Raw genomic sequence first — 72,089 nt, 5'->3', positions numbered from 1 at the left:
CAAGGGGCCAAAGGGGCGGGGCCCAATAGGGGAAATAGAGGTCATTCCTTTAAATTGCTACTAGTAATAAAGTGATGAATGCATGTTCTAAAAACAATTCTTGAGGACTTTCAGACCTTAGATAGTCTGGACTTCATTAATCTTTAAAGCAGTTCGGATTCCCACACTATAACCATATATAGCATTGTTTGAGATTTACAAATAAAACAAATTGAATATGAACATTATTTTGACATTTGGTCTAATTCAACCAGGTGAGCGATACAGGCCCCATAGGCCTCTTGTTTGTCTTTCATGTTGATTTGTAACAGTTTCCCTTTAACATACTGTGTGTTTAGGAACTGGTATTGTTGTATATATGTGACAAATCCAGTTTCATAAACTAAAAGCTGATTGTTTTGTTCCAACATTTGAAATAGGCAAATCTTTAATGAACAAGATTCTTTGGAAATAAAATGTTTACTGGCCAGGGACTAAATACCTGTATTCTCTATTCATAAGAAAACAATAACACAAAGTATTAAAATACATTGTATACCTCAATGTGTTGGGAATATAAATTGGTTTTGTGGGTTTCTAATGCTTTACATCAAATGTTGTTATAAAAGTATTAACTCCATTAGATTAAGCAAAATATACCACTATTAGAACTTGTATTTATCATGAAATGAATGCTGTATGTAAAATCATTTTACTTCAAAAATGTACACATCTTGGTATTACTGAAATTATATGTCAACTACAGTTAGAGAAATTGACTGTTAAAGTGAGTGTGCATGATGACGCAATAAATGACTAATAATTATTGGTCGATGTGAATGATTAAAAGAATTGCTTTGAAACTTTTAATCTACAGGAGAAAATATTGATTTTTTTCTCCACTTATTTTATGGGTGAAAATATGTTGCGTAATAGATTTCAAACTATTTTTCTGAAAAAAGGTAGCATGCATTACTGCAATTCGAAAAAAAAAATGAACTGATTAAGTGTGGTATATGAAAGAATACTTGCTTTGTGTAAAGAAACAATAAATGCTTTAACATTTTTTAGTAACAAATGTTTTTAAAAATGAAAGCAAAAATAAAAATTGTTACAAAATAGAAACTTATGAGTGTTAGTGAAGAGTCAGAATAGACAAAGGATTTCTTTGTAGAACAAAGTTCTCAAAAGACTCCGTGTGTTATGTGGTCTCCAATTGTAAATAACCTCCCACATGGAAGAAAGGAATTGTTATGAGAAAAATGTAATTAATTTAAAAAAATGGTGAAGTGTGCTCTGTGTACAGACTGTATATTACCATTGGAGGTCTCTGAGAGATCAATTTTGTGAGAGTGGGATGTAAATGGTAAGTGCTAGCTAGGCTCCTCACAAGGTGATGGTTAAAATAACCAGTATACATTGTGTATTATCATAGGTGGGGGATATACTGCTGTTTTTAAATTATATCGGTTAAAAAATGGAAATGAATTGAAGAAATTGCAAAATATCCAAACTTTAGGTAACAGGACAGCCAAAATCTAATGTATTTATTTATTTCAAAATCTTTGACATTAACCACAACATTAAAGATGTTAGAAGATTTCCCAATTAAACTTTGTTTCTGAATCATGGTGAAATGACTGTGGGGTTAAGAAAACCATTATGGTGAAATGACTCCCCCCCCCCCCCCCCCCCCCCCCCTTATTAAAGTACATGTAATTTTTTTATTTTATATATTATTTAGCATATTTTTTAGTAAATCAATGTTGTATCAATATAAAAGACCCCACCACCTTTACAATACTTTGATATCTTTTTCACCATAATTTTAGAACATAAAGTATTTGCAATATTGGTTTAGGGTAGATAATTTCAAGTTGGGCATCAGGTGGTGGTCATTTATCATGGCCATGGTAAAGAAGTGCCCCCCACCCCCCCTCCTTACATGACTCACATTAAAATCACTTATCCCAGAAACAGTTTTGTTGCCCCCCACCCCCCCTCCTTACATGACTCACATTAAAATCACTTATCCCAGAAACAGTTTTGTTGTTAAAATGTATAGAATGATGAAATATACTGATAAACTGATTAAGGTAAAGTGAAAAAAGTCAATTACCAAAAAAATAGTCAAAAGGGTTGACCTCTCCACTGACTCCCATCCTCAACCATTCACCTATATTTCACTCTATACTCAACGTCCTATCCATCCACATTTCCACTGTTTATATTGATACAACATCGTTTTAATCAAAATGAGTTAAATTATATGAAAAACATGACCTTAATGGGGAAGGGGGGGATCACTTTACCATGTAGGGGGTCATTTTACTATAATGGTATTTTGACCCTGGGGTCAATGACATGCTGCACCAGGTTGAAGGTAATTTTTATGCCCTTCTTTGAAAAAGATGTATTTTGGTTTAAACTAGTATTTCTTCAGCTATATGTCTCTGGAAAGTGGTGTGTTGAAAATTGAAACAGGTCTTTTGACCCTTTCAATAAATAATATTATAGGCCATTGTTTATTTTTTATACAATATCTTTGGAGCATGAATTCCTTTCTATTACACTATATCTATGTACACCAATATTTGTACATATATAAATGTATATGAATTTATGTATTTCAAGAATCGAGTGTCACTTACTGAAGTTTGGTTTTATGTCTAAAGATACAAAGAGTTGGATCCTTATGTTTGGGGCATACTTTTAGCTCACCTTCTATTTCAGCAGAAACTAAAAATTCACTCAAAACTTACATAGTTTCGCATGTGATTAATTTTTAGCTCACCTGCCCGTCCGGCGTCAACTTTTCCATTCAAGCAACTTCTTCTCAATAACCAAAAGGCCCAGAGACCTAATATTGGGCCTGTAGCATGCTGGGGTGAAGGGCTACCAAGTTTGTTCAAATGAATAAAGTTGACCTTCATTCAAGGTCACAGGGGTCAAAAAGGCTAAAATCTTTAAACAACTTCTTCTCAATAACCAAGAGTCCCAGGGAGTTGATACTGGGACTGGGTCTGTGGCATGCTGGGATGAAGGGCTACCAAGCTTGTTCAAATGAATGACCTTGACTTTCATTCAAGGTCACAGGGGTCAAATATGCTTAAAAAAAATTAAACGACTTCTTCTAAATAGCCAAAACACCCAGGGACTTCATATTAGGTCTGTAGGATGCCGGGGTGAAGTGCTACCAACTTTGTTTAAATGAATGACCTTGATCTTTATTCAAGGTCAAAGGGGTCAAAAAGGCTGAAATATTTAAACGACTTCTTCTCAATAACCAACAGTCCCATGGAGTTGATATTGGGTCTTTAGCATGCTGGGGTGAAGGGCTACCAAGTTTGTTCAAATGAATGACCCTGACTCACATTCAAAGTCACGTCGATCAAGTACGCTTAAATCTTTAAATGACTTTTAGTGAATAGCTTAAGTGCCAAGAGACATTATATTGGTCTTGTAGCATGCTTTCAAATAACTGCAGGATCCATATATGAAAAGATCACTGCATTGCAGGTGAGCGATTCGGGCCCATTGGGCCCTTGTTGTGTATTTCACAGCCGATTAAAATTTGCCAAAATTAACCACTGAGAAACAGTTTCAATTACAGGTACGATATGCCTATTATGACTGTGAATCGCGAAAAGGTTGTTAGGTATGAAAAACGTGAAATTACTTGTCGCCAAATTAGCTGGTTTACAGTATCTAATGACTAATGAATGTAACTTCCTTTGGGTAGGCTTTGGTTCCTTTTTAAAGCTGATTTGTACTTTCTTATTCTAATATTTTGCTGTAGTTTGTGGAGTACCAGAATGGTTCTATATGACACAAGCTGATCTACATTTAATGACACATATTGCTCCACCCCTGCAATACTTTTTATTTCATTTTGATTTCAAGTGTGCATGTGTTATGTATTTTTAAAAATACAACAAATCAAAATCAGTGAAAAGTAAACACAGTGTTTATTGATTTACAGAAAGGAAGAGATAATTGCAGATTTTCCAACATATTAACAACCCGATTTCGAAAGGAAAATCATACCGGCTTCATTGACCTTGTCCATAATTTGTTTATAGAGATTCTTTTCAGCTGGTCTATAAGTTTTTTTTTACTTTCACATCGGTGATTGTTTTGAAGAGAATCTGATTGCTTATAAATACTGCAGAAATATGTAAGGAATTTTACACGAGAATGTGTGCATGTCATATGTGGAAGCGTTAATGAGCGTGTGTGTCCTTTATAAATAAGTGATTAAATGGTGCTTGAAGGAAATTCTCAAATGAAGTTTGTGTTTGTTAATACTGACCTGGTCAGATGCAAAACCCATCAATGTTATATTCTTAACGGCCCATCAACACTTAACCATTAGGTCCAAGGTAACTGGACTATATACATATTTACGTATTGGGTAAACTCCAAATAATAACGAAGTCTAGAACAACAAACCACTATCTAACACCCAATGTGTTGCAGTAAATTTAGTTATCTCATAGTGCAATGACTGGTGTTATTGAAGTCAAAGTGCTGGTTTATTGTGTTTTTCCTTGTATACCAGTAATTTGAACCTCTTGGGCCTACTTATGATTAGGGTATCAAGGAAAAGAATTGGTCAAGTTAGCGCTTCTTATAGACAATTTGAAGTTATCCGAGACAAAGTCTTAAGTTATATGTACCTATTCTAATCGCCTTTTGTCCATCGTCACCTGTCGTCTGCTCTAAGCGATTTACATTTTCGATTTCCTCTCAATAACCAAGAGGCCCAGAGACCTGATATTAGATCTATAGCATGCTGGGGTGAAGGGCTATCAAGATTGTTCAAATGAATGACCTTGACCTTCCTTCAATGGGGCAAATATGCTTTAAATGACTTCTTTTCACTAGGCAAGTGGCCCGGGGACCTGGTATTGGGTGCTTAGCATGTTGAGGTGAAGGGTTTTCAAGATTGTTCAAATGAATGACCTTGACATTCAAGGTCACAGGGGTCAAATTTGTTAAAAGATTTAAACAACTTCTCATTAACCAAGAGGGCCAGATACCTGATATTGGGCCTATAGCACGCGAAGTAAAGGACTATAAAGATTGTTTAGATGAATGACTTTGACCTTCATTCAAGGTTACAGGGGTCAAATATGCTAAAATCTTTAAAGGTTTTCTCCTCAATAACCAAGGGGCCTATAGACCCGATATAGTACAGTTAGCATGCTTTGGTGAAAGGTTTTCAAGATTATTCAAATAAATGAACTAGACCTTCATTCAAGGTCACAGGGGTCAAATATGCTAAAGTCTTCAAATGACTTCTTTTCACTAAGCAAGAGGCACTTAGTATGCTGGGTCAAACGACGTTGACCTCAAATCAAAGGTTAAGAGAATCAAATCTGACAAAATATATCAAAACTCAGGTTATTGTTAAGGCCAATTGGACTCTTGTACAAGGTTTGGAGAAATAAGGTCGTATGCTTCACCTGAATTTTGTAAGATGAATAAAAATTGCCGGTCTCTCAGACTGACTGAAATATTGGTGTTTTATGGACAAAAATGTGACTTCAGAATAGTGAAGTGTCGTTATTTGCACTCTTTGCTTGACAGAGGAGACGCACGTTTTGGATAGTTCACAAATACTGTTTTCATTCACTGTATACAAATTAAATGATATAAAGCTCACAGAAAAAACCATGAGTAGCTGTACTTGTTGATTTGTCCAGTTGTTAGAGTGTGACCTGGGATAGTTTGTATACCACCCTGGAGGGTCTTCATGAAAGCTGGGTCCTCGTCCCTAGACTGGGTACACTGGTGCTCTGTCCACACCGATTGTTTCAGGAGGTATGATTGGTGTGCGCTGGGTATTAGTGTAGCAGAAGGCTTTCACAGCAGCTCCAATTTGAGTCAACCTGTTTGCCGTGGGTTGCATCTCGTAACGAATCATAATACTACTTAACATGTCTAAAATACACCAAAAAACCCAAAACGAAAATAATATCAATAAAAAAAACTTGACAGAATCAAATAGAAGTTCCGACACGGCCCCCCAATATCCAGAAGACTATCAAATGATGTATGGGTACGGCTAAATCTGTCAAGCCCCTGAGATCGGGAGAGCTCCTCGTTGATGCAGTCGGATAATCTCCTGAAATTGTCTGAATTCTCTGGGATCAGTGTCTATGTCAGGGCCCATCAGTCCCTTAACTTCAGCAAGGGGGTAATCAGATGCCCTGCCTTGCAGAACGACACTGGCTCAGAGAAATCCCGATCTCAGAGGTGAGGCGGATCAAAATAAAACGCAAAACGGTACAAACAAATACGTTCGTCCTCACGTTCGCAGTGCTAAACCTTCCTCTATCGGTAATGGTAGGTTACTGTATACATATATAACGTCTCGCCCTTCATTCTGAATCCTCTACGATGCTGTAAATGCCAGAGATACGGCCATCATGAAGACAGATGCAGGCGGAGGGAAGTTTGTGAACACTGCGGGCGAGAGGGCCATAACGATGCTGATAGCTGTGATATCACCGGCAAACGATGTGTTAATTGCAAGGTCAACCATGCGGCGTCCTCTCGAGATTGTCTTTCCTGGAAGAAGGACAGTGAAGTTCTGCGGGTAAAGTATACCAGTAACATTTCCTTTCTTGACGCCAGGTCGGAAAGATCGTAAAGAGGAAATTGTCCTCTCTCGGCTTCTTACCGGTCACACATATCCTACGCATTCATAAATTAATAGTACTTTGTTTTGACCTAAATTACCATAGCTGTCGATGGGCCGTTAAATCTAAACAAACAAACTACCCTGGAGTGGGGATAGAGACGGGGTTCTGTTTTCATCTGTACACACGTGTCAGAGCTAGACACTATGGTCAGTTATATCTGAATTTAATAAATGAAGCTATCCCTAATCACTTATATTGGATCTAACCAAGAAAAGTTGTCACGGTATACATGTCTGGGTAGAAATGTTTTATTTTCTTCATCAACTGGCTGTCTTTTAAAAGTTATGCTTATTGTCTAGATGGACTTTCAACAATGGAGCAGTTTATATACATTTGTACCTGTTGGGAGTCCAGAGTCACTCATTGGGGATTATATATCATTTTTAACTGATATGTCTATTCGGAGGTATTGAGAGCTGTTTTTATACACGACCGAGTCACATTACATTGACAAATTGTAAGTACATATATGCATCACTAACATTCAAAAACTTGTTCACAATAATGTATTCTCAAAATCTTAACACATCGATGGTGTCATGAAAAAGGAGAAATCTGTAGTTAAAAGAGTCTGGCTATCTATATCGGATGAATTGTGTAAACAGAAAGTATTTCGATATGAATAGATCCACCCGATTGGATTGTACTTGATAAGGGTACGAAACAGCATTAAGTACATGGTTGTAAAATGAAAATTAATTTCAAATGATTCTTATTACGTACAATAAATATAAAGTGTAAAAGACATTAAATGCATGTAGCAATCTTAAGGAACAACCGGTCAATTAAACAGTTTATTACATTAAATAATTAAATGGTTTTATAGATGTTTTCATATGGCACTACCACAAATATAAAAATCTTAAGCTAAATACACGTATACCATAATTATCCAAAGTAATGTTAATCTTTGAAGTAACATTTGTTATCAGAATTCAGAAGTGAATGCGATAAATAAACATTCTACGAAAAGTGTAATTTGCTGTCACTTCACCTAAACTGTTAGAGTGGATTGGTTTATTGTTGTATATACCATACCCTCAATTCAAGTCAAAATTGCAATTAAAATTTACATATGGGGTATAAAAACTATGATGCAATAAATATTAAAATATTCTTGATTAACTAAATGATAAAGTATTGAACACCCCGCTTGCCCATGGATTAGTACTATTATTTGAATACTAATACAAATTATATGTACAGTGTACTTTAATATATTATAACCTATTGGGCATTTCATCACATGAAACAATGTATAATCGTAACCGTTTGGTGAATATTGTTGTGATTATTTTATCTAATTATTATAACAATACGTCAGCTAAAGCTTTCAAACTAAATTATGATTGGACAGTTACAGGAAATATGAAATAGACCAAAACTCTTTTATTATGTCCCTAAAATTACCACAAAATATGAAATACCAAAACTCTTTTATTATGTCCCTAAAATTACCAAATAGACCAAAACTCTTTTATTATGTCCCTAAAATTACCACAAAATATGAAATACCAAAACTCTTTTATTATGTCCCTAAAATTACCACAAAATATGAAATACCAAAACTCTTTTATTATGTCCCTAAAATTACCACAAAATATGAAATAGACCAAAACTCTTTTATTATGTCCCTAAAATTACCAAAATAGACCAAAACTCTTTTATTAAATTATCACTAAATATGAAGTCCTTTAATCAGTTTTTATGTACCTAAAATTGCCAAAACAAAGGTACATGTATGTCCATTACAATGCCGTGTTACACTACTATGACCAACTAGTACATAATAATGAAGTTTTATGATAGCCTTACACAAACTATGCCGGGAGAGGACGGGTTGTCGTATTGTCTTTCTATAACATGTTGTGTTATGGTTGTGATTTTCTTCCATTTTCGGCATAAGACTTTCAAGCCCGCTGTATGATGTATATATATATGTATATCGATCTCGACGTGTCACGTCAGCTCGTCACCACCCCTCAAAATATTGACTGGGGCTGAAGTTGCATCTGCACTGCTGGGTACATTTTTGTTGAGAATTGGCAGATATCGACTATTTAATCATGGTTAGCTTCATTTTCCTTCATAACGCCAATACTTATATTTACATGCGTTCAAAATAAAGAAGAACGCGTAATTCATGTAACTTCTAAACAGCTTAAGAACTGTTTTGTTATTTGATTTCAAACAAAAGGAATATTTATAAGGTTATTTTAATACACGGCCTGACAGTGCATTCATTCATGGTTTTTGATATATTAATCGAAATTTGCCCATTTGATTTCCTAAATAAATGGGTGTATTATGAAATCTGGTAGTCAAGCTCAGCTGTGAACGGGGTAAAATATGGTATGTACTTCCCCCAAGTTTTAGCCACGAGTCAAACATGATCTTTTTATCCGTTTCGCTGGGAATCACGTAGAAAATGCAGCCTTGTTTGCATTCTGGAGAGGAGTAAGTTGTAAAAATTGCTACCATTGACATTTGGCACATATGTTGGTCTTTGTTTGTGACTGTCATATGCTGGTCTTTGTTTGTGACTGTCATATGCTGGTCGTTGTTTGTGACTGTCATATGCTGGTCTTTGTTTGTGACTGTCATATGCTGGTCTTTGTTTGTTACTGTCATATGCTGGTCGTTGTTTGTGACTGTCATATGCTGGTCTTTGTGTGTTTGTTTGTGACTGTCATATGCTGGTCTTTGTGTGTTTGTTTGTGACTGCCATATGCTGGTCGTTTTTTGTGACTGCCATATGTTGGTCTTTGTTTGTGACTGTCATATGCTGGTCGTTGTTTGTGACTGCCATATGCTGGTCTTTGTGTTTGTTTGTGACTGTCATATGCTGGTCTTTGTGTGTTTGTTTGTGACTGTCATATGCTGGTCTTTGTGTGTTTGTTTGTGACTGCCATATGCTGGTCGTTGTTTGTGACTGCCATATGCTGGTCTTTGTGTTTGTTTGTGACTGTCATATGCTGGTCTTTGTGTGTTTGTTTGTGACTGTCATATGCTGGTCTTTGTGTGTTTGTTTGTGACTGCCATATGCTGGTCGTTGTTTGTGACTGCCATAAGCTGGTCGTTGTTTGTGACTGCCATATGCTGGTCGTTGTGTTTGTTTGTGACTGTCATATGCTGGTCTTTGTGTTTGTTTGTGACTGCCATATGCTGGTCTTTGTGTTTGTTTGTGACTGCCATATGCTGGTCTTTGTGTTTGTTTGTGACTGTCATATGCTGGTCTTTGTGTTTGTTTGTGACTGTCATATGCTGGTCTTTGTGTTTGTTTGTGACTGTCATATGCTGGTCTTTGTGTTTGTTTGTTACTGCCATATGCTGGTCTTTGTTTGTGACTGCCATATGCTGGTCGTTGTTTGTGACTGCCATATGCTGGTCTTTGTGTTTGTTTGTGACTGCCATATGCTGGTCTTTGTGTTTGTTTGTGACTGTCATATGCTGGTCTTTGTGTTTGTTTGTGACTGCCATATGCTGGTCTTTGTGTTTGTTTGTGACTGTCATATGCTGGTCTTTGTGTTTGTTTGTGACTGCCATATGCTGGTCTTTGTGTTTGTTTGTGACTGCCATATGCTGGTCGTTGTTTTTGACTGCCATATGCTGGTCTTTGTGTTTGTTTGTGACTGCCATATGCTGGTCTTTGTGTTTGTTTGTGACTGCCATATGCTGGTCTTTGTGTTTGTTTGTGACTGCCATATGCTGGTCTTTGTGTTTGTTTGTGACTGTCATATGCTGGTCTTTGTGTTTGTTTGTGACTGTCATATGCTGGTCTTTGTGTTTGTTTGTGACTGTCATATACTGTGTTTGATTTTTTGTGGTTTTTTTCCCGTCAAAGATAAAAAATATATAATACATTTGTAATATAGTGGGTTATTTTTTCGTTAATGTGTTAATCCGATATGATTGTATCAACATGGTCAGCAGACAGATGAGAATGGACTGTACCATAAACAAGAAAGACATGTAACAAATATGAAACGATATCAATTAGTTTTAATTTAAAGCTGACACAGAACAGTTACAACACTTAAATACTGCCATAACCTTGTACGTCATTTTGGCAGTTAATACAGGAAGACACAAATAAATTATACCTTACTACTTTCCATTCCTCAAATATTCGTGGTGTGGAGATAATGTTCACTTTCCACTCCTGGAATATTCGTGGTGTGGAGATAGTGTTCACTTTCCACACCTGGAATATTCGTGGTGTGGAGATAGTGTCCACTTTCCACTCCTAAAAATATTCGTGGTGTGGAGATAGTGTTCACTTTCCACACCTGGAATATTCGTGGTGTGGAGATAGTGTCCACTTTCCACTCCTCAAATATTCGTGGTGTGGAGATAGTGTTCACTTTCCATTCCTGGAATATTCGTGGTGTGGAGATAGTGTTCACTTTCCACTCCTCAAATATTCGTGGTGTGGAGATAGTGTTCACTTTCCACTCCTCAAATATTCGTGGTGTGGAGATACAAAATGTAGTGTTCACTTTCCACTCCTCAAATATTCGTGGTGTGGAGATAGTGTTCACTTTCCACTCCTCAAATATTCGTGGTGTGGAGATAGTGTTCACTTTCCACACCTGGAATATTCGTGGTGTGGAGATAGTGTTCACTTTCCATTCCTGGAATATTCGTGGTGTGGAGATAGTGTTCACTTTCCACTCCTCAAATATTCGTGGTGTTGAGATAGTGTTCACTTTCCACTCCTCAAATATTCGTGGTGTGGAGATAGTGTTCACTTTCCACTCCTCAAATATTCGTGGTGTGGAGATAGTGTTCACTTTCCACTCCTCAAATATTCGTGGTGTGGAGATAGTGTTCACTTTCCACACCTGGAATATTCGTGGTGTGGAGATAGTGTCCACTTTCCACTCCTCAAATATTCGTGGTGTGGAGATAGTGTTCACTTTCCACTCCTCAAATATTCGTGGTGTGGAGATAGTGTTCACTTTCCACTCCTCAAATATTCGTGGTGTGGAGATAGTGTTCACTTTCCATTCCTGGAATATTCGTGGTGTGGAGATAGTGTTCTCTTTCCACTCCTCAAATATTCGTGGTGTGGAGATAGTGTTCACTTTCCATTCCTTAAATATTCGTGGTGTGGAGATAGTGTTCACTTTCCACTCCTCAAATATTCGTGGTGTGGAGATAGTGTTCACTTTTCACTCCTGGAATATTCGTGGTGTGGAGATAGTGTCCACTTTCCATTCCTCAAATATTCGTGGTGTGGAGATAGTGTTCACTTTCCACTCCTGGAATATTCGTGGTGTGGAGATAGTGTTCACTTTCCACTCCTGGAATATTTGTGGTGTGGAGATAGTGCTCACTTTCCATTCCTCAAATATTCGTGGTGTGGAGATAGTGGTCACTTTCCACTCCTGGAATATTCGTGGTGTGGAGATAGTGTTCACTTTCCACTCCTGGAATATTCGTGGTGTGGAGATAGTGTTCACTTTCCACTCCTCAAATATTCGTGGTGTGGAGATAGTGTTCACTTTCCATTCCTGGAATATTCGTGGTGTGGAGATAGTGTTCTCTTTCCACTCCTCAAATATTCGTGGTGTGGAGATAGTGTTCACTTTCCATTCCTGGAATATTCGTGGTGTGGAGATAGTGTTCACTTTCCACTCCTCAAATATTCGTGGTGTGGAGATAGTGTTCACTTTCCATTCCTGGAATATTCGTGGTGTGGAGATAGTGTTCACTTTCCACACCTGGAATATTCGTGGTGTGGAGATAGTGTTCACTTTCCATTCCTCAAATATTCGTGGTGTGGAGATAGTGTTCACTTTCCATTCCTGGAATATTCGTGGTGTGGAGATAGTGTTCACTTTCCATTCCTGGAATATTCGTGGTGTGGAGATAGTGTTCACTTTCCACTCCTCAAATATTCGTGGTGTGGAGATAGTGTTCACTTTCCATTCCTGGAATATTCGTGGTGTGGAGATAGTGTTCACTTTCCACACCTGGAATATTCGTGGTGTGGAGATAGTGTTCACTTTCCATTCCTGGAATATTCGTGGTGTGGAGATAGTGTTCACTTTCCATTCCTGGAATATTCGTGGTGTGGAGATAGTGTTCACTTTCCATTCCTCAAATATTCGTGGTGTGGAGATAATGTTGACTTTCCACTCCTCAAATATTCGTGGTGTGGAGATAGTGTTCACTTTCCATTCCTGGAATATTCGTGGTGTGGAGATAGTGTCCACTTTCCACTCCTCAAATATTCGTGGTGTGGAGATAGTGTTCACTTTCCACTCCTCAAATATTCGTGGTGTGGAGATAGTGTTCACTTTCCACTCCTCAAATATTCGTGGTGTGGAGATAGTGTTCACTTTCCATTCCTGGAATATTCGTGGTGTGGAGATAGTGTTCACTTTCCACTCCTCAAATATTCGTGGTGTGGAGATAGTGTTCACTTTCCATTCCTCAAATATTCGTGGTGTGGAGATAGTGTTCACTTTCCACTCCTCAAATATTCGTGGTGTGGAGATAGTGTTCACTTTCCACTCCTCAAATATTCGTGGTGTGGAGATAGTGTTCACTTTCCACCCCTCAAATATTCGTGGTGTGGAGATAGTGTTCACTTTCCATTCCTCAAATATTCGTGGTGTGGAGATAGTGTTCACTTTCCATTCCTGGAATATTCGTGGTGTGGAGATAGTGTCCACTTTCCACTCCTCAAATATTCGTGGTGTGGAGATAGTGTTCACTTTCCACTCCTCAAATATTCGTGGTGTGGAGATAGTGTTCACTTTCCACTCCTCAAATATTCGTGGTGTGGAGATAGTGTTCACTTTCCATTCCTGGAATATTCGTGGTGTGGAGATAGTGTTTACTTTCCACTCCTCAAATATTCGTGGTGTGGAGATAGTGTTCACTTTTCATTCCTCAAATATTCGTGGTGTGGAGATAGTGTTCACTTTCCACTCCTCAAATGTTCGTGGTGTGGAGATAGTGTCCACTTTCCACTCCTCGAATATTCGTGGTGTGGAGATAGTGTTCACTTTCCACTCCTCAAATATTCGTGGTGTGGAGATAGTGTTCACTTTCCATTCCTGGAATATTCGTGGTGTGGAGATAGTGTTCACTTTCCATTCCTGGAATATTCGTGGTGTGGAGATAGTGTTCACTTTCCATTCCTGGAATATTCGTGGTGTGGAGATAGTGTCCACTTTCCACTCCTGGAATATTCGTGGTGTGGAGATAGTGTTCACTTTCCACTCCTCAAATATTCGTGGTGTGGAGATAGTGTTCACTTTCCACTCCTCAAATATTCGTGGTGTGGAGATAGTGTTCACTTTCCACTCCTCAAATATTCGTGGTGTGGAGATAGTGTTCACTTTCCACTCCTCAAATATTCGTGGTGTGGAGATAGTGTTCACTTTCCACTCCTCAAATATTCGTGGTGTGGAGATAGTGTTCACTTTCCACTCCTCAAATATTCGTGGTGTGGAGATAGTGTTCACTTTCCATTCCTGGAATATTCGTGGTGTGGAGATAATGTTGACTTTCCACTCCTCAAATATTCGTGGTGTGGAGATAGTGTTCACTTTCCATTCCTGGAATATTCGTGGTGTGGAGATAGTGTTCACTTTCCACTCCTCAAATATTCGTGGTGTGGAGATAGTGTTCACTTTCCACTCCTCAAATATTCGTGGTGTGGAGATAGTGTTCACTTTCCACTCCTCAAATATTCGTGGTGTGGAGATAGTGTTCACTTTCCATTCCAGGAATATTCGTGGTGTGGAGATAGTGTTCACTTTCCACTCCTCAAATATTCGTGGTGTGGAGATAGTGTTCACTTTCCATTCCTCAAATATTCGTGGTGTGGAGATAGTGTTCACTTTCCACTCCTCAAATATTCGTGGTGTGGAGATAGTGTTCACTTTCCACTCCTCAAATATTCGTGGTGTGGAGATAGTGTTCACTTTCCACCCCTCAAATATTCGTGGTGTGGAGATAGTGTTCACTTTCCATTCCTCAAATATTCGTGGTGTGGAGATAGTGTTCACTTTCCATTCCTGGAATATTCGTGGTGTGGAGATAGTGTTCACTTTCCATTCCTGGAATATTCGTGGTGTGGAGATAGTGTTCACTTTCCATTCCTGGAATATTCGTGGTGTGGAGATAGTGTCCACTTTCCACTCCTGGAATATTCGTGGTGTGGAGATAGTGTTCACTTTCCACTCCTCAAATATTCGTGGTGTGGAGATAGTGTTCACTTTCCATTCCTCAAATATTCGTGGTGTGGAGATAGTGTTCACTTTCCACTCCTCAAATATTCGTGGTGTGGAGATAGTGTCCACTTTCCACTCCTCAAATATTCGTGGTGTGGAGATAGTGTTCACTTTCCACTCCTCAAATATTCGTGGTGTGGAGATAGTGTTCACTTTCCACTCCTCAAATATTCGTGGTGTGGAGATAGTGTTCACTTTCCATTCCAGGAATATTCGTGGTGTGGAGATAGTGTTCACTTTCCATTCCTGGAATATTCGTGGTGTGGAGATAGTGTCCACTTTCCACTCCTGGAATATTCGTGGTGTGGAGATAGTGTTCACTTTCCACTCCTCAAATATTCGTGGTGTGGAGATAGTGTTCACTTTCCATTCCTCAAATATTCGTGGTGTGGAGATAGTGTTCACTTTCCACTCCTCAAATATTCGTGGTGTGGAGATAGTGTTCACTTTCCACTCCTCAAATATTCGTGGTGTGGAGATAGTGTTCACTTTCCATTCCTGGAATATTCGTGGTGTGGAGATAATGTTGACTTTCCACTCCTCAAATATTCGTGGTGTGGAGATAGTGTTCACTTTCCATTCCTGGAATATTCGTGGTGTGGAGATAGTGTCCACTTTCCACTCCTCAAATATTCGTGGTGTGGAGATAGTGTTCACTTTCCACTCCTCAAATATTCGTGGTGTGGAGATAGTGTTCACTTTCCACTCCTCAAATATTCGTGGTGTGGAGATAGTGTTCACTTTCCATTCCAGGAATATTCGTGGTGTGGAGATAGTGTTCACTTTCCACTCCTCAAATATTCGTGGTGTGGAGATAGTGTTCACTTTCCATTCCTCAAATATTCGTGGTGTGGAGATAGTGTTCACTTTCCACTCCTCAAATATTCGTGGTGTGGAGATAGTGTTCACTTTCCACTCCTCAAATATTCGTGGTGTGGAGATAGTGTTCACTTTCCACCCCTCAAATATTCGTGGTGTGGAGATAGTGTTCACTTTCCATTCCTCAAATATTCGTGGTGTGGAGATAGTGTTCACTTTCCATTCCTCAAATATTCGTGGTGTGGAGATAGTGTCCACTTTCCACTCCTCAAATATTCGTGGTGTGGAGATAGTGTTCACTTTCCACTCCTCAAATATTCGTGGTGTGGAGATAGTGTTCACTTTCCACTCCTCAAATATTCGTGGTGTGGAGATAGTGTTCACTTTCCACTCCTCAAATATTCGTGGTGTGGAGATAGTGTTCACTTTCCACTCCTCAAATATTCGTGGTGTGGAGATAGTGTTCACTTTCCATTCCTCAAATATTCGTGGTGTGGAGATAGTGTTCACTTTCCATTCCTGGAATATTCGTGGTGTGGAGATAGTGTTCACTTTCCACTCCTCAAATATTCGTGGTGTGGAGATAGTGTTCACTTTCCACTCCTCAAATATTCGTGGTGTGGAGATAGTGTTCACTTTCCACTCCTCAAATATTCGTGGTGTGGAGATAGTGTTCACTTTCCATTCCTGGAATATTCGTGGTGTGGAGATAATGTTGACTTTCCACTCCTCAAATATTCGTGGTGTGGAGATAGTGTTCACTTTCCATTCCTGGAATATTCGTGGTGTGGAGATAGTGTCCACTTTCCACTCCTCAAATATTCGTGGTGTGGAGATAGTGTTCACTTTCCACTCCTCAAATATTCGTGGTGTGGAGATAGTGTTCACTTTCCACTCCTCAAATATTCGTGGTGTGGAGATAGTGTTCACTTTCCACTCCTCAAATATTCGTGGTGTGGAGATAGTGTTCACTTTCCACCCCTCAAATATTCGTGGTGTGGAGATAGTGTTCACTTTCCATTCCTCAAATATTCGTGGTGTGGAGATAGTGTTCACTTTCCATTCCTGGAATATTCGTGGTGTGGAGATAGTGTTCACTTTCCATTCCTGGAATATTCGTGGTGTGGAGATAGTGTTCACTTTCCATTCCTGGAATATTCGTGGTGTGGAGATAGTGTCCACTTTCCACTCCTGGAATATTCGTGGTGTGGAGATAGTGTTCACTTTCCACTCCTCAAATATTCGTGGTGTGGAGATAGTGTTCACTTTCCATTCCTCAAATATTCGTGGTGTGGAGATAGTGTTCACTTTCCACTCCTCAAATATTCGTGGTGTGGAGATAGTGTTCACTTTCCACTCCTCAAATATTCGTGGTGTGGAGATAGTGTTCACTTTCCATTCCTGGAATATTCGTGGTGTGGAGATAATGTTGACTTTCCACTCCTCAAATATTCGTGGTGTGGAGATAGTGTTCACTTTCCATTTTTGGAATATTCGTGGTGTGGAGATAGTGTCCACTTTCCACTCCTCAAATATTCGTGGTGTGGAGATAGTGTTCACTTTCCACTCCTCAAATATTCGTGGTGTGGAGATAGTGTTCACTTTCCACTCCTCAAATATTCGTGGTGTGGAGATAGTGTTCACTTTCCATTCCAGGAATATTCGTGGTGTGGAGATAGTGTTCACTTTCCACTCCTCAAATATTCGTGGTGTGGAGATAGTGTTCACTTTCCATTCCTCAAATATTCGTGGTGTGGAGATAATGTTCACTTTCCACTCCTCAAATATTCGTGGTGTGGAGATAGTGTTCACTTTCCACTCCTCAAATATTCGTGGTGTGGAGATAGTGTTCACTTTCCACCCCTCAAATATTCGTGGTGTGGAGATAGTGTTCACTTTCCATTCCTCAAATATTCGTGGTGTGGAGATAGTGTTCACTTTCCATTCCTCAAATATTCGTGGTGTGGAGATAGTGTCCACTTTCCACTCCTCAAATATTCGTGGTGTGGAGATAGTGTTCACTTTCCACTCCTCAAATATTCGTGGTGTGGAGATAGTGTTCACTTTCCACTCCTCAAATATTCGTGGTGTGGAGATAGTGTTCACTTTCCATTCCTCAAATATTCGTGGTGTGGAGATAGTGTTCACTTTCCATTCCTGGAATATTCGTGGTGTGGAGATAGTGTCCACTTTCCACTCCTCAAATATTCGTGGTGTGGAGATAGTGTTCACTTTCCACTCCTCAAATATTCGTGGTGTGGAGATAGTGTTCACTTTCCACTCCTCAAATATTCGTGGTGTGGAGATAGTGTTCACTTTCCATTCCTGGAATATTCGTGGTGTGGAGATAGTGTTCACTTTCCATTCCTCAAATATTCGTGGTGTGGAGATAGTGTTCACTTTCCACTCCTCAAATATTCGTGGTGTGGAGATAGTGTTCACTTTCCACTCCTCAAATATTCGTGGTGTGGAGATAGTGTTCACTTTCCATTCCTGGAATATTCGTGGTGTGGAGATAATGTTGACTTTCCACTCCTCAAATATTCGTGGTGTGGAGATAGTGTTCACTTTCCATTCCTGGAATATTCGTGGTGTGGAGATAGTGTCCACTTTCCACTCCTCAAATATTCGTGGTGTGGAGATAGTGTTCACTTTCCACTCCTCAAATATTCGTGGTGTGGAGATAGTGTTCACTTTCCATTCCTCAAATATTCGTGGTGTGGAGATAGTGTTCACTTTCCATTCCAGGAATATTCGTGGTGTGGAGATAGTGTTCACTTTCCACTCCTCAAATATTCGTGGTGTGGAGATAGTGTTCACTTTCCATTCCTCAAATATTCGTGGTGTGGAGATAGTGTTCACTTTCCACTCCTCAAATATTCGTGGTGTGGAGATAGTGTTCACTTTCCACTCCTCAAATATTCGTGGTGTGGAGATAGTGTTCACTTTCCACCCCTCAAATATTCGTGGTGTGGAGATAGTGTTCACTTTCCATTCCTCAAATATTCGTGGTGTGGAGATAGTGTTCACTTTCCATTCCTCAAATATTCGTGGTGTGGAGATAGTGTCCACTTTCCACTCCTCAAATATTCGTGGTGTGGAGATAGTGTTCACTTTCCACTCCTCAAATATTCGTGGTGTGGAGATAGTGTTCACTTTCCACTCCTCAAATATTCGTGGTGTGGAGATAGTGTTCACTTTCCATTCCTCAAATATTCGTGGTGTGGAGATAGTGTTCACTTTCCATTCCTGGAATATTCGTGGTGTGGAGATAGTGTCCACTTTCCACTCCTCGAATATTCGTGGTGTGGAGATAGTGTTCACTTTCCACTCCTCAAATATTCGTGGTGTGGAGATAGTGTTCACTTTCCACTCCTCAAATATTCGTGGTGTGGAGATAGTGTTCACTTTCCATTCCTGGAATATTCGTGGTGTGGAGATAATGTTGACTTTCCACTCCTCAAATATTCGTGGTGTGGAGATAGTGTTCACTTTCCATTCCTGGAATATTCGTGGTGTGGAGATAGTGTCCACTTTCCACTCCTCAAATATTCGTGGTGTGGAGATAGTGTTCACTTTCCACTCCTCAAATATTCGTGGTGTGGAGATAGTGTTCACTTTCCACTCCTCAAATATTCGTGGTGTGGAGATAGTGTTCACTTTCCACTCCTCAAATATTCGTGGTGTGGAGATAGTGTTCACTTTCCACCCCTCAAATATTCGTGGTGTGGAGATAGTGTTCACTTTCCATTCCTCAAATATTCGTGGTGTGGAGATAGTGTTCACTTTCCATTCCTGGAATATTCGTGGTGTGGAGATAGTGTTCACTTTCCATTCCTGGAATATTCGTGGTGTGGAGATAGTGTTCACTTTCCATTCCTGGAATATTCGTGGTGTGGAGATAGTGTCCACTTTCCACTCCTGGAATATTCGTGGTGTGGAGATAGTGTTCACTTTCCACTCCTCAAATATTCGTGGTGTGGAGATAGTGTTCACTTTCCATTCCTCAAATATTCGTGGTGTGGAGATAGTGTTCACTTTCCACTCCTCAAATATTCGTGGTGTGGAGATAGTGTTCACTTTCCACTCCTCAAATATTCGTGGTGTGGAGATAGTGTTCACTTTCCATTCCTGGAATATTCGTGGTGTGGAGATAATGTTGACTTTCCACTCCTCAAATATTCGTGGTGTGGAGATAGTGTTCACTTTCCATTTTTGGAATATTCGTGGTGTGGAGATAGTGTCCACTTTCCACTCCTCAAATATTCGTGGTGTGGAGATAGTGTTCACTTTCCACTCCTCAAATATTCGTGGTGTGGAGATAGTGTTCACTTTCCACTCCTCAAATATTCGTGGTGTGGAGATAGTGTTCACTTTCCACTCCTCAAATATTCGTGGTGTGGAGATAGTGTTCACTTTCCACTCCTCAAATATTCGTGGTGTGGAGATAGTGTTCACTTTCCATTCCAGGAATATTCGTGGTGTGGAGATAGTGTTCACTTTCCACTCCTCAAATATTCGTGGTGTGGAGATAGTGTTCACTTTCCATTCCTCAAATATTCGTGGTGTGGAGATAATGTTCACTTTCCACTCCTCAAATATTCGTGGTGTGGAGATAGTGTTCACTTTCCACTCCTCAAATATTCGTGGTGTGGAGATAGTGTTCACTTTCCACCCCTCAAATATTCGTGGTGTGGAGATAGTGTTCACTTTCCATTCCTCAAATATTCGTGGTGTGGAGATAGTGTTCACTTTCCATTCCTCAAATATTCGTGGTGTGGAGATAGTGTCCACTTTCCACTCCTCAAATATTCGTGGTGTGGAGATAGTGTTCACTTTCCACTCCTCAAATATTCGTGGTGTGGAGATAGTGTTCACTTTCCACTCCTCAAATATTCGTGGTGTGGAGATAGTGTTCACTTTCCATTCCTCAAATATTCGTGGTGTGGAGATAGTGTTCACTTTCCATTCCTGGAATATTCGTGGTGTGGAGATAGTGTCCACTTTCCACTCCTCAAATATTCGTGGTGTGGAGATAGTGTTCACTTTCCACTCCTCAAATATTCGTGGTGTGGAGATAGTGTTCACTTTCCACTCCTCAAATATTCGTGGTGTGGAGATAGTGTTCACTTTCCATTCCTGGAATATTCGTGGTGTGGAGATAATGTTGACTTTCCACTCCTCAAATATTCGTGGTGTGGAGATAGTGTTCACTTTCCATTCCTGGAATATTCGTGGTGTGGAGATAGTGTCCACTTTCCACTCCTCAAATATTCGTGGTGTGGAGATAGTGTTCACTTTCCACTCCTCAAATATTCGTGGTGTGGAGATAGTGTTCACTTTCCACTCCTCAAATATTCGTGGTGTGGAGATAGTGTTCACTTTCCATTCCAGGAATATTCGTGGTGTGGAGATAGTGTTCACTTTCCACTCCTCAAATATTCGTGGTGTGGAGATAGTGTTCACTTTCCATTCCTCAAATATTCGTGGTGTGGAGATAGTGTTCACTTTCCACTCCTCAAATATTCGTGGTGTGGAGATAGTGTTCACTTTCCACTCCTCAAATATTCGTGGTGTGGAGATAGTGTTCACTTTCCACCCCTCAAATATTCGTGGTGTGGAGATAGTGTTCACTTTCCATTCCTCAAATATTCGTGGTGTGGAGATAGTGTTCACTTTCCATTCCTGGAATATTCGTGGTGTGGAGATAGTGTCCACTTTCCACTCCTCAAATATTCGTGGTGTGGAGATAGTGTTCACTTTCCACTCCTCAAATATTCGTGGTGTGGAGATAGTGTTCACTTTCCACTCCTCAAATATTCGTGGTGTGGAGATAGTGTTCACTTTCCACTCCTCAAATATTCGTGGTGTGGAGATAGTGTTCACTTTCCATTCCTCAAATATTCGTGGTGTGGAGATAGTGTTCACTTTCCACTCCTCAAATATTCGTGGTGTGGAGATAGTGTTCACTTTCCACTCCTCAAATATTCGTGGTGTGGAGATAGTGTTCACTTTCCACCCCTCAAATATTCGTGGTGTGGAGATAGTGTTCACTTTCCATTCCTCAAATATTCGTGGTGTGGAGATAGTGTTCACTTTCCATTCCTGGAATATTCGTGGTGTGGAGATAGTGTCCACTTTCCACTCCTCAAATATTCGTGGTGTGGAGATAGTGTTCACTTTCCACTCCTCAAATATTCGTGGTGTGGAGATAGTGTTCACTTTCCACTCCTCAAATATTCGTGGTGTGGAGATAGTGTTCACTTTCCATTCCTGGAATATTCGTGGTGTGGAGATAGTGTTCACTTTCCACTCCTCAAATATTCGTGGTGTGGAGATAGTGTTCACTTTCCACTCCTGGAATATTCGTGGTGTGGAGATAGTGTTCACTTTCCACTCCTCAAATATTCGTGGTGTGGAGATAGTGTCCACTTTCCACTCCTCGAATATTCGTGGTGTGGAGATAGTGTTCACTTTCCACTCCTGGAATATTCGTGGTGTGAAGATTTTCGCATTCGAAGACATTACTGAAAATTCACCAGTAAAAATATGCCATTTAGCCAAAACAATTCAATAATTAAGTTACCATGCAATCGACAAAAAAATACCTTATAACAACATAACCGGATATGTTCGTCTAATTAACATACAGGCACAATAATGTACGGTAACCGAAACGTTTGTGCGATTCGGTGCGAGATAGTCAGAAACATCCTCTCTTCAGTGATGAGAGTAGTGTTATTGGCACATGTAAATATAAAATAGCAAAAAAACAAATCGTAAAACACCGATACAGATAGGTCCTAAAATGTTACTGGCCTTTATATATCATTTTCGAATGTATTTTGAAATATATCTCTTCGAATGATGTGTTCATCAACGCAATGAATAAATATGTCAGAAAAATAGAATTATTGGACATTTTGTGTTAAAAACGTCATTTCTTTAAAGATGTTACATCCCCGACAAAGTGTAATAATGATCGATGGAAAACAATGTGCTGTTGTATATCAAAAGTACCACACTCGGTAACATTATCACCACGCTCTCAAAGTACCATTCTCTTTTACATTATTACCACGCCCTAACACATTGAGCCTCGATACATTGTAAGCAGGCGATGGTTTTAGGTCGCCGTCATTGGTTTTTGTTAATTCAATATATTTCTTCACCGTGGGTGCCGTTTTATGCATTATTTTGTGGCAAGCGATGTACAGGCTGTCGGCGGTGTATAGGATGTCGGCGGTGTATCATCTTTAATTGCGATATGTTCGGGTATAACCAACTGCAAATGTAGCTGTAAACCTGATATTTAGCAATCATATAAACCTTGGCCGAAATATCATGACCCCTGTTTATACCCCATGTAATGTACATCAGTTCCGAATAACGAATGTGTAACGTAAGGGATAAAATTCAGTTTATCACAATATGCAGGCAAATCCTGCTGTTTTAACACCTGAACACGACTACAGTCGTCATACATCACGCGATATCTACAACAATCAGTCTGTCCCCATATGCCGTAGTTGAAAGGGGGGTATGTTTTCTTGATCAGCTCTCTGTTAAAATCCCAGTTCCCGTTTTGGAACCCCTCGAAATTCCCATTACTGCTCGTCTGGTGTATGGCCGAGATGACTGACGAAGCATCAATCGTCACGAAACCTCTAAAACGAGCATATGCAATTATCCAGTTATCATATCCAACACGGCCTATCACCAACTCGGGCACTTCTTTCCAAGGGAACACCTCGTTTGTTATGAAATAATCTATCGCGTTCTTCTGGAACCTCGTGTAAACTGTATACGAGTGGTGAAGAATTTTTTTCCAAGCGTCTGGCCCCTGGCTGTCTATTGACGAGAGGTTGACGTTCGTTCGCTGACCAACTATTAAAACTGGTTCGCTTTGTAAATCACTTGATTTCAGAAATTCTGCGATACTTGATAAAATTTCGATAAGATACCTGTCAAACAATATATCTGCATTGGCATACAAATATAACTGCGTTTTTGATCGTTTTATAGATTCCAGAAAAAGCGTTCGCAAAGCAGGTACTTCCGTTACGGGTTCTGTTTTTATGTTTTGAACTGACCAATCAGATTTAATCCCTGCCGATGCTACTTTTTGATCGCCTGTGAATAGAATTAATTTCGGTGAGTTATAAATGTGTTTCCAATTTTGTAAAGTATTCCGATTGATATCGAATTTATTTTTCACGAATGGAAACGTTGTGAACATGGTCAAACTGGTCAGGTGTTGTGTGTCACTTCCGGTTGAACAGTTGACGGAGAATTTGGGTTTGATTTTCGGTCGACAGTTAAATTGGGACTGACAAATATCACGCACTGTCTCAGGTATAATATAAAGATTTCCAACCAGTACGAATATCAGAACCACCGAAAGCACACTTGAATATAAGGACTTAAAACCATGGAATCTACCACAGGTTTTCATTGTTTCCGCATTGATCATTGCGTAAAATATTTCCAAAACATTTATGAGATCTAAATGTTAAGGAATATTGGTCCAGATTTTTATCAAATTATTGTCATCATTTGTGTGCTGCATTTATTCACCGACGGCATTAAAACACCTCTCGGTCATTATCAATTTCATAAAGCATGAAATGTGATTACCAGCTGACATCATGTTTGTCGTTTTGCAAATACGTTTGACGCCAAACTCAACCATGATGGTATGTAGATATACACAAACATATGAAAATCCTCATTTTGTTCTTGGTCAAACCGGTCATCCAATTATCGGTAAACCAGTTGATTTCCAAATTTGCAGCCTCTATGGTGTCATCTTGTAGCACGACTGACGTCGTGTAAAAACCAAGGTCTGTGGAAGTCGTTATGAACCAGAAAATGATGCATGATCACGTGACGTGTAGTTTTCCATGTTGATTTCAGCTTTTCGGAACCAAATCTTCTTTTTTTATCCTGCAATTAACAAGAAATAAAATTTACTGATTAACAATTTACCACCCCTCTAACTACCCCAAATCCTGCCCGCCTCTCAACCATCATTGAGTTGACAAAGCACAAACACCAAATATGTATTTACTTATGTTTACAAAACCTATAGGTACTCCCCATGGCATTTCAACTAAAAATTACTGTAGTGTCCATCTGGTTATTTGATGGACCTTTGAAACAAAGATTTTCCCCTGAAAAGTCTCTTGAATATTCACATAAAATTCTAAAAGTATAAAGCGAATGGTATCAGAATTATGAGTTCAAAATACAATTGTATATTTTAGATGGATGCCATGGTTGCCATCTTGAATTTTACTTTGACTTAACACATAAATACTTTTGTTTAGAACCTTTTAGGTTTTTTTTACGGAAGGGAAAATTAAAGATCATTGGCGCTGAGAATCATTTTAGGAAAAGGACTATAATACTATGGAAACAAACTGCCCTCCAGGTAAATTAGACGTAACACACGGTATACGTCGGACAATGCCCTGTAGCTATACCTCACCTGAGCTGTCAACTTTATACATTATAGAGAGTCAAGAGGCCCAGAAGGTGGGAACAACCGCTTACCGCATCAGTGATCATGGCGAAATGCTCTCATCTAAGTTTTAATAATATTGTTTTAATGATATTAATTCAGGTAAAATAGCATTTAAATACAGTTGATATATCACTGAATATATCAATTACGTTAAAATAAGAGATTTAAGTATGTAATGCAAGAAACATCAAATTGATAAAATCCATGATCATATGACAAGTAAATGAAGATGAGTATCCCCTGGTAAAGACAAACAAAAGGCCCAGGGGCCTAACCGGTCATCTGACTCTAAATTAAAACCCTTATATTATTGTAGTATGTATTCTCTGTAGCAAGTATATAGTGGCACTGTTTGCCATGGTGGCCATCTTGGATTTCTGACTGACCCAATAAATAACAACACTTGGTCTGGACCATCTAAGGATAATTTCTGGTAAGGTAGAGCTGAATCCCACTGGTGGAATTTGAGAAGAAGTTTGAAATAGGCATTGTTCAGGAAAACCATGATTGCACAATCATGTAACAAAATGGCCGCCATGGCTGCCAAGTCAATGATTTTACTAGGCCGAAAAATAACAACACTTTGTTGGCCCTCCTTCCTTAACATCCTCACCCATTTCCAGCTCAATGGCACCAATGGAACTGGAGAAAAAGTTTAAAATGTGTTTTTCAAGATGGCGGCCATCTTGGATTTCAGACCAATCAAAAAATAACAACACTTGGTCAGGATCCTCTCAGGAACATGTCAGGCAAGTTTCAGCTCAATAGCACTGGTGGAACTCGAGAAGAAGTTTAAAATGTGTTTTTCAAGATGGTGGCTATGGCGGCCATCTTGGATTTCGGACCGACCCGAAAAATAACAACACTTGGTCGGGATCATATCAGGATCATTTCAGGCAAGTTTCAGCTCAATAGCACAGGTGGAACTTGAGAAGAAGTTTAAAATGTGTTTTTCAAGATGTTGGCTATGGCTGCCATCTTGGATTTCCGATCGGCCCGAAAAATAACAACATTTAGTCGGGATCATATCAGGATCATTTCAGGGCAAGTTTCAGCTCAATAGCACTGGTGGAACTTGAGAAGAAGTTTAAAATGTGTTTTTCAAGATGGCGGCCACGGTGGCCATCTTGGATTTCTGATCGACATGAAAAATAACAACACTTGGTCGGGATCATATCAGGATCATTTCAGGCAAGTTTCAGCTCAACAGCACTGGTGGAATGTGAGAAGAAGTTTAAAATGTGTTTTTGAAGATGGCGGCTATGGCGGCCATCTTGTATTTCGGACCGACCCGAAAAATAACAACACTTGGTCAGGACCATATCAGGATCATTTCAAGCAAGTTTCAGCTCAATAGCACTGATCGAACTTGAGAAGAAGTTTAAAATGTGTTTTTCAAGATGGCGGCTATGGCGGCCATCTTGGATTTCGGACCGACCCAAAAAATATTAACACTTGGTCAGGACCATCTCAGGTTCATTTCTGGCAAGTTTCAGCTCAATAGCACTGGTGGAACATGAGAAGAAGTTTAAAATGTGTTTTCAAAATGGCGGCTATGGCGGCCATCTTGGATTTCGGACCGACCCGAAAAATAACAACACTTGGTCAGGACCATCTCAGGTTCATTTCTGGCAAGTTTCAGCTCAATAGCACTGATCGAACTTGAGAAGAAGTTTAAAATGTGTTTTTCAAGATGGCGGCTATGGCGGCCATCTTGGATTTCGGACCGACCCAAAAAATATTAACACTTGGTCAGGACCATCTCAGGTTCATTTCTGGCAAGTTTCAGCTCAATAGCACTGGTGGAACATGAGAAGAAGTTTAAAATGTGTTTTCAAAATGGCGGCTATGGCGGCCATCTTGGATTTCGGACCGACCCGAAAAATAACAACACTTGGTCAGGACCATCTCAGGTTCATTTCTGGCAAGTTTCAGCTCAATAGCACTGGTGGAACATGAGAAGAAGTTTAAAATGTGTTTTCAAAATGGCGGCTATGGCGGCCATCTTGGATTTCGGACCGACCCGAAAAATAACAACACTTGGTCAGGACCATCTCAGGATCATTTCAGGCAAGTTTCAGCTCAATACCACTGGTGGAACTTGAGAAGAAGTTTGAAATGTGAAAAGTTTACGCACGGCGGACGGCGGACGGCGGACGACGACGGACGAAGCATGATGACTATAGGTCATCCTGACCCTTCGGGTCAGATGACCTAACAAAACCTACAGAATAACAACATTCCATTACCTTATTTTCGTTCAGTTTATTCCTATAAATTCCCACGAAACCAACCCCGGACTAAATAAACTGGAGGTTTATATATCCCCTACTTCCTTTTATGTAATTTGTTGTTTGGTATGCCTTATATTTAGACCGGAACTCCTGAGGGCATTTATCCGGACCATGTAGTAAAAGTGTCCGGTGTCGATGATGAAACTGGCGCGATACAGTTAATCACGCCCGAATCTCGAGTCTGTCTCTTTAATCGATATAAGTTGATATATTGTTAGTGTGAAAAGGGACTGAAAAGGCAAAAGGTAAGGTCCCCTCCCCACCCCCTCCACTGTCAAGCACGGGACACCTTCCTCCTCCTCCACTGTCCAGCACGTGGCCGCTCCCTCTCCCTCCATTGTCCAGCACGTGGCCCCTCCTTCCCCTCCACTGTCCAGCATGTGGCCCCTTCCTCTCCCTCCACTGTCCAGCACGTGGCCCCTTCCTCCCCCTCCACTGTCCAGCATGTGGCCTCTTCCTCTCCCTCCATTGTCCAGTATGGGACCTCTCCCTCCCCCTCCACTGTCAGGCACGTGGCCCCCTCCTTTCCCTCAACTGTCCAGCATGGGACCTCTCCCTCTCCCTCCACTGTCCAACACGGGACCTCTCCCCCCCCCCCCCCTCCACTGTCCAGCACGTGGCCCCTTCCTCCCCCTCCACTGTCCAGCACGTGGCCCCTTCCTTCCCCTCCACTGTCCAGCACGGGACCTCTCCCTCCCCCTCCACTGTCCAGCACGTGGCCCCTCCCCCCTCCACTGTCCAGCACGTGGCCCCTTCCTCCCCCTCCACTATCCAGCACGTGGCCCCTTCTTCCCCCTCCACTGTCCAGCACGTGGCGCCTTCCTCTCCATCCACTGTCCAGCATGGGACCTCTCCCTCTCCCTCCACTGTCTAGCACGTGGCCCGTTCCTCCCCCTCCACTGCCCAGCACGTGGCGCCTTCCTCTCCATCCACTGTCCAGCATGGGACCTCTCCCTCCCCCTCCACTGTCCAGCACGTGGCCCCTTCCTCCCCCTCCACTATCCAGCACGTGGCCCATTCTTCCCCCTCCACTGCCCAGCACGTGGTCCCTTCCTCCCCCTCCACTGCCCAGCACGTGGCGCCTTCCTCTCCCTCCACTGTCAAGCACGTGGCCCCTTCCTCCCCTCCATTGTCCAGTTTGGGACCTCTCCCTACCCCTCCACTGTCAAGCACGTGGCCCCCCTTCCCCCTCCACTGTCCAGCACGTGGCCCCTTCCTCCCCCTCCAATGTCCAGTATGGGACCTCTCCCTCCCCCTCCACTGTCAAGCACGTGGCCACTTCCTCTCCCTCCACTGTCCAGCACGTGGCCCCTTCCTCCCCCTCCAATGTCCAGTATGGGACCTCTCCCTCCCCCTCCACTGTCAAGCACGTGGCCCCTTCCTCTCCCTCCACTGTCCAGTGTGGGACCTCTCCCTCCCCCTCCACTGTCCAGCATAGGACATCTCCCTCCCCCTCCACTGTCCAGCACGTGGTCCCTTTCTCTCCCTCCACTGTCCAGCATGGGACCTCTCCCTCCACTGTCCAGTATGGGACCACTCCCTCCCCCTCCACTGTCCAGCATGGGACCCTCCGTCTCCCTCCACTGTCTAGCACGTGGCCCCTTCCTCCCCCTCCACTGCCCAGCACTTGGTCCCTTCCTCTCCCTCCACTGTCCAGCATGGGGCCTCTCCCTCTCCCTCCACTGTCCAGGATGGGACCACTTCCTCCCCCTCCACTGTCCAGCATGGGACCCCTTCATCTCCCTCCACTGTCCAGCATGGGACCACTCCCTCTCCCTCCACTGTCCAGTATGGGACCACTCCCTCCCCCTCCCGCTGTCCAGCATGGGACACTCCCTCTCCCGCCACTGTCTAGCACGTGGCCGCTCCCTCCCCCTCCACTGTCAAGCACGTGGTCCCTTCCTCTCCCTCCACTGTCCAGCATGGGACCTCTCCCTCCCCCTCCACTGTCCAGCATGGGACCTCTCCCTCCCCCTCCACTGTCCAGTATGGGACCTCTCCCTCTCACTCCACTGTCCAGCATGGGACCTCTCCCTCTCCCTCCACTGTCCAGTATGGGTCCTCTCCGTCTCCCTCCACTGTCCAGTATGGGACCTCTCCCTCTCACTCCACTGTCCAGCATGGGGCCTCTCCCTCCCCCTCCACTGTCCAGTATGGGACCTCTCCCTCTCCCTCCACTGTCCAGTATGGGACCACTCCCTCCCCCCTCCACTGTCCAGTATGGGACCACTCCCTCCCCCTCCACTGTCCAGTATGGGACCACTCCCTCTCCCTCCACTGTCCAGCATGGGACCTCTCCCTCCCCCTCCACTGTCCAGTATGGGACCTCTCCCTCCCCCTCCACTGTCCAGCATGGGGCCTCTCCCTCTCCCTCCACTGTCCAGTATGGGACCACTCCCTCCCCCTCCACTGTCCAGTATGGGACCTCTCCCTCCCCCTCCACTGTCCAGTATGGGACCTCTCCCTCCCCCTCCACTGTCCAGTATGGGACCTCTCCCTCCCCCTCCACTGTCCAGCATGGGGCCTCTCCCTCTCCCTCCACTGTCCAGTATGGGACCACTCCCTCCCCCTCCACTGTCCAGCATGGGACCTCTCCCTCTCCCTCCACTGTCCAGCACGTGGCCCCTTCCTCCCCCTCCACTGTCCAGCACGTGGTCCCTTCCTCTCCCTCCACTGTCCAGCATGGGACCTCTCCCTCCACTGTCCAGTATGGGACCACTCCCTCCCCCTCCACTGTCCAGCATGGGACCCTCCGTCTCCCTCCACTGTCTAGCACGTGGCCCCTTCCTCCCCCTCCACTGCCCAGCACTTGGTCCCTTCCTCTCCCTCCACTGTCCAGCATGGGACCTCTCCCTCTCCCTCCACTGTCCAGGATGGGACCACTCCCTCCCCCTCCACTGTCCAGCATGGGACCTCTCCCTCTCCCTCCACTGTCCAGCACGTGGCCCCTTCCTCCCCCTCCACTGTCCAGCACGTGGTCCCTTTCTCTCCCTCCACTGTCTAGCATGGGACCTCTCCCTCCACTGTCCAGTATGGGACCACTCCCTCCCCCTCCACTGTCCAGCATGGGACCCTCCGTCTCCCTCCACTGTCTAGCACGTGGCCCCTTCCTCCCCCTCCACTGCCCAGCACTTGGTCCCTTCCTCTCCCTCCACTGTCCAGCATGGGACCACTCCCTCTCCCTCCACTGTCCAGTATGGGACCACTCCCTCCCCCTCCACTGTCCAGCATGGGACACTCCCTCTCCCGCCACTGTCTAGCACGTGTCCGCTCCCTCCCCCTCCACTGTCCAGCATGGGACACTCCCTCTCCCGCCACTGTCTAGCACGTGTCCCCCCCCCCCCCCCCTCCACTGTCCAGCACGTGGCCCCTTCCTCCCCCTCCACTGTCCAGCACGTGGCCCCTTCCTTCCCCTCCACTGTCCAGCACGGGACCTCTCCCTCCCCCCTCCACTGTCCAAGCACGTGGCCCCCCCCCCCTCCACTGTCCAGCACGTGGCCCCTCCCTCCCCCTCCACTATCCAGCACGTGGCCCCTTCTTCCCCCTCCACTGTCCAGCACGTGGCGCCTTCCTCTCCATCCACTGTCCAGCATGGGACCTCTCCCTCTCCCTCCACTGTCTAGCACGTGGCCCGTTCCTCCCCCTCCACTGCCCAGCACGTGGCGCCTTCCTCTCCATCCACTGTCCAGCATGGGACCTCTCCCTCCCCCTCCACTGTCCAGCACGTGGCCCCTTCCTCCCCCTCCACTATCCAGCACGTGGCCCATTCTTCCCCCTCCACTGCCCAGCACGTGGTCCCTTCCTCCCCCTCCACTGCCCAGCACGTGGCGCCTTCCTCTCCCTCCACTGTCAAGCACGTGGCCCCTTCCTCCCCTCCATTGTCCAGTTTGGGACCTCTCCCTACCCCTCCACTGTCAAGCACGTGGCCCCCTTCCCCCTCCACTGTCCAGCACGTGGCCCCTTCCTCCCCCTCCAATGTCCAGTATGGGACCTCTCCCTCCCCCTCCACTGTCAAGCACGTGGCCACTTCCTCTCCCTCCACTGTCCAGCACGTGGCCCCTTCCTCCCCCTCCAATGTCCAGTATGGGACCTCTCCCTCCCCCTCCACTGTCAAGCACGTGGCCCCTTCCTCTCCCTCCACTGTCCAGTGTGGGACCTCTCCCTCCCCCTCCACTGTCCAGCATAGGACATCTCCCTCCCCCTCCACTGTCCAGCACGTGGTCCCTTTCTCTCCCTCCACTGTCCAGCATGGGACCTCTCCTCCACTGTCCAGTATGGGACCACTCCCTCCCCCTCCACTGTCCAGCATGGGACCCTCCGTCTCCCTCCACTGTCTAGCACGTGGCCCCTTCCTCCCCCTCCACTGCCCAGCACTTGGTCCCTTCCTCTCCCTCCACTGTCCAGCATGGGGCCTCTCCCTCTCCCTCCACTGTCCAGGATGGGACCACTTCCTCCCCCTCCACTGTCCAGCATGGGACCCCTTCATCTCCCTCCACTGTCCAGCATGGGACCACTCCCTCTCCCTCCACTGTCCAGTATGGGACCACTCCCTCCCCCTCCGCTGTCCAGCATGGGACACTCCCTCTCCCGCCACTGTCTAGCACGTGGCCGCTCCCTCCCCCTCCACTGTCAAGCACGTGGTCCCTTCCTCTCCCTCCACTGTCCAGCATGGGACCTCTCCCTCCCCCTCCACTGTCCAGCATGGGACCTCTCCCTCCCCCTCCACTGTCCAGTATGGGACCTCTCCCTCTCACTCCACTGTCCAGCATGGGACCTCTCCCTCTCCCTCCACTGTCCAGTATGGGTCCTCTCCGTCTCCCTCCACTGTCCAGTATGGGACCTCTCCCTCTCACTCCACTGTCCAGCATGGGGCCTCTCCCTCCCCCTCCACTGTCCAGTATGGGACCTCTCCCTCTCCCTCCACTGTCCAGTATGGGACCACTCCCTCCCCCTCCACTGTCCAGTATGGGACCACTCCCTCCCCCTCCACTGTCCAGTATGGGACCACTCCCTCTCACTCCACTGTCCAGCATGGGACCTCTCCCTCCCCCTCCACTGTCCAGTATGGGACCTCTCCCTCCCCCTCCACTGTCCAGCATGGGGCCTCTCCCTCCCCCTCCACTGTCCAGTATGGGACCACTCCCTCCCCCTCCACTGTCCAGTATGGGACCTCTCCCTCCCCCTCCACTGTCCAGTATGGGACCTCTCCCTCCCCCTCCACTGTCCAGTATGGGACCTCTCCCTCCCCCTCCACTGTCCAGCATGGGGCCTCTCCCTCTCCCTCCACTGTCCAGTATGGGACCACTCCCTCCCCCTCCACTATCCAGCATGGGACCTCTCCCTCTCCCTCCACTGTCCAGCACGTGGCCCCTTCCTCCCCCTCCACTGTCCAGCACGTGGTCCCTTTCTCTCCCTCCACTGTCCAGCATGGGACCTCTCCCTCCACTGTCCAGTATGGGACCACTCCCTCCCCCTCCACTGTCCAGCATGGGACCCTCCGTCTCCCTCCACTGTCTAGCACGTGGCCCCTTCCTCCCCCTCCACTGCCCAGCACTTGGTCCCTTCCTCTCCCTCCACTGTCCAGCATGGGACCTCTCCCTCTCCCTCCACTGTCCAGGATGGGACCACTCCCTCCCCCTCCACTGTCCAGCATGGGACCTCTCCCTCTCCCTCCACTGTCCAGCACGTGGCCCCTTCCTCCCCCTCCACTGTCCAGCACGTGGTCCCTTTCTCTCCCTCCACTGTCTAGCATGGGACCTCTCCCTCCACTGTCCAGTATGGGACCACTCCCTCCCCCTCCACTGTCCAGCATGGGACCCTCCGTCTCCCTCCACTGTCTAGCACGTGGCCCCTTCCTCCCCCTCCACTGCCCAGCACTTGGTCCCTTCCTCTCCCTCCACTGTCCAGCATGGGACCACTCCCTCTCCCTCCACTGTCCAGTATGGGACCACTCCCTCCCCCTCCACTGTCCAGCATGGGACACTCCCTCTCCCGCCACTGTCTAGCACGTGTCCGCTCCCTCCCCCTCCACTGTCCAGCATGGGACACTCCCTCTCCCGCCACTGTCTAGCACGTGTCCGCTCCCTCCCCCTCCACTGTCAAGCACGTGGTCCCTTCCTCTCCCTCCACTGTCCAGCATGGGACCACTCCCTCTCTCCCTCCACTGTCCAGCATGGGACACTCCCTCTCCCTCCACTGTCTAGCACGTGGCCCCTTCCTCCCCCTCCACTGTCCAGCACGTGGTCCCTTCCTCTCCCTCCACTGTCCAGCACTTGGTCCCTTCCTCTCCCTCCACTGTCCAGCATGGGACCACTCCCTCTCCCTCCACTGTCCAGTATGGGACCACTCCCTCCCCCTCCGCTGTCCAGCATGGGACACTCCCTCTCCCGCCACTGTCTAGCACGTGTCCGCTCCCTCCCCCCTCCACTGTCAAGCACGTGGTCCCTTCCTCTCCCTCCACTGTCCAGCATGGGACCCCTCCCTCTCTCCCTCCACTGTCCAGCATGGGACACTCCCTCTCCCTCCACTGTCTAGCACGTGGCCCCTTCCTCCCCCTCCACTGTCCAGCACGTGGTCCCTTCCTCTCCCTCCACTGTCCAGCACTTGGTCCCTTCCTCTCCCTCCACTGTCCAGCATGGGACCACTCCCTCTCCCTCCACTGTCCAGTATGGGACCACTCCCTCCCCCTCCGCTGTCCAGCATGGGACACTCCCTCTCCCGCCACTGTCTAGCACGTGTCCGCTCCCTCCCCCTCCACTGTCAAGCACGTGGTCCCTTCCTCTCCCTCCACTGTCCAGCATGGGACCACTCCCTCTCTCCCTCCACTGTCCAGCATGGGACACTCCCTCTCCCTCCACTGTCTAGCACGTGGCCCCTTCCTCCCCCTCCACTGTCCAGCACGTGGTCCCTTCCTCTCCCTCCACTGTCCAGCACGTGGTCCCTTCCTCTCCCTCCCCCTCCACTGTCCAGCATGGGACCTCTCCCTCCCCCTCCACTGTCCAGTATGGGACCTCTCCCTCTCACTCCACTGTCCAGCATGGGACCTCTCCCTCTCCCTCCACTGTCCAGTATGGGACCTCTCCGTCTCCCTCCACTGTCCAGTATGGGACCTCTCCCTCTCACTCCACTGTCCAGCATGGGGCCTCTCCCTCCCCCTCCACTGTCCAGTATGGGACCACTCCCTCCCCCTCCACTGTCCAGTATGGGACCTCTCCCTCCCCCTCCACTGTCCAGTATGGGACCACTCCCTCTCACTCCACTGTCCAGCATGGGACCTCTCCCTCCCCCTCCACTGTCCAGTATGGGACCTCTCCCTCCCCCTCCACTGTCCAGCATGGGGCCTCTCCCTCTCCCTCCACTGTCCAGTATGGGACCACTCCCTCCCCCTCCACTGTCCAGTATGGGACCACTCCCTCCCCCTCCACTGTCCAGTATGGGACCTCTCCCTCCCCCTCCACTGTCCAGTATGGGACCTCTCCCTCCCCCTCCACTGTCCAGTATGGGACCTCTCCCTCCCCCTCCACTGTCCAGCATGGGGCCTCTCCCTCTCCCTCCACTGTCCAGTATGGGACCACTCCCTCCCCCTCCACTGTCCAGTATGGGACCACTCCCTCCCCCTCCACTGTCCAGTATGGGACCTCTCCCTCCCCCTCCACTGTCCAGTATGGGACCTCTCCCTCCCCCTCCACTGTCCAGTATGGGACCTCTCCCTCTCCCTCCACTGTCCAGTATGGGACCTCTCCCTCTCCCTCCACTGCCCAGCATGGGACCACTCCCTCCCCCTCCACTGTCCAGCACATGGTGCCTTCCTCCACCTCCACTGTCCAGCATGGGACCTCTCCCTCCCATGCACTTTCCAGGACGCGACTGAATAACACCTTTCCGAATAAAAAAATTCTGTACATTATTTGATAAATAAGAAAAAACCCCACTGGTGGATGTTTGAACTGACAGATCAAATCATAAACGATATGTACCTTCACGTCATGCATGCAGTAACCTGAAAACAGTGATGGCGGATGCATTTGTCACATCAAAATCCCGCTGACATCCATACATAGCACTGTATATCATTGTATACATGTATATTGCTATTGGTGTTATGACAGTCCTGGTAATCTCACACAACAAAGACAAAATCAATAGTATTAAGCCATCACAAACAGCATAAAGTATAATGGTAACATAACGAAGGCCAAACATAAACATAGCTAGTCTCTAATTCCTTATTTACAACAAATTTAAGGGGGTATACTGCCTTAATGAAATGTGCACCTCTTTTAAAAAGGCCAAACATAAACAAAGCTTGTCTCTAATTCCTTATTTACAACAAATTTAAGGGACATACTGCCTTAATGAAATATGCACCTCTTTTAAAAAGGCCAAACATAAAAATAGCTTGTCTCTAATTCCTTAATTGATATTCTGCCAAGATAATATATTTACAACAAATTTAAGGGGGTATACTGCCTTAATGAGATGTGCACCTCTTTTAAAAAGGCCAAACATAAAAATAGCTTGTCTCTAATTCCTTAATTGATATTCTGCGGAGATAATATATTTACAACAAATTTAAGGGGGTATGCTGCCTTAATGAGATATGCACCTCTTTTAAAAAGTGTTATATATTGTAAACCTCGTCAAATAAATAAATAAATATGCTGGCGTCTGCATGTTGATGGATTGGTATTTACTCTGTGACCTCGTGCCTTTTATTGCTGTGTACACTGTCACCGGGAGAACAATTGGATTAGGGTAAGTCCAGTATCGCTTTGTAAGCATAAAGAGATGCGTCAATCATATATCATACTGGTATTACTAATTCTGATGTCAACCTGATAAAGGGCTGTACTGTTTGCACGTAACAAGAAGGCCAGAGGATCTGAATCGCTCACATGACCAGTTAGGAATTACGACAAAAGGCACGTGATTTGTATGCGGAACTTTAGAGTACTACTCAATCCTTGTTGACTGCTGTCGAATATACGGGTGTTCTGTAAGTTGGAGTTTTTAGCTATTCGATCCCTGTGACCTTGAACAGCTACATCGACTCGATCTGAGTGATAGAAACCCTATCTATCACTTTGTACAAGATACACCGACTCGATCTGAGTGATAGAAACCCTATTTATCACTTTGTACAAACTACACCGACTCGATCTGAGTGATAGAAACCCTATTTATCACTTTGTACAAACTACATCGACTCGATCTGAGTGATAGAAACCCTATTTATCACAATATAAAAGCTACATCGACTCGAGCTGAGTGATAGAAACCCTATCTATCACTTTGTACAAGCTACACCGACTCGATCTGAGTGATAGAACCCTATTTATCACAATATAAAAGCTACACCGACTCGATCTGAGTGATAGAAACCCTATTTATCACAATATACAAGATGAAACAGAATAAAACAAAATATTTCGTTAATCGAGGGACAATAACTATGTCAAGAAAATATGTGAACAAGTGTCCCAGTTGTTTCCCGGAAACGTCAGAAAACGAAGTTTTTAGTCAATGAAGGGGCAGTAACTCCATCGAATAAAGTCAGGCAAAGTGGCATTGTTACCCATTTTGAAGAAAATCCGTAAGCATATGTTGCAGTTATTGCACAAATGAGAAGCCTGAGGACGGACGGACAGAAGGATAGGCAGGCAGACGGACGGACAATATCCCCATTTCGGTGAAAGCGGGATTAATTAAAAAAATCAATAAAATTACTTTAAATGAAATCGGTTTTATCTGTCTAGATCGATGTTGAATCTCGTCAGCCTGGCCCAGATGTTCATCCGAAGTATGTTGTATGACCTCTTTGTCTTACGCCTTGAAGATATTCTATAGTCTTCAAATCGATTTGTGATTTTGCCTGATGTAATCACTGATTGATTTTCGACATGAATACCCCAGTTTAGTACTTTATTCCTGTAATGCACGCTTACATGTCGAAGATTGTCTGTGTGGCAGGGCAGAATAGCAAATCGATTGTTTAGCAGACACTTACATCGTAACAACACAGCACAAACAAACACCTGCTCGTAGAGGCTTTGAGCGACTCAACGCTTTATCTTATTTTTCACCTGTTAGTATGGGGATATGGAAGAACGAATTGTCAAAGTGGTAACCCTTTGGTTTCAATATAGGCCCCACGAAAAGAAACCTCGGAACGACATCGATTTAAACGAATTATTTAAAAGACTATAACTGTAGAATCATATCCATTAAACGACGATTTCTTATAAATAGTGAAATTGGTTTAACATATAGCGATGCACCGGCCTATAACATCAACAATGAGTACCGCTAGGCAGAACAACATACGTCCGTCGAATGACAGATATAGTGTTGTATATTGTCTTGCATGAAAATAAGATTCGCATCACCTAAGAGTGGCTAGCTGGCATGATATACATATCACCTTTCACTACAAGGTCAATGTCTAATTTTCCTAACAGCTTGAGTAAAACAAGTAATCTAAAGTCTCCAACTCAATAAAAATAACCCGACATCTGAGTGCAAAGCCGAACAAGTTTAAAAGAAATTGTAACGAAAGTGAAAGAGATTTCCGGACAAGATTAAAGTTCTGCTTAGAGCGGTAACGTCCTCACAGCGTTCTGTTTAGTGCGGTAACGTCCACGCAGCGTTCTGTTTAGAGCGGAAACGTCCACACAGCGTTCTGTTTAGTGCGGTAACGTCCTCACAGCGTTCTGTTTAGTGCGGTAATGTCCACACAGTATTCTGTTTAGTGCGGTAACGTCCACACAGCGTTCTGTTTAGAGAGGTAACGTCCACACAGCGTTCTGTTTATTCGTGTTTGCAATTCAACATTAACATGTAATATTTGGTTAAACCCATCGGAAACCCCCATTTACAAGCATCAGAGACTTGTATATCAGGTTTTCTTTCTGAAGCGACATGTACATAATCCGATGTTTATGACATAAACAGAAATAAAATCCGAATTTGATGTAAACTTCATTTCGTTTCTTTTGATAGAGTATATGACAACATTTTTGTAACAACAACAAACAGAAACAGGATATGGAAACAAGCTTGAAAGCTTATACTAGTCCACTTCCTTCAATTGGAATTTACATTATTGAGATGGACAGCAATAAACGAAATCTGAGAAAGAGAGAGAGAAAAGAAAAAAAGAAAAAAAGATGTGACCATATATAAACCTTAATATCTTTAACTAGAAGGGGAGGGTGTGCAGGGAGGAGGGGATAGGTCAAAGTGCAGTGGGCTTGCCAGCTTAATTTCAAACTACATCAAATCTTTCATGATTATAATTTTCTCTGAGGTAGTAATTTCCAAAGTGATGAAAGTAACGAACATATTATGTAAGAAATCAAAAGCGTTTAGTATCAATTATAAACTTTTGGATACATGTAAACAATTCCTTATTTTCTTCGAGAGGTTTTCATCTCCAAATAGTAACAACCTTTCAGTTAAATGATACTGATTGATCTTATTGAAGTATGGCGTGCGGAGATTTACGTAAAGTGGGCATCGTAAAAGATAGTGGAAATTTGTTTCATTCGATAGCCCGCATGAACAGAGAGGACTATCGACTAAGCCTTTCGAGTAAAGGTGGCTATTTAGGGAGCTACATTCCATTCTTAGTCTCGCGTGGAGGATCTGACCTTGTCTGCTTCCAGAGGAGAAATATAATGGTACTTTGGTGGAAGGTCCATGCAAGTGTTTCTTAAGTTTTTGCAATGACGAATTCGTTTTTACATCAGACGGAAGAGAGTTCCAACATTTTAAGACAGAGGGAATGAAAGAATTCTGAAACAAAGAAGTATGACAAAGAAGAGGACGAAAATTGTCTCCGTCTCTAGTAGCATGAGTATGTACATCGGAATTTCTATTTGGGAGGATAGGGGCCGCGGTGGCCGAGTGGTTAAGGTGTCCCGACACGTTAACACTAGTCCTCCACCTCTGGGTTGCGAGTTCGAAACCTAAGTGGGGCAGTTGCCTGGTACTGACCGTAGGCCGGTGGTTTTTCTCCGGGTACTCCGGCTTTCCTCCACCTCCAAACCTGACACGTCCTTAAATGACCCTGGCTGTTAATAGGTCGTTAAACAAAAACAAACCAAACAAACCAAATATTTGGGAGGATGTCTTGTAAGAAAGGGGGAACCATACTGTATAAGTTTATGCGTCTGACGTCTTTTTCCAAGAGTTTCCCCACCCCGTTTCGTTGTATAACATAGATCTACTCGTAAGCTTTGTCCCTCCCGTTAAAATTCTAGCAGCCTCTAGATTTAAGCTTTCTTAAATATTTGTATGGGCTACTGTAAGATTATCCCACACAATGTCGGCGTATTCTAAAACTGGACGAATGAAGGAAAAATACAGAGTTTGAAGTGATTGCCGGTTAAGAGAAAATTTAAATTTCCTGAGGAGATTAAGCTTGGAGGATGCTTTGTCAATTACATAATGAACATGGTCTTTCCATGTGCCGTTGTCAGATATGTGCACACCCGAGATGTTTGTGGAGACTAACTTCATTAATAGGAATGTTGTTCATGTAGAGCGGAGGATGAGCTACACGCGTGCCTTTTCTACTGACTGTTACACTTTCGGTTTTTTGAGGATTAAAATCAACTAGCCATCTTTTTGACCAAGAATAAATTTTAATGAGGTCTCTATTAATAAGATCTGCACTTGTTGCTGGAGTGTCAACAAATGTGTAAATGTCATCAGCGAATAGTTTAATAATGGCCTCTATATCACTTGCTATATCGTTAATATAAATCAAGAACATCAAAGGGCCTAAAATTGACCCTTGTGGTACACCAGGTGATATATTACGCCAATTTGACTTTTTACCACTTATAACAGTTATCTGGGTACGGTGTGATAGGTAATGTTTAAACCATTTCAATAAATTTCCACTGATGCCAAAACTAGATAATTTTAAAACTAAACTACGGTGTCAAACTCTATCGAAGGCCTTGCTGACATCGCAGAAGACCATACGAATATATATATATACATGTATATATATCTTTGCCTATTTCTAACGCTGATGTAATATCATGAATGATAGAGAGAAGTTGGTTTTGGGGCGAGTCTCCAGTTCTAAAGCCAGACTGATGTGGTGATAGAAGATAATTTTCAAGAAGAAAGTTGTATACGTATTTGAAGACACATCTTTCCATAATTTTACCAATTATAGAAAGTAGGGATATAGGTCTGTAATTCGATGGAGATGATTTATCACCGTTCTAAAAGAACTGGTGTTACATTTGCCTGTTTCCAGAGTGTAGGGAAAATAGAAGAAGTTAAGGATTTATTGAATATTTTACTCAATGGGGAACTAATAATATTCACCGCCTCTTTTAATAACCTTGCATTAATAAGGTCAGGTCCAACAGCTTTGGAACAGTCAAGAGTGTTAATGATGTCACTGACGTCTCTAGGAGAAATGTTTATGTCATCTAGACGCTTGTCATTTACGAAAGGTATGTGTGGAAGCTGAATATCAGAGTCGTCAACGTTAGCCTGGGAACAAAAATGGTCGTTAAAGATATTTGATGTTTGCTTTTGGGAAATTATGTAGACATTGGCGCTGCCTAGACATTTTTACCCCCAATTTTTGGTGTACACATTGAAAATCAGCCGAAAAAAGTTTGCCATCCTAGCGGTCACAGCTAAGGCCTAATACATGTTATTTTCTTAAAATCTCGCCGAATCTTTCGCGTTCGTTGTCATTTGGGGCCTCTCTATATGAGTTCTGGGGTTCAGAGTGTTATAAAGGTATATCGTCAGCGAGACACAAACTGCATGCATGACCGGTCAATGATTGAGTTGGATATCAATCCATCAATCAATCAGTCAGTCAGTCAATCAATAATCAACTTTTTTATTCCTCATATTTGAGATAAACAACATGAAATTATATTAATATGAAACATTACTTATAATTACCATACCTACACAATGCATCATATATGACAATGGTACACTATGTACATGTACATGTATGTGTAAAATGTCATAATTTCATTTGGATATTTTTCTTTATCCATCAACACTTATTGGCAAACGAAATATCATCGTTTTGGTATAAATGGATACATCACTGTGATAATATTATCTTTGAAAAGAAATCCAGGATTGGGTAAATATCACAAGTAGAAACTTTTATCTATATAGTTTTATGAATTTAGAAACATGTAGTGGCCCTTTATAGACAGGCTGCCTTTATAATAGTATAAAAGTCCACTAGCTAAAATTAATTGGTTATACATTGGGAATCGGCACAAGCGGCCTTAGTATGTATTTGATATATTCAGATAGTGTAGAAAATACACAGAAGGGTGATTACGAGTGTGGTCCTCATCTGACTATGCATCTCATGAATATATCTAACAGCTCACCAGTCCTATATATGCATTGCAACGTAATAGACTGATAACCAAATTAAACTTTGCACGTTTTCTGGGGTAATAAAACCAATAGTGTAGTGATGGTAAAGACGCCCTCCGGCTATATGAACGAAATGCTCTGATATTTAACACAAAGAAAAGAAACAAAGAAAAAAAGCAACGTTTCGTTAGAATTGAATGCCGATCATTAACATGCTAACGTGTACACCAATACCGATCTGTGACACACGGCAATTTAACCCTGTGTATAATAAATAATCATCACATCCCTGTGGCAAGCTGACAATGATGATATGTAAATGAGAAAGCTTTCTGTCGCCCTAGGGGGTTTTGTGTAATTACTTGCAACATGACACAGCCATATGTGCTCGACTCTTTATCACTGCACTTGCGAATTCAGACGGGGCTTGCAGACGACATTTGCAACGTTCCCAGGGCAGAATGAAAATTGTTACATAGCTACTTTGATACCAGGCCGAGTTACAGTAGCAGACACCGCCAAACACAACACAACACAACCCCCATCTGGAACCCTTTCCGCCTTTTAACAACCACCTTATATACCATTATACAAAACCTTCCCGGCGCGAAGCTCCGTTGATAAACAGTTAAAGTAGATTCTAGCAGAGCCTTGTGTTTTCATATTGTCGCACGTTTAATTAATGTCTCCCACAAATTAGCCCGCATTATATATGATAAATGAAGACATTTCATTTCAACCCATATTTAGGAATGTCAACAACGTGTATAGGTAATAACTGCTTTCTAGTGTAAGTTAATTGTTGTTGGCCCACTTCTCTGACGTTACAGCTTACATACGTGTGTGTTACATCATCACCGTATTGTGACATTTTATTTACATAGATGATCATCAAAGAGAAAATTGATTTTGTCCATTGCTGCATATATACTATACACTGCCCATCACCGTGTGTATAGAACCCGCTTACACGTGTGTTATACCATTCGCCACATATATCGCGTGAACAGCTTAACTCTGCCAGTAACAGTTATTTATAGACCATGGACATGGTGTCACTGTGTTACATACTCTAATCTCAAGAATAAACTAGAATTCTAGAAATAAAATCTGACATCTACATGCATCGTAATACTTACGCGGTTTTGGAATGCATTGATTCAACATTTGTCTCCCGATCTTGTCCTTGTCTGTGTAGATTTGTACATTCATTGTATATGTGTACACACGTTCACAGGCGCCATCGCTGTGTTGGTTATAGACTCGATAGAAACAAAACGTCACGATATACACATTCACTTAAACATAAATGATCTCCATATTGACTAATTAACACATCCCTACAAAGTGATAGTATTCCATCCATCTGCCCATTCGGCACCCTACTGTCGATAGCGTGGTTCAGTGCGCATGAGTCACTGGCGAGCCTGTTTTTTGTACACATGGTGGATCAATCTCGAAATAGCGTATTGTATTTAGGAGGACCTTTTCCGATGGGATGAAAACACTCTGTGTCCGATGGATGAAAACACTCTGTGTCCGATGGGATGAAAACAGCCTGCGTCCGATGGGATGAAAATATTCTGTGTCCGATGGGATGAAAACACTCTGTGTCCGATGGGATGAAAACACTCTGTGTCCGATGGGATGAAAACACTCTGTGTCCGATGGGATGAAAACACTCTGTGTCCAATGGATAAAAACACTCTGTGTCCGATGGGATGAAAATACTCTGTATCCGATGGGATGAAAACACTCTGTGTCCAATGGGATGAAAAACACTCTGTGTCCGATGGGATGAAAAACACTCTGTGTCCGATGGGATGAAAACAGTCGGTGTCCGATGGGATGAAAAACACTCTGTGTCCGATGGGATGAAAACACTCTGTGTCCAATGGATGAAAACACTCTGTGTCCGATGGGATGAAAACACTCTGTTTCCGATGGGATGAAAACAGTCTGTGTCCGATGGGATGAAAACACTCTGTGTCCGATGGGATGAAAACAGTCGGTGTCCGATTGGATGAAAACACTCTGTGTCCGATGGATGAAAATACTCTGTGTCCGATGGATGAAAACACTCTGTGTCCAATGGGATGAAAAACACTCTGTGTCCGATGGGATGAAAAACACTCTGTGTCCGATGGATGAAAACACTCTGTGTCCAATGGGATGAAAAACACTCTGTGTCCGATGGGATGAAAAACACTCTGTGTCCGATGGGATGAAAACAGTCGGTGTCCGATGGGATGAAAACACTCTGTGTCCGATGGGATGAAAACACTCTGTGTCCAATGGATGAAAACACTCTGTGTCCGATGGGATGAAAACACTCTGTTTCCGATGGGATGAAAACAGTCTGTGTCCGATGGGATGAAAACACTCTGTTTCCGATGGGATGAAAACAGTCTGTGTCCGATTGGATGAAAACACTCTGTGTCCGATGGATGAAAATACTCTGTTTCCGATGGGATGAAAACAGTCTGTGTCCGATGGGATGAAAACACTCTGTGTCCGATGGGATGAAAACAGTCGGTGTCCGATTGGATGAAAACACTCTGTGTCCGATGGATGAAAATACTCTGTGTCCGATGGATGAAAACACTCTAATATCGAAGTTAATTTTAATAAGCAAAACATGGGGGTATATGTTTTAAGGGTGCATATATAATAAAAGTAATTGAATATCGAAATTTCAAGGCCAGAGACTGTCAAACGTGTAAAGAGCGAGAGGAAAGTTTTGTACTCCATGTTTGTAAATTCTAGTGGCCCAATTAAACATGCGTTTTTAAAGAAAAGAGAAAGTTACAACTCGTCCTTTAACCATATTTAAGTCCCTGTGACTTTTCTTGTTTTTGTTTAGAGAAGAAAATTCTGTCTGGCAAAAGTCCAGAAGTGCAATAGTTCCCGAATGCAAGCAACGTTTAACGCTTACAATAGAGCGATTGCGAAATGCCTTTCTGCCAAGGAGGGTACAAACATTATCGATCAGCTTTACCTCTCGATTCATTAGAACTACTACTGGTAAACTCAATCGTATACCTCTCACTGACCCATATACAAGAAAGAGGATAGACAGAAATAGACGTATCTAGAATATGTTGGACTTTGTGATAGAACCGGAGTCAAAAATGATATTATTAAAAGCTTTTCTATCAGAAGCATTCAAAAGTTGTTTAACAAGAGCGTATCACCTTTACAATATAGCTTAACTTGAATGACATTTGGAGTAAACGTATCGCAAGGCATTTAATGGACCTCATTGTGTCACAGTATGAAGAGGATATAATATTTCTCTTCAATTATTTCAGTTTGTATTGATTTTGTTATGTCAGAATTTTAAACATCATAATCTTGTGTTTCATAACGTTATAATGAATGTTGTTATGGTTACACAGACGTCAATCATTGTTTGTATATACTAGCTACTAGCTACTGGCTACTGATGTCGTGTGTATCGCACGTAATAATACTATTTACAGGAATCTGTATATTAACAATGGCGGACACCAGCTGGTTTTTGAACAAGTCTTGAGCTTCAAGCAGATTATATACAGAGTCTTTGTGGTTTTACAACTTGAATTAGTTTTCAAAATATAAAAAGAAAAATCATGTTGAAATTTTTCTTCGAAAATAATTCAAGCATCTTTCATATCCTATGCAAACAATTGATTTTGACCTTTGGTCGTGGAGGGAAATAGGTGTGGAAAGAAAAGGGGCGTGATATGTTAGGTTCCGTTCTGATGCAAAACGCTTAAAGTGTTATTGGAGTAAACAATGATAATTTAATGGGACACTTCCTGGTATCAACGTAAACTGTTGTACAACGACGTATCCTCAGGAAAGTTTAATATCAGAGCGGACATTGACTAGTTTTACGTACAGGGATGTTTACTGAGAAAAGAGTTTAATATCAGAGCGGACATTGACTAGTTTTACGTACAGGGATGTTTACTCAGGAAAAGGATCCAGCACACGTTCTTGCAACTTATCATGTACATTACCATCTTGTATATTATAGGTTCAGAATAGAAGCTTGAAATATTAACTATATATATATAGGCCTGTCAATTTTTAATTCAAATAAATTATTAACATCTTTGATCAGATATATACAAACATTGACCAACCTATACTAATTTTGACAAAATTACCCATTTGATCACTAACATATGATCTCGCTTAACTCTTCTGATGAAAAGAAAATTGAAGATAATCCCTTTGATTATGACTGGCAACAAATATCAACTATTAGTAGATTTTTGAATATCATAAACACTCTTAATAAAAAAAAATGTATAGCATGTGTATATAACGTGTTATTGGAGTCATGTTGATTACAGTGGCATCTGTTATTCATAATATTCGTTTTCATTTGATTTCGCAGCAACAGTTATTTCCCTTCCCTTGCTTACATGTGCGATTTGATTAACGTATGCAGTGTTGCGAGCGACTAGTTTCATATACTAATCTGTCTACAAAATGCATCATACCACATTGCATGTATGTATTATCTCAAAATTATATCACCATATCGAACACAGCATGGCATATATCAACGATTCCAGAATTTAAATCACTGATTTTACAGGTATATCATCAAAACCGGTCTCTTTGTATTCCTATTGTATTTCTATTGATAAAATCTATGCCCCAATGAGGATTATATAAGTTTTTGTGCCTACCAGTAATGAAAGTAACGCCGAAATGTACAGAAAAATGATGTTTCGTACTCAGATACCGTCTGCCTTTGCGGCAATAAGTGATACTTCGGGTCGAATTGAGAAATTTTATGATTTAATACTTGCAGTACTTTTATTTCCCTTGAGAGTATAACTCTCCTACGAATATAAAGGTTAGAACTTTTACTACTTTATTCAAACAAAGGAATGTCCCTTTAAATCCGGTGTTTGGTATAATAACATAAAAGTTTCCAATCTTTTCTTTTCCTTTCAGCTTTCAAACGGAAGGTGAATTTCTCCCGTATTTAAATAGTGAGTCGATAGGACTCGTATCGTCTTCAATCGGCAGGGGAGCTCGATCATCGCCAGAAGACGGATCCCCGAACTATATAAGGTAACTGATGTAATCATCACAGTTTCTAACCATACATTTCCATGTATTGTGTCATATTTTGCTTAATTAAATGTCCTCCCAGGGACTGTTTTGACACTTGCGTATCATGTCAAGGCCGTCAGCTAACTAAGTAAAAAGAAAGACTTCAGCTTACTATATATATACAGAAAGACTTCAGCTTACTAAATATATACAGAAAGACTTCAGCTTACTAAATATAAACAGAAAGACTTCAGCTTACTAAATATAAACAGAAAGACTTCAGCTTACTAAATATAAACAGAAAGACTTCAGCTTACTAAATATATACAGAAAGACTTCAGCTTACTAGATAAACAGAATTATTTCTGCTTACTAAATATATACAGAGAGACTTCAGCTTACTAAATATAAACAGAAAGACTTCAGCTTGCTAAATATAAACAGAAAGACTTCAGCTTACTAAATATATACAGAAAGACTTCAGCTTACTAAATATCAACAGAAAGACTTCAGCTTACTAAATATAAACAGAAAGACTTCAGCTTACTAAATATAAACAGAGAGACTTCAGCTTACTAAATATATACAGAAAGACTTCAGCTTACTAGATAAACAGAAAGACTTCAGCTTACTAAATATAAACAGAAAGACTTCAGCTTACTAAATATATACAGAAAGACTTCAGCTTACTAGATAAACAGAAAGACTTCAGCTTACTAAATATATACAGAAAGACTTCAGCTTACTAAATATATACAGAAAGACTTCAGCTTACTAAATATAAACAGAAAGACTTCAGCTTACTAAATATAAACAGAAAGACTTCAGCTTACTAAATATATACAGAAAGACTTCAGCTTACTAAATATAAACAGAAAGACTTCAGCTTACTAAATATATACAGAAATAGTTCAGCTTGCTCAATAGAAACAGAAAGACTTCAGCTTACTAAATATATACAGAAAGACTTCAGCTTACTAAATATAAACAGAAAGACTTCAGCTTACTAGATAAACAGAAAGACTTCAGCTTACTAAATATAAACAGAAAGACTTCAGCTTACTAAATATATACAGAAAGACTTCAGCTTACTAAATATATACAGAAAGACTTCAGCTTACTAAATATATACAGAAAGACTTCAGCTTACTAGATAAACAGAAAGACTTCAGCTTACTAAATATATACAGAAAGACTTCAGCTTACTAAATATATACAGAAAGACTTCAGCTTACTAAATATAAATAGAAAGACTTCAGCTTACTAAATATATACAGAAAGACTTCAGCTTACTAAATATATACAGAAAGACTTCAGCTTACTAGATAAACAGAAAGACTTCAGCTTACTAAAAACAGAAAGACATCAGCTTACTAAATATATACAGAAAGACTTCAGCTTACTAAATATATACAGAAAGACTTCAGCTTACTAAATATATACAGAAAGACTTCAGCTTACTAAATATAAACAGAAAGACTTCAGCTTACTAAATATAAACAGAAAGACTTCAGCTTACTAAATATATACAGAAAGACTTCAGCTTACTAAATATATACAGAAATACTTCAGCTTACTAAATACATACAGAAAGACTTCAGCTTACTAAATATATACAGAAAGACTTCAGCTTATTAACTATATACAGAAATACTTCAGCTTACTAAATATATACAGAAAGACTTCAGCTGACTAGATATCAACAGAAAGACTTTAGCTTACTAAATATATACAGAAAGACTTAAGCTTACTAAATATATACAGAAAGACTTCAGCTTACTAAATATCAACAGAAAGACTCTAGCTTACTAAATATATACAGAAAGACTTCAGCTTACTTAATATAAATAGAAAGACTTCAGCTTACTTAATATATACAGAAAGACTTCAGCTTACTTAATATATACAGAAAGATTTCAGCTTACTAGATAAACAGAAAGACTTCAGCTTACTAAATATATACAGAAAGACTTCAGCTTACTAGATAAACAGAAAGACTTCAGCTTACTAAATATAAGCAAAAAGACTTCAGCTTACTAGATAAACAGAAAGACTTCAGCTTACTAAATATAAGCAGAAAGACTTCAGCTTACTAAATATCAACAGAAAGACTTCAGCTTACTAGATATATACAGAAAGACTTCAGCTTACTAAATATATACAGAAATACTTCAGCTTACTAAATATAAACAGAAAGACTTCAGCTTACTAGATAAACAGAAAGACTTCAGCTTACTAAATATAAGCAGAAAGACTTCAGCTTACTAAATATAAACAGAAAGACTTCAGCTTACTAAATATATACAGAAAGACTTCAGCTTACTAAATACATACAGAAAGACTTCAGCTTACTAAATATATACAGAAAGACTTCAGCTTACTAAATATATACAGAAAGACTTCAGCTTACTAAATATAAACAGAAAGACTTCAGCTTACTAAATATATACAGAAAGACTTCAGCTTACTAAATATAAACAGAAAGACTTCAGCTTACTAAATATATACAGAAATACTTCAGCTTGCTAAATATAAACAGAAAGACTTCAGCTTACTAAATATATACAGAAAGACTTCAGCTTACTAAATATAAACAGAAAGACTTCAGCTTACTAGATAAACAGAAAGACTTCAGCTTACTAAATATAAACAGAAAGACTGCAGCTTACTAAATATATACAGAAAGACTTCAGCTTACTAAATATATACAGAAAGACTTCAGCTTACTAGATAAACAGAAAGACTTCAGCTTACTAAATATATACAGAAAGACTTCAGCTTACTAAATATATACAGAAAGACTTCAGCTTACTAAATATAAATAGAAAGACTTCAGCTTACTAAATATATACAGAAAGACTTCAGCTTACTAAATATATACAGAAAGACTTCAGCTTACTAGATAAACAGAAAGACTTCAGCTTACTAAAAACAGAAAGACATCAGCTTACTAAATATATACAGAAAGACTTCAGCTTACTAAATATATACAGAAAGACTTCAGCTTACTAAATATATACAGAAAGACTTCAGCTTACTAAATATATACAGAAAGACTTCAGCTTACTACATATATACAGAAATACTTCAGCTTACTAAATACATACAGAAAGACTTCAGCTTACTAAATATATACAGAAAGACTTCAGCTTATTAACTATATACAGAAATACTTCAGCTTACTAAATATATACAGAAAGACTTCAGCTGACTAGATATCAACAGAAAGACTTTAGCTTACTAAATATATACAGAAAGACTTCAGCTTACTAAATATATACAGAAAGACTTCAGCTTACTAAATATAAACAGAAAGACTTCAGCTTACTAGATAAACAGAAAGACTTCAGCTTACTAAATATCAACAGAAAGACTTCAGCTTACTAAATATATACAGAAAGACTTAAGCTTACTAAATATATACAGAAAGACTTCAGCTTACTAAATATCAACAGAAAGACTTTAGCTTACTAAATATATACAGAAAGACTTCAGCTTACTAAATATAAATAGAAAGACTTCAGCTTACTTAATATATACAGAAAGACTTCAGCTTACTTAATATATACAGAAAGATTTCAGCTTACTAGATAAACAGAAAGACTTCAGCTTACTAAATATATACAGAAAGACTTCAGCTTACTAGATAAACAGAAAGACTTCAGCTTACTAAATATAAGCAAAAAGACTTCAGCTTACTAGATAAACAGAAAGACTTCAGCTTACTAAATATAAGCAGAAAGACTTCAGCTTACTAAATATCAACAGAAAGACTTCAGCTTACTAGATATATACAGAAAGACTTCAGCTTACTAAATATATACAGAAATACTTCAGCTTACTAAATATAAACAGAAAGACTGCAGCTTACTAAATATATACAGAAAGACTTCAGCTTACTAAATATATACAGAAAGACTTCAGCTTACTAGATAAACAGAAAGACTTCAGCTTACTAAATATATACAGAAAGACTTCAGCTTACTAAATATATACAGAAAGACTTCAGCTTACTAAATATAAATAGAAAGACTTCAGCTTACTAAATATATACAGAAAGACTTCAGCTTACTAAATATATACAGAAAGACTTCAGCTTACTAGATAAACAGAAAGACTTCAGCTTACTAAAAACAGAAAGACATCAGCTTACTAAATATATACAGAAAGACTTCAGCTTACTAAATATATACAGAAAGACTTCAGCTTACTAAATATATACAGAAAGACTTCAGCTTACTACATATATACAGAAATACTTCAGCTTACTAAATACATACAGAAAGACTTCAGCTTACTAAATATATACAGAAAGACTTCAGCTTATTAACTATATACAGAAATACTTCAGCTTACTAAATATATACAGAAAGACTTCAGCTGACTAGATATCAACAGAAAGACTTTAGCTTACTAAATATATACAGAAAGACTTCAGCTTACTAAATATATACAGAAAGACTTCAGCTTACTAAATATAAACAGAAAGACTTCAGCTTACTAGATAAACAGAAAGACTTCAGCTTACTAAATATCAACAGAAAGACTTCAGCTTACTAAATATATACAGAAAGACTTAAGCTTACTAAATATATACAGAAAGACTTCAGCTTACTAAATATCAACAGAAAGACTTTAGCTTACTAAATATATACAGAAAGACTTCAGCTTACTAAATATAAATAGAAAGACTTCAGCTTACTTAATATATACAGAAAGACTTCAGCTTACTTAATATATACAGAAAGATTTCAGCTTACTAGATAAACAGAAAGACTTCAGCTTACTAAATATATACAGAAAGACTTCAGCTTACTAGATAAACAGAAAGACTTCAGCTTACTAAATATAAGCAAAAAGACTTCAGCTTACTAGATAAACAGAAAGACTTCAGCTTACTAAATATAAGCAGAAAGACTTCAGCTTACTAAATATCAACAGAAAGACTTCAGCTTACTAGATATATACAGAAAGACTTCAGCTTACTAAATATATACAGAAATACTTCAGCTTACTAAATATAAACAGAAAGACTTCAGCTTACTAGATAAACAGAAAGACTTCAGCTTACTAAATATAAGCAGAAAGACTTCAGCTTACTAAATATCAACAGAAAGACTTCAGCTTACTAGATATATACAGAAAGACTTCAGCTTAGTAGATAAACAGAAAGACTTCAGCTTACTAAAAACAGAAAGACTTCAGCTTACTAAATATATACAGAAAGACTTCAGCTTAATAAATATAAACAGAAAGACTTCAGCTTACTAAATATAAACAGAAAGACTTCAGCTTACTAAATATATACAGAAATACTTTAGCTTACTTAATATATGCAGAAAGACTTCAGCTTACTAAAAACAGAAAGACATCAGCTTACTAAATATATACAGAAAGACTTCAGCTTACTAAATATATACAGAAAGACTTCAGCTTACTAAATATATACAGAAAGACTTCAGCTTACTAAATATAAACAGAAAGACTTCAGCTTACTAAATATAAACAGAAAGACTTCAGCTTACTAAATATATACAGAAAGACTTCAGCTTACTAAATATATACAGAAATACTTCAGCTTACTAAATACATACAGAAAGACTTCAGCTTACTAAATATATACAGAAAGACTTCAGCTTATTAACTATATACAGAAATACTTCAGCTTACTAAATATATACAGAAAGACTTCAGCTGACTAGATATCAACAGAAAGACTTTAGCTTACTAAATATATACAGAAAGACTTAAGCTTACTAAATATATACAGAAAGACTTCAGCTTACTAAATATCAACAGAAAGACTTTAGCTTACTAAATATATACAGAAAGACTTCAGCTTACTTAATATAAATAGAAAGACTTCAGCTTACTTAATATATACAGAAAGACTTCAGCTTACTTAATATATACAGAAAGATTTCAGCTAACTAGATAAACAGAAAGACTTCAGCTTACTAAATATATACAGAAAGACTTCAGCTTACTAGATAAACAGAAAGACTTCAGCTTACTAAATATAAGCAAAAAGACTTCAGCTTACTAGATAAACAGAAAGACTTCAGCTTACTAAATATAAGCAGAAAGACTTCAGCTTACTAAATATCAACAGAAAGACTTCAGCTTACTAGATATATACAGAAAGACTTCAGCTTACTAAATATATACAGAAATACTTCAGCTTACTAAATATAAACAGAAAGACTTCAGCTTACTAGATAAACAGAAAGACTTCAGCTTACTAAATATAAGCAGAAAGACTTCAGCTTACTAAATATAAACAGAAAGACTTCAGCTTACTAAATATATACAGAAAGACTTCAGCTTACTAAATACATACAGAAAGACTTCAGCTTACTAAATATATACAGAAAGACTTCAGCTTACTAAATATATACAGAAAGACTTCAGCTTACTAAATATAAACAGAAAGACTTCAGCTTACTAAATATATACAGAAAGACTTCAGCTTACTAAATATAAACAGAAAGACTTCAGCTTACTAAATATATACAGAAATACTTCAGCTTGCTAAATATAAACAGAAAGACTTCAGCTGACTAAATATATACAGAAAGACTTCAGCTTACTAAATATAAACAGAAAGACTTCAGCTTACTAGATAAACAGAAAGACTTCAGCTTACTAAATATAAACAGAAAGACTGCAGCTTACTAAATATATACAGAAAGACTTCAGCTTACTAAATATATACAGAAAGACTTCAGCTTACTAGATAAACAGAAAGACTTCAGCTTACTAAATATATACAGAAAGACTTCAGCTTACTAAATATATACAGAAAGACTTCAGCTTACTAAATATAAATAGAAAGACTTCAGCTGACTAAATATATACAGAAAGACTTCAGCTTACTAGATAAACAGAAAGACTTCAGCTTACTAAAAACAGAAAGACATCAGCTTACTAAATATATACAGAAAGACTTCAGCTTACTAAATATATACAGAAAGACTTCAGCTTACTAAATATCAACAGAAAGACTTCAGCTTACTAAATATATACAGAAATACTTCAGCTTACTAAATACATACAGAAAGACTTCAGCTTACTAAATATATACAGAAAGACTTCAGCTTATTAACTATATACAGAAATACTTCAGCTTACTAAATATATACAGAAAGACTTCAGCTGACTAGATATCAACAGAAAGACTTTAGCTTACTAAATATATACAGAAAGACTTAAGCTTACTAAATATATACAGAAAGACTTCAGCTTACTAAATATCAACAGAAAGACTTTAGCTTACTAAATATATACAGAAAGACTTCAGCTTACTAAATATAAATAGAAAGACTTCAGCTTACTTAATATATACAGAAAGACTTCAGCTTACTTAATATATACAGAAAGATTTCAGCTTACTAGATAAACAGAAAGACTTCAGCTTACTAAATATATACAGAAAGACTTCAGCTTACTAGATAAACAGAAAGACTTCAGCTTACTAAATATAAGCAAAAAGACTTCAGCTTACTAGATAAACAGAAAGACTTCAGCTTACTAAATATAAGCAGAAAGACTTCAGCTTACTAAATATCAACAGAAAGACTTCAGCTTACTAGATATATACAGAAAGACTTCAGCTTACTAAATATATACAGAAATACTTCAGCTTACTAAATATAAACAGAAAGACTTCAGCTTACTAGATAAACAGAAAGACTTCAGCTTACTAAATATAAGCAGAAAGACTTCAGCTTACTAAATATCAACAGAAAGACTTCAGCTTACTAGATATATACAGAAAGACTTCAGCTTAGTAGATAAACAGAAAGACTTCAGCTTACTAAAAACAGAAAGACTTCAGCTTACTAAATATATACAGAAAGACTTCAGCTTAATAAATATAAACAGAAAGACTTCAGCTTACTAAATATAAACAGAAAGACTTCAGCTTACTAAATATATACAGAAATACTTTAGCTTACTTAATATATGCAGAAAGACTTCAGCTTACTAAAAACAGAAAGACTTCAGCTTACTAAATATATACAGAAAGACTTCAGCTTTCTAAATATAAACAGAAAGACTTCAGCTTACTAAATATAAACAGAAAGACTTCAGCTTACTAAATATATACAGAAATACTTTAGCTTACTTAATATATACAAAAAGACTTCAGCTTACTAGATAAACAGAAAGACTTCAGCTTACTAAAAACAGAAAGACTTCAGCTTACTAAATATATACAGAAATACTTTAGCTTACTTAATATATACAGAAAGACTTCGGCTTACTAAATATAAACAGTAAGACTTCAGCTTACTAAATATCAACAGAAAGACTTCAGCTTACTAAATGTAAACAGAAAGACATCTGCTAATTAAATGTAAATAGAAAGCCTCCAGCTTACTTTACGTAAACAAAAAGCCTTCAGATAACCAAATATAAACATAAGAGTTCCTTGTGTAAGCTTCATTGATGGTTTTCCATCCGCGAGATCAGCAGCTATCTTTTCCAATCAATGCTTTGAAATCGTGTCCCTTAGGATTAGTCCCGTGCCTCAATGTTAGCTACACAGCGAGATCTGAAGGATTTTTCTATCGTCAAAACAAATAACTGAGCCAGTTCAAAATACTTAATTTTTGAAATATGCACATGAAGGTCCACATCACACGGCCACATCTCCAGGTATACTGCATAATGTATAATTACGTATCCCCGAGGCACCGAAACCTTGATGGTGATGGGCGCACTTCCGCTTCTACTATTGGACCCACATTCGGGATAAGCGCCCAACATAGAGCTTGGTTAACGCAACCCTCTCCCTGTACAGAGGCATTTTATTTTGAAAGTGAAGTGTGCATTTCAATTGTTCTGTCGACGCCCAAATATCAAGGGTAAATAGGAAATGACCTTCCCAGCAAATAGTATATTCCTCTGTCACTATGCATCAACACTTCATAACGTCAATGCGTAGTCCTAGAAGGATGAAATAGCTCTATGGTGAAAATCAATTATTTTCTAACTGAAAGGTCTACAACATCTGACTCAATCAATTTATAATATGGATGAAAGCAAGGCATTAGAGGAGCGCAGCTAATCACATGACTCACTCACCGTTAATCAGGAAGGAAACACAAGTACCTAAGAGTTACTGGGCTTTTAAAACATCTCCAATATGTTAATAAAGTTAAACAAATCATTCAAGATCTAAAGGTCAAATATTTGCTGCCAATATATCATCCAGAGAAAGTGAAAGATCTATCCAAAAATGAAATTTAATTCTGTATAAATGATCAGCTCTTTTTTTAATAAGTGTTGGGCTATGACCATTTCATACTCTGCTAGAATTAAAAGGGATAAAAAAAGCAAGGGAAAATGTACTGCAAGCTCAAATAAATCTCCTTTAGACGTTATCGTATGACTTACCTAACTCTTCATTAATATTAGAGTTACTAGAGGAGGAGAACAAAGAGCTTGAGTCTCTACGTAAATAAAAACTTAAAGGTGGGTATATTTGTTCTAAAGCCAAATGGATAGAAGAAGGTGAGAAGCCAACAAAATATTTGTTGGGTCTAGAAAAAAGAAACTATGTCAACAAAACAGTCTCTCATGTAAAACTGAATTCAGGGGAGTTAGTAGACATACAGGAAGATATCTTGAAACAAATATTTTTTTTTTGATCAAAATATGTACAGAAGTAAAGATAATAGTCTTACAGATGCTAACTTAGAGGAAATACTTAATGACATTAAAGTACCTAAATTGAGTAATGAGGAACTTCTAAGCTTGAGGGGAAAATTCCGTATACTGAGCTCTCAAAAGCAGTCAAACAATTGAAGAATAATCAATGCCCAATGCAATGGTTCTGATGGTTTTCTTACAGAATTTTACACTTTTTTTGGACAGATATTAATTGGTTTTTTTACTTAGATATTTGAATTATAGCTTTGAACTTGGTGCTCTATCGATCACACAAAACTTGGAATAATCTCAATGTTACCGAAGGAAAATTAACCCAGGGAATTCTTTAAGAACTGGAGACCTTACAAAATATTATCATCTTGTTTTGAAAATAGAACGAAGAAACTTCTTGATAAATTGATTCATGCAAATCAGAAAGGATTCTTTCTGGTAGAAATATCGGTGAAAACACTCGATTATTGTATGATATCATGTACTATACAGAACAACAAAATGTACCAGGAACATTAGTATTAATAGATTTCAAAAAGGCATTTGATTCTGTGTCCTTGTATTTTTTTCAAGCTTCTTCAATATAGGAAGGGGTTGCCAGCAAGGTGATCCTATCTCACCATATATTTTTGTTTTGTGTGTAGAAATTATGGGTATCATAATTAGATCAAATAGAGATGTGAAAGGTATCATGGCGTCTGAAATAAGCTACACACTAGACCAACAATATAGCTTAAACTAAAACCACTTTCAAACGTAATTTCATTTCTTATGATTGATAGAATCCCTTCAAATGATCAACTCTCTAAATATTATTAGTATTTGTCGGAATATGTGTTTTTTTATGGAATACACTTGTATTGTTATTTTGTGTATAAAATTTCTTTGGGAGAGGAAGCAATCTTTCATTCATGAGCTCTATGCAGATATTAAGAATTCAATACTCTGAGCTCTCTCAGTATGGTCTATGACTGAATGTTCTACTAGAGAACAACTGTGAGGACGGATTAATGTGCTTTCTACATCTCATATCATTGGTCAGTCGTAGGGAATAACACTAACATTGAATGATTTACTGTAAGTAAAATACCGCACCACTTCCCCTTTATCATGTCATGGTAACATAAGTCATCCTATATTACTTCTCTTGACGAATGTTTTTTCTCGACAACATCAAAAAGACATCATAACTTCTGACTTCTAAAACGTGCGTGAGCTAAATGACTTGCGCACGTGTCGCTTTATAAAATTATCACTTGAGCGTACAAGCCACACACGTATCGAAATAGTTGTTTTTCATGCACAGGTTTCCAATAATTACTCATGTTTTAAAGGAAACAAGGGCCAGTCGGCACTCCTCGGTATATTCCGTTACCCTTCATCTAATGATGTAACGGAATCTGCCGATGTATGCCGAATGAATAAGGGCATGAGTCAAATTGCATGACTTGACGAGATCTCGCGATACCGAGAGTCTCTCAAGGCTATGGTGTCTATTATTTCATAATTAATCTGACGAAAGTAAGGTAGTAAAATGAGAAGGCATGCATGTAATAACAGTTAACATGCTATGCATGTAAATCAAGTACAAAAAGATCTTTCGATTCAAGTACGACACCAGACCGATTAAAACGTCGATATATATATGGGGCGACGGAGTAATTCCAACAGTGTGGACAATGAAAAATTTCGAGACAATTCGTCCCTTTATCTAGACACAGAAAATACAAATACAATCACATGATATATAGAACAATACTAGAAAATACGTTAAGATACAGTAAAAACAGTATTATTGGTAGTAGTTAAAATTACAACCATGAACCATTCGACTGGCGTGGACCGCAGGCGGTCGCTAGCGTGACATGTATAGAGCCATGTTCTATGATTGAACGCTATGTGACCAACGGCAAAGACATTTGAAAATATCCCGCGCGTTCATGTGTCGAATTGTTAAAAGACGTTTCGTCCCAAAATGATTTTATATGGATACAGTGTATAGGAACTGTTAGACGATATTACATAAATGCATATGCACTATCGTTTATGAAATTGTAATGGATATTATAAATACAATGTATATTGTGTATAAAGTCTGGATAACTCTCAACATATTCTGTAAAGAATCAAATTTGCCAGCGACGCCGACAACAACGTTATATTTTATCAGGACTGTACAAGCCAAAATTAACGAGTGCCGAAATGTCACTATGTCACTATACACTGTTGTTGACGAGATATTTGAGTAACGGTGCAGCAGTGTAATGTACAGTCCTGATAAATTCTATACTCAAGTTTTTTCTGTGTCGAGTGAATGATAAAGAATTCTCGAATTGATGTTTGTTGAAGCTAGGGCTGCATGACTGCTTGTCGAAATCATAAAAAAGGCATTTGGAAAATTCAGAGATATTTTCTAAGTGCTGCAAATGTATCAGTCAACATAAATACAGGGAAATGACTAAGATATGAAATGAATTCTAGTACCCACATGAAAGGTCAATGACATAAAAAAAAAAACCGAGCTAGATGGGGCCGTATCGGGTCATTATCACGTCTAATAATGAACCAGGTAGTTCTCTAACTTCGAATTATATCTTCAATTATAAATCAATAATTTCTATGTCTCTAAATAACTTTGTTATCTATAGCATATTTCATGGAACATAAACCTGGAAGCCAACATTAAAAAGCCATGTCCTACTTTCCTCGTTGAACTACCGATCGTACCCTTGACTACCGTTTGTATAGAGGACAAGCCACCTGATAGCTTGTACGTCAAACTCTACAAAGGTGAGTGAATTGTTACGACATAACTTTATCTGACCAGGTCTCTCCTGATAAACGAAATATATATTGTGTTGCTTGACTATCGTTTACAGATATATCGCAGGGGAGACAATAGGTATGTATTCAAATTTCAATTGATTAATATAAAACTGTGTAGTGTTATATTTTGTCTCGAAAAAGCCTTATTCTAAAATTACATATTGCTGTCGCCTGGTTGAGGTGTCCCTCTTTCCATCTCCAACAACTAATGTTTTATATTTCCCTCTGTGGGATGTTATTGCTCATTATGTTGATTTCGGTTCAGAATTTGTTCTTGATGTGACCTCATATCTAGTTGCTTGGTGTTGCCATTCTACTCAAAATGTCGTGTAAAACAAAACCAGAGACCAAACTATCAGCGTGACATCATTTTCTGTTTTAGTCGGGAAGTATAGATACAAGCAATTGTGTGAGCTCTTGAACCAATTTTATAGATGAAAATCACATTCGATGCTTAAAACAAGATAGTTCCCTCTTACTTTAAAGGTAAATAGCAGCATTATGATCCTATTGGAAAATATTCTAGTTCCTAGTTCGCTTTAAAATCCGACGTGGACGATGCATGTTTTTTCCATTGTCACCAACCTAGTAATCGTTTTGAGAATGAACCCAGTTTTGACCTAGATTTACAATACGGGTGTCGTGGATAAGGACCTTACCCTACCCGTACACCTGGGCTCAGTTAAAATTATGGTTTCATCTTTATGTTAGTATTTGTTTTTATGATGTAATAATAGATAGATTTGTTTTATACATACGGTATATAGTGAAGTAGATAGTTTTATGGATATTTTCTGTCAAAAGAAGCCAAATAATGGCTTATAGACGTATTTAAGTTATATTGATTAAACATGTCATTTGCAACTTGTAGTTACTTTGATATAAGTATGTATTGCCTTGAACATTTTCTCTACTTAGAAGCTTAGCTAACACCATATTATTTAGGAAAAAGCCACTTAAACTTTTTTTTCCAGTTTTATATAAGAGGAAATGTGTAATGTATCTGCGTAAATCTGCCCTGTAATTTGCGACCAAGACATCCGAGTCGGAAAGAGTTGGTTCCTGCCAGATAACTAGGTGGTGTGCTGATTGTCCCGTGTTGAGATATCGTAGGTCAATCTTGATAAACAGAATCACTAGGTTGGTTGTTAACGTCAACGACTTCAAGTCAGGAAGGTCGTCTTAAATAGATCACCATAAGGACTTTTGTACTTTTTTACTCACAAAGACCAATACAATATGGCACTAACTATGTAGTTTATATCAAATGCAGCTTTATTTAGATAGGATGTTTTAGAAGATATGTTGTAACCTTAGGAAAGATTTTCAGAACATTAAACGAGATTTGTTAAGAAAATTAAAGACTTAGTTTTCATCTACATTAATTATGACATAACCGTTTTTGGTATAAATATATCGTATACATAGTGGGTTTATAGATATATATATTTCTGTTTAAATTCAATCAATTAAAAGTGTCTTGACATGACATTCAGACGTTTAAGAAGCTTTTTATTTTGCAACACAAATTTTCATCGATATCAAAGATTTACATATACATACCATCAAATAGACTAGGGATATAATTGGAATTACAGACACTTGTTGTAATCTATTGTTTTAAGAGGTAATGTGGAGTTTGGTATTGTCCAAGTTGACATCTTACAGAAATAGGCATGAATTGGCGTTATAATTTGTTATTCAATGTAGCAGAGATCAAACCGGTTGTTTTGTTTGTTTGTAAATGTGGTAAATTACCATGATATATGTATACGTTTGTCCTGCAAGTTTCATCGTACATAGGATGGGAACATACATAGAAATTTAAAACCGTGTTAAATAATAGTTTAATCGATCAAATTTTGCTCTATGCAAAGGTGTCGCTTGTAGTAAGGAAGTTGGTGTTTTTGGGATCAGTGGTTAGAGCTGTCAGCTTTCTCCATTGTGTCAAACATGTCATTACTGGAGGTCAGTGTTAGAAGAGTTGTGTTAATGATCCCGCCATGTTTAAACAGTGTCTCGTACTTCTCTTGATATCAGATAAAGCTTGTTTCACAGTTTTTATGACATACATTTGAAATAAAAGAAATCCGATCGCTACTACAGAGTCGGTTGGAAACACATTTAACGTTGTAACTAGAAGGTATCTTCATCAGGACAAGATAACAACGCAATTTATTTTTAATGGATTATTTGTGGCAGAAAACTAACTTTTTTCGCAATATCAAACAATGGAGATTTTAATGTGGACAAATTCTCGTCCATGAAATATGGAAGAGCGCAATGTAAAAAAAAAAAAATCAGATGAAACTGTGTAAATCATACCATGCAAAGGGATAAGTTTGTGAACCGTCAGAAACAATTATTCTTTGTAGACATAATTCAAATGAATGTAATTTTTAGTTCCCTGGCTGGGATATATCGGAGTCTATCAGAATGGTAGTTGATTACTTCTGTTAACGTTAAGAATTTAGGGAATAGATCGACAGGTTGAGTGTCATTATGCTTCAGTGAGGTAGCACGATAAAATAGGTATCAGTTCCGTGCTATCGCAACGCGCATTCAGCTCAAAGGATGTTAAGCAATATTAAACCAAACTGTACACAAAAAAAATTGATGCTAATATTGTGAAGGCTTTGAAACGAGAATAAAACAAATCCAGGATCTCCTATCACACATTTAAACGTGCTATTAACCCTGTATTGATATATCTTTTTATCGAATGTCAATCTTAAACCGCTACTCACCGTGACTGGTTGTAACAGTTTTATGTCCCATCAACACTCATGTAGGTCGTCCGGATCACAAGTAAACCACATTGACATGTAGGTCGTCCGGCTTACAAGTCTATCACATTGACATGTAGGTCGTCTGGATCACAAATCAACCATATTGACATGTAAGTCATTTTGGGTCAGAAGTCAACCACATAGACATGTTTGTCATTTCGTGTCAGAAGTCAAACACATTGACATGTAGATCGTTTCGTGTCGGTGGTCAAATACTACACAACATTAGCTGACGTGAGAGGCGACTAATTGTGGTTAACCATCTGTCTATCTGTCGTGAGGTACGACTGTCATCAACCATCTCTCTATCTGTCGTGAGGGACGACTGTCATCAACCATCTGTCTATCTGTCGTGAGGGACGACTGTCATTAACCATCTGTCTATCTGTCGTGAGGGACGACTGTGATCAACCATCTGTCTATCTGTCGTGAGGGACGACTGTGATCAACCATCTGTCTATCCGTCGTGAGGGACGACTGTGATCAACCATCTCTCTATCTGTCGTGTGGGACGACTGTCATCAACCATCTGTCTATCTGTCGTGAGGGACGACTGTCATCAACCATCTGTCTATCTGTCGTGAGGGACGACTGTGATAATATATATATCGTGAGAGGCGACTAATTGTGGTCAACCATCTCTCTATCTGTAGAATATAAAATGAGAGGTACATTATACCTATTATGATGTGATCAATTTCATACTTTGGTTAATTTGATATAGCAAAACTATCATGAACTGCACGTCCGAAACTCAATTCTATGTATTGTAAATCCACACTGTTGTTTCCCTGATTGATACCTTGATATAGGATGAAACCTCTAATACACCTGCTGCACAAACGTGTAACTCCTAAACCCATCATTTATATTTAACAGTACAATATCAAATATCACAGCATATACTATTATATTTGTTGAGTCGATACTTTCACAGTTCCTTAATGTATTGGCTTATAAATGTAAATATAAATGATATCGATTGCATATCAACTATTATACAAGCTGTGACAGTTTACCGTACATATACCATGAAGTGTAGACAGCTTGTTGACAATAAATTGACAGAATTATTAAAACATTTTAAAAACATATATATTTATATTTAAAAAATTCGAAGTGAAAAGTTAATTATACGGCCAACAATATAATTATGATAAATACACATATGTCTGATGTTACATTTTGCTATTTTCTGTTTTAATTTTGAACCAAACGTTAAGCTGACAAGACTGCATCTATCTTGTTGACGCACGAATCCTGTCTTTCTATACTTATTTTCTTATTATCCAGCTCACCACAAACGAGGACGCATTGGTAAGTAGTACATTGGACAAAGTAGAATATATTCCTTTTTGACTTATATCAATATAGTCTGCTATAATTGATTGATAGTGTTGTGATCTTTTGATGTAAAAATACTATCTTGACGTGCCAATACCTTTCTATGTTGGAAACTGAAAGTAAAACAGAATGATATACATTGTAAAAATAAAACAGAATGATATACATTGTAAAAATAAAACAGAATGATATACATTGTAAAAATTACAGAGATGTTCTAAATGTGTGTTTAAAAAAAGGAATGGTGTTTACAGAGACGCTTCAAACCATGCTTTATTATATAGTATATACGACCGTTAAGGGTGTGTGTTTGGCTGGGGGGGGGGGGGGGGGGGGGGGGGGGGGGGGGGCAATGAGTGTGGCAGGCGTACGGATTGAACAAATATTTACTAACACACTAAAACGAAGTAGAGGTATATTATTTTAACCCGACTAACAGTCTGGGAGTTTATGGTAAACCATTACTTTTAAAAAAGTTGGTTTACCATCACTTTTACCATTGGGTTCAAGTTATGGTTTACCATCGCTTTGTTAGAAGTTGTGACTAAAAAGCCTTCAGAAGACTAGGAGCGGACTCTCTTCCCCGCTGATTAAACAGCAAGTATTTGAATTGTTCGAGGGATTTATAAAAATAATTTAAATATAGAGACCAGACATAGCTAAGTGACAGGAAACATCACCTGACCTCTTATCAGACAGTCATAGGATTTAAAAACATTATAAAATAGGACAGCATCGGCAAGCAAACATCTGCACATTCACATATAGGACCATCCCAGGTGTGCAATATTCCACAAAGGATAGGTTAGCTCGCGACTCATATCTTTTGCAGGCTGTTGTTCGCTTGACGTGCCCAATAACGGAATCATTTCCGCCAATAACCTGTAGATAGTTGACACTTGGTAGGATACAGGTATTCACTTGGCTGAGACATTACAGTATGTTTGGCAGTAAACGTAGATCACAGATACATTTAGAATCTTTATTTACATTAAATTTGAAAAACAAGAAGTTTCATTTCTTCCAGTTTCAGAAAGAACGCCCAGTGGAGAAAAATCTATGATATATTTTGAATGGTTTAATATATATATTTACTTGGTAGTCATGATAAATACTAGTATTCACATTGAGAATGAATATATTAACATCAGTATTTACTAGAATTTATTCTTCGTTTATTTACAAAATAATAAAATGATGTAGGTTTTTTTGTTTGCTATCATTGTAAGCTAACGATAAACATGAGGCCCATGGGGCCTGTATCGCTCACCTGGTTGCATTAGACCAAATGTTAAAATGATGTTCATATTCAATTTGTTTTATTTGTAAATCTCTTACAATGCTATATATGGTTATAGTGTGGGAATCTGAACTGCTTTAAAGATTAATGAAGTCCAAACTCTCCAAGGTCTGAAAGATATCAAGAATTGTTTTTAGAACATGCATTACAACTTTATGACTAGTAGCGATTTAAAGGAATTACCTCTATTTCAGCTATTGGGCCCTGCCCCTTTGGCCCCTCGGGGGTCAGAGTAACCATTTATGCAAACTCTTTCCCCTTCCCCCGAGGATGTTTCTGACCAAATTGGGTTCAAATCCATTTATAACTTTATGACTAGTAGCGATTTAAAGGAATTGCCTCTATTTCCCCTATTGGGCCCCGCCCTTTTGGCCACTCGGGGGTCAGAGTCACCATTTATGCAAAATCTGTTCCCCTTCCTCCAAGGATGTTGCTGGCCAAATTGGGTTCAAATCCATTCATAACTTTATGATAAGTAGCAATTTCAAGGAATTACCTCAATTTCCCCTATTGGGCCCCGCTTCTTTGGTCCCTCGGGTGTCAGAGTCACCATTTATGCAAATTTCTGTTCCCCTTCTGCCAAGGATGTTTCTGGCCATATTTGGTCAAAATTCAATAAGAAATTTTTGACTAGTAGCGATTTGAAGCAAATGTTGATGGACGACGGACGGACGGACGGACGGACGGACGACGGACGCTGCGCCATAACATAAGCTCATCAGACCTTCGGTCCAGGTGAGCTAAAAATGTTCGGTCAATGGATTCACGATATACAGTTTTTTTGTTTTGTTTTGTTTTTTTTATTTTTTCGAGATAAGGGTGTCAATATTTGCTGGCACGACAACCAGCCGTCAGATTTGTTTAGCCTGTGTACGGAACAGTCAAGCAGAACGATTTTTTCTTTTGTACATTATATTGGTGTGTTGGTTATCGAGTGTTCAGGTAGAGGTCACTGAGTCTGTTAAATCTAGCATAAGTAGTAGGCTGTGTATCATATACGTATATATTTCTGCTGACATTAACATTTTCAGAGATGACGACACAGGCAGAGGTTGGAGCAGCTTTACTAGGAGTTGGTAGAATTGGACAAGTGCACCTGAGGAACCTCGTGGAAATATCTGATTTCCGGGTCCGATGGATTGTGGATATTAAGGAAAATCATGGGAAAATAGAGGAACTTATCAGGAAATACAAATTAGGTGATGAAGCAGAGATAACAACTCCAGAAGACTTAGACAAAGTCATGGAAGATTCCAGGTGAGTAAGTCATGGAAGATTCCAGGTGAGTAAGTCATGGCGGATTCCTGGTGAGTTAGTCATGGAAGATTCCAGGTGAGTAAGTCATGGCGGATTCCAGGTGAGTTAGTCATGGATGATTACAGGTGAATAAATCATGGATTATTACAGGTGAGTTAGTCATATATTATTACATGTGAGTTAGTCATGGATGATTGCATGTCAGTTAGTCATGGATGATTACAATCAATTACACATTATATATATAAAACTTCATCTGCCCTATATTGTCTATTAATATTTTAGACAAATAGCTTGCTTTCTCTAATGCAGCCTATGTTTTATTTGTTCTATACATCAATATATTTTCAATTCATACTTGTATTATTTTTATAAGCATGCAGTTGTTTTTATCAAGTGTAATGATCAAAACTATTTCAATTTTGAACTGTATAGTTTGTCTTATTTATTACCGGTGCAAAGCCTTAGTAATAATTGTAAATTACGGTGCTCTGGAAAATATGTAGTGTAAAAATATTCAGTCCTATTCATGAGGAATTGAGTTGAATATGGTAAATGCTGTCGGTCAAAATTCATCTTTCATTCTAATATTAACTCATGATGAAAGAAGACACTTTTCTTACCGAGTCCTAATTGGATCTCATAACTAAATGAGTTTGGAGACTGGTCTGAGAAGGGACGGACAGTTCTATATATAAATGAGTTTGGAGACTGTTCTGAGAAGGGACGGACAGTTCTATATATAGATGAGTTTGGAGACTGGTCTGAGAAGGGACGGACAGTTCTATATATAAATGAGTTTGGAGACTGTTCTGAGAAGGGACGGACAGTTCTATATATAAATGAGTTTGGAGACTGGTCTGAGAAGGGACGGACAGTTCTATATATAAATGAGTTTGGAGACTGGTCTGAGAAGGGACGGACAGTTCTATATATAAATGAGTTTGGAGACTGGTCTGAGAAGGGACGGACAGTTCTATATATAAATGAGTTTGGAGACTGGTCTGAGAAGGGACGGACAGTTCTATATATAAATAAGTTTGGAGACTGGTCTAAGAAGGGACGGACAGTTCTATATATAAATGACATGATATATCACATGTTTTATCATTAAGCTTGACGATCAACATTAGGATACTATATTGTGTGTGTTTATGTATACATACTCTTATGACAATCATAAAAGTCGCATCCTTAATGACATTTGTGATAAGAGAGTATGGTAAACTTTTCAAAGAACCTATACGATTGGTCAATGTTTTGCTTTCCCTTTTTAAAGGAATGGAAACTTGCCCATTCATCAGCACTACATTTAATGATGGGAGGTACAATTACTGACGCTTGTTGTGGTAGATATGATTTTATAGAAGTTCCTAATATTTGTATTAACCGGTAAGATGTCAAAGTCAACCAATTTAATTATTTTTACAATTGATTTTCAGGGTCAGAGTCGTGGTTATCTGCACTCCTACCACTTATCATGAACATGCCATCATAAAAGCCCTTAAATCAGGTATGATGCGTCTTTCCACCCTATCAATCCATACTTAAACTCCAAGGACTTGAGACAACTTAAGTCTTCCATGTTTTACATTTTCGGAAATGAATATATGTCGCGTCTACATCGAATTTGGTAGCCGTAGCCAAGTTTGAACATTATCCATATTAAATCCGATAAAATACCCCCAGCGTAACAGAACTTTACAGAGCAAGAAATATAAACAAGAGAAACACCTGATCACGTTTTCCTCGATAGTTTTCTGTAATGTCTGTATACATTTTCTTTAGTTCATTCATGTATTTCTCCCATTAATTAAGAATTCCTTATACATTTGTTATGGGTATTATTTGATATACTTTTTTATATTTATTTGTTGGAAGGGAAACACGTTTTCTGTGAAAAACCTCTTGCGCCGACATTGGAATCAGTGAGGACATGCTATGCTGAGGCAAATCGACAAGGAAAAACCCTCTTTTGTGCTGTTAACAGGTACGCAGATCATGATAGGTTGATTATTCAAGGTTTGAAAGAAATATGATCTAATTGATTTAATAGCTTTAATTGACCTCTCCATTTACAATACGTATATGACATTACCATGCAAAAATCATCTATTGTGACATTTACAACATTTCAACTTGACCTTTGATATCCTTTCTTGCAGACGATTTGATCCCCAATTACGTCAAATCCGCGACGAGCTACTTGTCGGAAGGTATGGTAGACCTCGTGTTATCAAGATGACGTCACACGACTTGAGTCATCCATTGGAGTACTACAAATACAGTACTGGTAATACAATGGCGGTTTAAATGGATACGTTAACTGATTTAATAGCTAAATTAACTGCATAATTTATCATTTTTATTAAATTCGAATTTTCAATTGATTCATACAAATGTATTTATTTTGTAAATGGACATTCGTATATCAAACAAGTACATAATTTCAGTCCCGGACCATCATCAGACAAATCTTTATCTCGGGGGTACGCGCTTGTAATCAAATCGATAGTTCTTTTGAGCTCCGCATACAATATTACGTAACTATTCAAAACATTGTCATAGATGTCGGAGACCAAAGGCTCCCGTCGTCTTTATTTAGCCTAGAGTTAAATGTTTTGCCAGCCTTATGAAATTATTCATAATAATATGATTTATGTTTTATCTTGTTTTGTTTTGTTGTGAGATGAACAATACAACATTGTTAAACATCGAGTAAATCAAGACAATACAACATTGTTAAACTGCTTCATCTAAATTTACTTGATAGAGCTAAAGAAGCGGTTAAAAATGTTGAATAACAACACTTGGTGACTATCATTAGGATCATAAATGTTTGTCGGCATAATTTTCTTGGTCTCTCTACCAACACCACGCGGCATCAACGGAACAGGATCAGTTTAAAATGTGTTTTTTCAAGATTGTGATAACAATGCAAATGAAGTAACAACTCAATTTCAATCTTGAGCAGAAGTTCAAAATGTGTCGAGTTTACTGAATATGTGCTTGCATAAACAAGTCTGTAGCATCCGTGTCGAAATCCGATCGGTTTGAAAAAAAGCAAAACGTTTTCCTCATTATCCCTTGAAATGAACACCAAATTTCGGTCTTTAATATGGCGGTTATGACGGCCATCTTGGAGTTCGGACCGATATTAAAAATGACATTACTTAGTCATTATAGTCAAGTTTGAGACTAATTACACAGAGTTAACTGGAGAAAGACCTTGAAATAAGGAATGTTTTCATACAGCGGACGACTCACGACGACAGCCGAAAAAAGGAAAAGTCGTCCTAACCATTCAGGTCAGATGAACTATAACCCGTTTAAATTTCATTTCAGGAGGTATCTTTCTCGATATGGGTATCCACGATATTGACTATGTTTGTTGGCTGGCGGGAGGTAAACCAAATTCTGTAATGGCAACAGCTGTCAGATCTTCCGAAAAAGCCAAAAGTTACAAGAGCATAGGGGAATTTGATTCGGCGTCCGCCATTTTGACCTTCCCAAGCGGTGTGATTGGTCAGCTAGATATGTCACGTGAGAGTGGATACGGATATAGCCAAACAGTAGAGGTAAACTATATGTTCAGTAGATCGCAGAAGTGGAAGTGGCTGTGACATAAAAAAAATACAATACGGAATCTATTGAAGTTGTAAGAAATATATATAAAAAAATAAGTTTACTGCAAATCAAAAAGGTGGTCATTTAATAGAGACAAAATGAAATCAAACAATCTGTAAATATTTAGATTTTTTTTTAATTACCGAAAATGATCCTGGATTCCTGTTACCGTCATTAGCTCTTACTCCCTGAAATTTCTCTCACTTATCCCACTTGTATCTGGCTAGATATCAAAAGAAGAGGGAGTTAAAACAAGACACAACAATAATTCTTGTATAACATTGGAACCCGACAATTAGAGGGGGAAAAACCCGTCTCATTTGTTAATACCATTGTATATGTTGTTCATTTATTACAAATACCATTGTTGTGCATCACAAACAATAGTTATGGATGGAAAAAGAAAGCAAAACGCATTTTTGATGGTGGAACCTTCTTTCGCAATTTTACTGAATTACAACGTTTACTATATGAAAATAAATGAATAGATGTCATATCACTGATATTATTTTTTTCTGCAGGTGCTTGGTACTAAGATGTTAGCAAAGAGTAAAAATATGATGGATACAGAGGTTGAGTGTTCATGTGCTGACGTTGGAACAAATATTGGGAAAATGACAGACTCTTTTCTTACACGGTATGAAAAAAGCTTCAGATTAGAAATGGAACATTTCTTGGATGTCATACAGGGTGAGTTGTGTTGATTCGCCATAAGAAAACTAGGGATCAAAATCTAATGGATAAGTACATTGCTTTATGTACATATTTCGATTTGGATACATTAAGTTAGTATATCATTTAGCGTTGGCGAATAAATGTTACTTCGTTATATATAATATAAACCATTATACAGTAACCGTATTCAGCATGAAGAATTAAAGATATGAATGACTGTAAGATATGAATTATCACGCATGTGTTTCGTTCTATATATAGCATTAGTGAAAACAAGATTAATGGATTTTGATAAACATACTTTTCTGTAACAATATCGAACTCTTTCTTGAAATAAAATGCATTTTTCTTTCTTTTGCATGTAGGTAAGGCAGTGTGTGACGTAACACCAGAGAGTTATATCATCGCATCAGAAGTTTCTGAAATGCTGACGACATCTGCACAGACAGGACAAGTCATAACATTACAATGAATTTTATTTTTTAGATAAAGATATCATGTTTAGGCTATCTTAGACAAAGTGACCTATTCTAATCGCCTTTTGTCCGTCGTTGTGCGACTTGCTTCTTGCAAGCGTCGTTCGTTCCTTAACAATTTACATTGTCAACTTTTTCACAAAAAACCCTGAACCAGTTTCAATTTGTTACAGAAACCTTCCAATGGTCAACCTAAATTGTGAATAATATGGTCAGGGAACTGAGGGGCGGGGCAAAAAGGGATCAAATTGACCGAATTTCATTAAAAAACAAAACAAAAAACAAAAAAAAACAAAAAAACAAAAAACAAAAAAAACATAGAAAGTTTTCTAAGAACAAAGTTAAGTCGAATCAAATATTCTTCATAGATGGTAGAGTGCTTTACCCAAATTGTGAATTTCATAGCCCTCGGGGCTCACGTTTGCCCTTCGGTAAACTTTACTTTAGCTTATATAGGGAAATCATTTTTGACTTGTCATTTGTTCAATTTCTTTTGGAATTAATTCCAACTTTGTTAGAATCGTCAGTATGGGATGACAATTTGAAAATATGCACATGTTGGTCCTGACTGACCACAGATGGGCGGTGCCCGAAAGGTTAAATTAACGGAAACATTTCAGAACTCAGGTGACCGTAAAGACCAATGGGTGTCTTTTTAAAAGCTATATATAAGCAGAAAATATGTCGGATGTTTTATAAATACACTATATATATAAATATAAATTCTTTGCTTGTGTATTTACTCTTGATATTCATTCAGGTTTTTTTTTTATTACATTACGCTTTCTACGTTTTTTATGGAACACAAATTACATGCACACACACTTTATTTCAATCTGTTACAAAAAATACCAATCTATCCAACTGTTGGATATGGTATTTCACTAGTGTTAGATATTATCTATACGTTACAAAAGACACCAGCTTAAAAACAACAAGCAACGACAGTGAAATGAATAATATAGTCAACAACCACTAGTCATGTGACCTGGTTGAATACACGTGTTTGCTAACATATTCAAATAAGGCGTAGAGACAACAACATGTTGAACGTCACTGATTAATATAAGAAAACTAGATTAGGATAAATAATTCATCATTTTCAA

General features: G+C 39.7%; 5 protein-coding genes across 6 annotated transcripts; 2 read left to right on the top strand and 3 right to left on the bottom strand.

Moving 5' to 3' along the window:
- Nucleotides 1-22,120: 22,120 nt before the first annotated feature.
- Nucleotides 22,121-27,632, bottom strand: LOC117343598. The gene is made up of 2 exons (XM_033906029.1): nucleotides 27,536-27,632; nucleotides 22,121-24,706 (listed from the first exon to the last, which is right to left on the bottom strand). Exon 2 carries the CDS (start codon nucleotides 24,231-24,233, stop codon nucleotides 23,103-23,105), a length of 1,131 nt encoding a protein of 376 aa, XP_033761920.1. The 5' UTR covers nucleotides 24,234-24,706; nucleotides 27,536-27,632; the 3' UTR covers nucleotides 22,121-23,102.
- A 222-nt stretch (nucleotides 27,633-27,854) lies between these two features.
- On the bottom strand, nucleotides 27,855-28,598 carry LOC117343276 (protein argonaute 2-like). Its single transcript, XM_033905621.1, has one exon. It carries the CDS (start codon nucleotides 28,596-28,598, stop codon nucleotides 27,855-27,857), a length of 744 nt encoding a protein of 247 aa, XP_033761512.1.
- Nucleotides 28,599-29,315: 717 nt separating this feature from the next.
- Nucleotides 29,316-30,647, bottom strand: LOC117343275 (protein RNA-directed DNA methylation 3-like). Its single transcript, XM_033905620.1, has one exon. The coding sequence runs from the start codon at nucleotides 30,645-30,647 to the stop codon at nucleotides 29,316-29,318; it is 1,332 nt and encodes a 443-aa protein (XP_033761511.1).
- A 1,601-nt stretch (nucleotides 30,648-32,248) lies between these two features.
- Nucleotides 32,249-33,421, top strand: LOC117343274 (formin-2-like). Its single transcript, XM_033905618.1, has one exon. The coding sequence runs from the start codon at nucleotides 32,249-32,251 to the stop codon at nucleotides 33,419-33,421; it is 1,173 nt and encodes a 390-aa protein (XP_033761509.1).
- Nucleotides 33,422-46,843: 13,422 nt separating this feature from the next.
- LOC117343599 (uncharacterized oxidoreductase YrbE-like) lies at nucleotides 46,844-71,700 on the top strand. Of its 2 annotated transcripts, XM_033906031.1 has the most exons (10): nucleotides 46,844-47,038; nucleotides 59,338-59,479; nucleotides 63,598-63,621; nucleotides 65,980-66,205; nucleotides 67,648-67,718; nucleotides 68,087-68,195; nucleotides 68,371-68,498; nucleotides 69,551-69,783; nucleotides 70,354-70,522; nucleotides 70,873-71,700. In XM_033906031.1, exons 4-10 carry the CDS (start codon nucleotides 65,982-65,984, stop codon nucleotides 70,977-70,979), a joined length of 1,041 nt encoding a protein of 346 aa, XP_033761922.1. In that variant the 5' UTR covers nucleotides 46,844-47,038; nucleotides 59,338-59,479; nucleotides 63,598-63,621; nucleotides 65,980-65,981; the 3' UTR covers nucleotides 70,980-71,700. The 2 variants fall into 2 exon arrangements, with proteins under 2 accessions (XP_033761922.1, XP_033761923.1); XM_033906032.1 differs by lacking the exons at nucleotides 46,844-47,038; nucleotides 59,338-59,479 and adding an exon at nucleotides 59,544-59,591.
- Nucleotides 71,701-72,089: the final 389 nt, after the last annotated feature.

This window comes from Pecten maximus, chromosome 15, assembly GCF_902652985.1.
Source record: "Pecten maximus chromosome 15, xPecMax1.1, whole genome shotgun sequence".
Taxonomy (NCBI): domain Eukaryota; kingdom Metazoa; phylum Mollusca; class Bivalvia; order Pectinida; family Pectinidae; genus Pecten; species Pecten maximus.
Note: the sequence above shows the minus strand (reverse complement) of the source record. Positions and strands in the feature narration are given on the sequence as shown.

Coding starts and splice junctions, on each gene's coding strand:
- LOC117343598 (XM_033906029.1), bottom strand. CDS start 24,233: ATGATCAATGCGGAAACAATGAAAACCTGTGGTAGATTCCATGGTTTT.
- LOC117343599 (XM_033906031.1), top strand. CDS start 65,982: ATGACGACACAGGCAGAGGTTGGAGCAGCTTTACTAGGAGTTGGTAGA. Junction 66,206..67,647: donor AAAGTCATGGAAGATTCCAG/GTGAGTAAGTCA, acceptor ATTGATTTTCAG/GGTCAGAGTCGTGGTTATCT. Junction 68,499..69,550: donor GTACTACAAATACAGTACTG/GTAATACAATGG, acceptor ATTTCATTTCAG/GAGGTATCTTTCTCGATATG.
- LOC117343274 (XM_033905618.1), top strand. CDS start 32,249: ATGGGACCTCTCCCTCCCCCTCCACTGTCCAGCATGGGACCTCTCCCT.
- LOC117343275 (XM_033905620.1), bottom strand. CDS start 30,647: ATGCTGGACAGTGGAGGGGGAGGGAGTGGTCCCATACTGGACAGTGGA.
- LOC117343276 (XM_033905621.1), bottom strand. CDS start 28,598: ATGGGCCACGTGCTGGATAGTGGAGGGGGAGGAAGGGGCCACGTGCTG.